This window comes from Culex quinquefasciatus, chromosome 3 (assembly GCF_015732765.1).
Source record: "Culex quinquefasciatus strain JHB chromosome 3, VPISU_Cqui_1.0_pri_paternal, whole genome shotgun sequence".
NCBI lineage: Eukaryota > Metazoa > Arthropoda > Insecta > Diptera > Culicidae > Culex > Culex quinquefasciatus.
The window spans coordinates 180676466-180748554 of record NC_051863.1 but is presented as its reverse complement, the minus strand read 5'-3'; the positions used below and the strand labels follow the sequence as shown (position 1 = coordinate 180748554).

At 35.3% G+C, this 72089-nt stretch overlaps 2 protein-coding genes across 4 annotated transcripts in view; one reads left to right on the top strand and one right to left on the bottom strand.

Moving 5' to 3' along the window:
- The window catches only part of LOC6047532 (aryl hydrocarbon receptor nuclear translocator 2), a 160757-nt gene extending 129235 nt beyond the window's left edge, over positions 1-31522 (top strand). For all 3 annotated transcript variants that reach the window (XM_038258675.1, XM_038258674.1, XM_038258673.1), the window contains exons 4-10: positions 2387-2553; positions 8191-8360; positions 17045-17286; positions 17343-17535; positions 22278-23472; positions 23536-23687; positions 30074-31522. In XM_038258675.1, the coding sequence (XP_038114603.1) occupies positions 2387-2553; positions 8191-8360; positions 17045-17286; positions 17343-17535; positions 22278-23472; positions 23536-23687; positions 30074-30364 (2410 nt within the window). In that variant the 3' untranslated portion in view covers positions 30365-31522. The remainder of the gene's footprint in view (positions 1-2386; positions 2554-8190; positions 8361-17044; positions 17287-17342; positions 17536-22277; positions 23473-23535; positions 23688-30073) is intronic.
- A 3667-nt stretch (positions 31523-35189) lies between these two features.
- On the bottom strand, positions 35190-68484 carry LOC6047533 (JNK-interacting protein 1). Its single transcript, XM_038263373.1, has 5 exons — positions 68115-68484; positions 44031-44470; positions 37709-38493; positions 37466-37650; positions 35190-37401 (listed from the first exon to the last, which is right to left on the bottom strand). The coding sequence occupies exons 1-5, from the start codon at positions 68195-68197 to the stop codon at positions 37329-37331; spliced, it is 1566 nt and encodes a 521-aa protein (XP_038119301.1). The 5' UTR covers positions 68198-68484; the 3' UTR covers positions 35190-37328.
- Between the last annotated feature and the right edge of the window lie 3605 nt (positions 68485-72089).

Below are 72089 nucleotides of genomic sequence, written 5' to 3'. Positions count from 1 at the left end.
TTTTGAGTGGATTTAACAATTATTCTGTAATATAAAAATGTGCGATTTTCTACATGAAACATCAAGTTGATTTACGGTTGCCACGATTTCTCGAGATGTTATGGACCAAATAAGCTGAAATTTGAGGTGAAGACTTTCAAGATGTATCTCGTGTGCATGACGAAGCCCGATTTTTGAATTTTGCTATTTAAAAAAATGCAAAAATCTAAAACTAACGATTTTTAATATGAAAAACAGAAAAAAACATTTTTATCTTTTTTTTAAATAAACTTTTTGAAAATCGGCGTTCGTCATGCACACGGGACTGGTTAAACGAGTCACATGAATGTAACCCCTTAAATAAGTCTCTTGAGCGACGGTATTATAAATCTGCATTCAGTAAAAAGTTTTTTGCCTATAACTCAAAAAGGCAATATAAGATAAAAAAAATGTAATTTAAAGAGCTTTCAAAAATTACCCAAATATGTAATGAATTTTTGCCACTTACATGAAAACAAGCTTCAAAAACATTTTGCTTTCTTATTTAAAAAAAAAGTCTCAATCAAAACCATGACAAAGTCTGCAATTTTTTTCGAAAAGGAGATGTTTGAAACAGTTAAGATTCCATTTTTTGTGAGATCATTTAAAAAAGATCCTTTAAAATTCATAAAAATAAGTTTGGACTCAATCGTTGATTTAATTTTTTTAAATTTTTTTGTCAAAACTGGCTGAAATAGGACAATTTCAAAAATAAAGACACAAAAAACTTGTTAATGAATTCTAGAGGTGGTAAGACCAGTTAACATTTATTTTTTAATTCTAGAAATTAGAATTTTGGTCGATTTAACTTATGTGCAGTGCGTAGAATTTACAAGGAAAATTAGAGAAGTTTTATCGTTAATAAAAGATTAAACAATGAAGATAATCATTAATTATGAAACATGATATTGATATGAGAAAAAATAATGTTAAATTATATTTTGAGAACAATGAGAATTATAAAAATTCCAACTCAGGTCAAAACCTTAAATTAAACATTCTGCTACCATTTTTGTAGCTTTCAGCCCATTTCAGACTGTTTAAGGAGCAGTAGAAGGCGGTGTCTTATCTAAGACAGAGAATGGACCGAAAAAAAAAATCCTTTTCAGGTGAAGTGGTAAAGTGGCAGCTAGAGAGAAAGAAAGAAAGCTAACAGAAAGGAATATCTCCTACCGGCTGCCCACTTAGTCAATTGAAGGATTCTGCTGAGACAGTAACTCTCGAAGCTGGTTGATGGACAACTGAAGTGGTGTTTTGGGCAATGTCGGAAAGAATATTCTTTTTTTTGTGAGGTACTTTCCGGATCGTGAATTCTGGAGTTGAGAAAGTCGATCGATTGTGAAGATATATTGGAATGACACGTGTCCGTCAACGAAGGCGGATAGAAAAAATTGTTAATATTTGAAGGATTAAATAACCTTTTTGTTGCAAATTTCTTTAAATTCTTTATCTCGTTAGAAAATTCCTTCCAACTTCTCCCACCCCACCAAATGGTAACCTCTGTTTACAGATTTTCGCGACCAGTTCGGCGGAATCTCATTTCCTTACTTGCCATATTTTTCTCCGTTAAAAATTTGTCCAATTTAGCAAAGGATCGCACCGCGGAAGCTTCCAAGTAGTATGGCAGAACATTACTCCATCAATGAGGGATTAATTTAATTAGGATTGCTTGCAAATGTACACTGGCTGGTATTTTTGCGTTTTTGCTTGCGAGCGTTCATTTTTCGGTCCGGTACTTGAACGGTTTCTACACCACCCACAACAGCCTGAAACCTTGCCGGGTTGTGGGCTGCCCGTAAAATTTTCCACGTTCTTGCCCCGAAACCGATTGGGTTCGTCTTGGGTACCGTTGGCTTGAGCGCTATTTGATTTTTATTTGAGTGCTGAAAAGTTCAACTTTTCAGCACTTGTTTCATGAACTAATACAAAAAAAAACTCGATTTTTCCAGCACTCTTCGTATTTATCCAACTCGGTAAATGTGCAACTGATAAATGTGCAACTCGTGCTGAAAAAAATCACAACTTTGAGAAAGTCACTCGAAATGAAACCGAAATACTCGTAATAACGGTCCCCCGGTAACGGCACGGGCAGCCTCTTCCATAATTCGTATTAATGAATTGCCAAATTAATAACAACCGCATGGGTTTCCTTCCAGCGAGCTTTTGTGCGGAATTTCGCTTGCCCCCTCATCCGTCTACTCTTATAATAATGTCAGCCATTTCCCAAGAAAAAAAAAAGTAAAGAAATACCCACCCAGAAAAAAAAAGCAAATAAAAGAAGGGATCGACGGGATGCCACTTTTCCCTCCGTAATCTGTACTCATCAAATCTTGTCATTTTTTTCCGTCTTCTTCATGATTCTTTTCAGAAATGGCCGCGAAGCGCGAAATCGAGCGGAGAAGAACCGCCGCGACAAGCTCAACGGCTCGATCCAGGAACTGTCCGGGATGGTGCCGCACGTGGCCGAATCGCCCCGCCGGATGGACAAAACCGCCGTCCTGCGGCTATCCGCCCACGCCCTGCGCGTGGACTACGGTGAGTTGTACATTTTGCTGGGTGGAAAATGATACGGGTGCGTTCGAAGGTGGTGGGGATAGGCGTTTTGTCTTTTAGGGGCTCTTTTAACTTAATTTGGTGATCTATTTACCTGGATACAGTCTAATTGTGCAAATTTTAGTAAAATTAGCGTTACTTAATCAAGCTTTGTGGAAAAACTCTTAGGTTGAGATTTAAAATCTCTTGTCTTCAATGTTGCGACATCAAACATCTTCGGGATTTTTTAATCTTTCCAGTAATAGATTTGAAATTAAAAAAAGTTACACTTAAAAATAAGAAGGTGCTTGTCAATTTGCCAATTTCAATTGTAAGTAAAATATTAAACATTGACGGCAAAAATTGGCTCTAATTTAACTTGTTTCTATGTTACAAGTTTGAAGTGTTATTGAAACAGAAATTTGAAATATTTTCAGATTTATAAGCATGTTTAGTAGAACCATTTTTTGAGCAAATTTATAAAATCAATTAATCATGCTACACAATTGGAAACACCCTGATTAATTCTTTAGAATAGCGATATTTTTCGAGAAATTTTATTAAGTTTTTTTTTTTATTTGGATGAAAAATTTTTGGTTTGGATAATATTATCATCTGACGATAACGATAACGGTTATCGTTAAGGCTTCCAACTGTACGGATTTTCTCCTTACCGTACGGATTTTAGACCCTCTCCGCGGATTTTAAACAAGCCGGAATTTTTGTACGGATTTTTTCGCATAGTACGAATTTGTACGGAATTTTAACATTTTTTTTTAAATCTTTGCTTTTTTGATTGGGTCAAAGCTTTTGCTAATAAGACATTTTAATTTAACTGTCAGTTTAATTTTAAAGAGATAACTTGCATAATTTTCCGGGTTTTCCTCAGTTCAAACTTGATTGTCAATAATTGTTCTTTTCAAATTCCTTACAAAACATATTTATCAAATAAAAGTTCAAAAGGCTTTCTGAAGCTTGTGAAAGTGTATCTATAGGACCTTTCCAAAAAAAGCTCTAGTGCCGTTTTTTTTCTCGAAAATACTCAAATTTTCATAATTTGCATTATGGGTATCAAACGAAGCGAAATTGTGTATGCCTTTTCAATTTATTACAGTTTTGTTGGAAAATACAACATTTTTCAAAAAGTACCGTATTATTCGAAAATACTAAAATTTTAATAATTTACAATATTGGTACCAAACGAAACAAAATTTTGTATGTTTTTTTTAGATTTTTTTGGGAAAAACCTAAAATTTTCACAAATTACCGTATTTTTTTTTTGAAAATAAACGAGTTTTCATAATGTGCAATATGGGTACCAAACGAAGCGAGATTTGATTTGCATTTATAGAGCTTTTTCAAAAAAAATCAAACATTTCACAAAAATCCGTTTTTTTCGAAAGTACTTAAATTTTTATAATTTGCAATATGGATATCAAACGAAGTGAATTTTTGCATGGCTTTTCACTCTATAAGATTTTTTTTAAATGCTAAAATTTTCACACATAACATTTTTTTTTTTTTGAAAGCACTAAAATTTTCACAAATAACCGTAATTTTTTGAAAATACCCAAATTTTCAAACCATGCAATATCAGATAGAATCAAACAAAAAGAAATTTGGTTTGCTTTTCACAAAAATATAACAAAAAAAGCTTGAATAAAGTGAAAAACAATAAAGAATTTCGTTTCGTTTGAAACCCATATTGCCTATTTTGAAAATTGTAGTACTTTCAAAACAAAACACTATTTTGTGATTTTTTTTGGATTTTCAAAAAAAAGCTCTTAAAATGAGAAAAAGCTAACAAAATTTCGCTTCGCTGTTTATTTCGAAAATTTATGTTTTTTCGAAAAATACGGTAATTTGTGAAAAATTGTATTTAAAAAAACTATATTATTGTGAAACAAAATCCAAATTTCCATTCGTTTGATAACTGTTTTGCATATTTTGAAAATTTGAATATTTTCGAAAAAATACGATTGTTTAAAATTTAATATTTTCAATAAAATCTAATCAATTATAAAAGCATGCAAAATTTCACTTCGTTTGATACCCATATTGCAAATTATGGAAAACTTAAGTATTTTCGAAAAATACGGTTATGAGTGAAAAATTCTATATTTTCAAAAACTATATTTTATTGTGGAAAGACAAACCAAATTTTCCTTCGTTTGATACCCATATGGGTAATTCTCCGCCAACTCACACAGCAGTTGCCCCGACCCCTCTTCGATTTGCGTGAAACTTTGTCCTAAGGGGTAACTTTTGTCCCTGATCACGAATCCGAGGTCCGTTTTTTGATATCTCGTGACGGAGGGGCGGTACGACCCCTTCCATTTTTGAACATGCTAAAAAGAGGTGTTTTTCAATAATTTACAGCCTGAAGCGGTGATGAAATTGAAATTTGGTGTCAAAGGGACTTTTGTATAAAATTAGACGCCCGATTTGATGGCGTACTCAGAATTCCGAAAAAAACGTATTTTTCATCGAAAAAATCACTAAAAAAGTTTCAAAAATTCTCCCATTTTCCGTTACTCGACTGTAAAAAATTTTGGAACATGTCATTTTATGGGAAATTTAATGTACTTTTCGAATCTACATTGACCCAGAAGGGTCATTTTTTCATTTAGAACATAAATTTTCATTTTAAAATTTCGTGTTTTTTCTAACTTTGCAGGGTTATTTTTTAGAGTGTAATAATGTTCTACAAAGTTGTAGAGCAGACAATTACAAAAATTTTGATATATAGACATAAGGGGTTTTCTTATAAACATCACGAGTTATCGCAATTTTACGAAAAAAAGTTTTGAAAAAGTTACTTTTTGCGTTTCTCTTTGTTTCGTCGTCCGTGTCTGTCGCGGGTGACCATGAACGGCCATGATCGATGACGACCAACTTTTTCAAAACTTTTTTTCGTAAAATCGCGATAACTCGTGATGTTTATAAGCAAACCCCTTATGTCTATATATCAAAATTTTTGTAATTGTCTGCTCTACAACTTTGTAGAACATTATTACACTCTAAAAAATAACCCTGCAAAGTTAGAAAAAACACGAAATTTTAAAATGAAAAGTTTTGTTCTAAATGAAAAAAATGACCCTTCTGGGACAATGTAGATTCGAAAAGTACATTAAATTTCCCATAAAATGACATGTTCCAAAATTTTTTACAGTCAAGTAACGGAAAATGGGAGAATTTTTAAAACTTTTTTAGTGTTTTTTTCGATGAAAAATACGCTTTTTCGGAATTCTGAGTATGCCATCAAATCGGGCGTCTAATTTTACATAAAAGTCCCTTTGACACCAAATTTCTATCTCATCACCGTTTCAGGCTGCAAATTATTGAAAAACACCTCCTTTTTCGCATGTTCAAAAATGGAAGGGGTCGTACCGCCCCTCCGTCACGAGATATCAAAAAACGGACCTCGGATTCGTGATCAGGGACAAAAGTTACCCCTTAGGACAAAGTTTCACGCAAATCGAAGAGGGGTCGGGGCAACTGCTGTGTGAGTTGGCGGAGAATTACCCAATTATTTAACGTAGAAATTTTTATTTTGAGCAATTCTCTACCAAAAAACAAAAATTGATTTTTTGTATTTTTTTTATTTGGCTCAAACTTTGTCGGGGCCTTCCCTATGATCAAAGAAGCTATTTTGTGGCATTGGTTCACCCATACAAGTCTCCGTCAGTTTTGGCAGCTGTCACCACAAAAATGGTACGTAAATATTCGAAAATCTGTATCTTTTGGATGAATTTTCTGAACAATTTGGTGTCTTGGGCAACATTGCACAGTGGTCCAGATTGCAAAATTAAGTGGAAAATGGATTTTCCGAAAAATGGTTAAGTTTTGGAGCTTTGCTGTCTTCAGAAGAGTTGTTGCATATGGAAAGGGGCAACTTTTGGTTTGGTTGAAAATTAGGGTGGTTCACGATTAGGGTGATTTTGGAAATCTAACTTTACAGGAATATTTTTGGGAATTTTTTCGTCTTCTAGAAAGTTGACGGGCTTGCCAATCCAAGCAACTTTGTCGAAGACACCAAAATTTTATCTCGTAATCTACGCCTTCTACGACCAAATTTATAGAAAGCATCTGAGCAAACCTTCAAAAATCAGTTTTGTAAAAAAAATTATCATTTAAACCCAAAATATGACCAAAACTCGATTTTTCGACACTTTGGGTCAATTCTGAGGGCAGATTCAGATTCAGCGGGCAAAATTACATGGAAAAACATATATTTGGACAATTTTCGAAATTCGTTAGGGTGGTCCCATAAGGTTTTCCCTTGAAAATTAGACTTTTTCAAATGAAGATATCTCGAATTTAAAGAAAAACACCCCTGAGATTTTTTCAGCGTTTGTAGTTCTGGATCTCTTCTTTCAAATGCAGCCTAGTGCTTAAAATTTGGCTTGCGCCTTTTCGAGATATTTAAGTTTTAAATTTGCATCTTTTTTACCTTAAAATCGCTGTAACTTTTGACCCTTAAGTCCAAATTGACTTGTCAGATAATAAAAATGTTTGTTTTTTAGAGCTCTAAAAGTGCTTCGAATACCACTTTTCTCTAAAACTTAACCCTGAATTGCCACGTTAAAAAACTGATTTTTGAAGGTTTGCTCAGATGCTTTCTATAAATTTGGTCGTAGAAGGCGTAGATTACGAGATAAAATTTTGGTGTCTTCGACAAAGTTGCTTGGATTGGCAAGCCCGTCAACTTTCTAGCAGACGAAAAAATTCCCAAAAATATTCCTGTAAAGTTAGATTCCCAAAATCACCCTAATCGTGAACCACCCTAATTTTCAACCAAACCAAAAGTTGCCCCTTTCCATATGCAACAACTCTTCTGAAGACACCAAAGCTCCAAAACTTAACCATTTTTCGGAAAATCCATTTTCCACTCAATTTTGCAATCTGGACCACTGTGGCATTGTAGGTAATGTTTAGAACTATTAGAAAAGAAAACACACGGAAAAAAATTGCCAATTTTTTATTTTTTTTTACAAAACTCAATTTCCCAAAATCCGTTTTTTTTATTTTCGAGATTTTTTGATATGTTTTAGGAAACAAAAACCCACAAATTTTGAGCCATTGAGATATATTATGTAAAATTTAATTTGAAATATTGATTTCGAGAAATTGAGTTTTTGTGAAAAAAAAGTAATTAAAACACTGACATTTTTTTCCGTGTGCCTATTGTTTCTGAACAGTCCTCATCAATACCTACAACTTTGCCGAAGACACCAAGTTGATCAAAAACTTTCGGAAAAAAGCAAAATAAATATTTTTATCTAAAACTGGGGTTGATTATTTTTTAACTAAAACAAATGGTAACCAATGACACTATGCCATTTTATTTTAGTCAACGATGTTGCCATCATAAACCAAACCTACATAAACTGTTCATTATGTTCGCGCTAACAGTAAATTCCAGCAAAGGCCCATAACACTCTGCCCTTTCCCGCGCACACAAACACCCTCACACATGATCGATTCCGAAAATATTTATTGCCCTCTCTTTTAGTAATGATGTTACCCTTTAACCTTCTGTTCTGTTCTATCTCCCCCTTTTTTTTGCAAGCTAATATATATACACTGTGTGACATTTGCTCAACTCATCAACTTTCCCATTAATGCGTTCGTTCGCAGTGTTTGGCAAGACCAGCCCCAAACCGGAGACCAAGCCGGTGGTGGTCCAGCAGCCGGAGGTGCAGGACACGCTGTTCCGGATGCTGAACGGGTTCCTGCTGACGGTCACGTGCCGCGGCCAGATCGTGCTGGTGTCCGCCTCGGTCGAGCAGTTCCTCGGCCACTGTCAGGTGAGATTATGTTGGGAAATAGTACTACATTGTCTGGTCTGCAGTGCAGCTTGCAACCCACTATCAGTGTTTGCTTTTCCGTCTTTGATTAAGTGGCGAAAGGGTGGTCAATATTTGCCCCCAAGTCTATTACAGTTTGCTACAATTTGCAGCGCCACTTGTGGCGTAGAGTCGTAGAGCGATTGCTGCACACTTTGCCTGATGGACTTTTCAGGACTTGCTGACTTCAGTCGGTCAGTGTTGAGTGTGTCATCCAACACAGTAGCACGTACTTCACTACGGTTGGCGATGATAATAAGTGCAAATTGCGTAGTACAATTACAACGCTGGTACAGTTGTTCTCGGATGTTTAACAATATTTATTCAAAGTTATGAGAAGGTAGCAAACAAATAGAGCACTTGAAAAGCAAATCAACACTTCAGCAAACGTGCTTTCAAACATTGTGGGATGGGGTATTTGTTACTTAACTATTTTATTTGAACTTACTTTTACACTAATTTTACTACTCGAGCAACCATCCGGCTATGAGCTGTTGTTAAATAACTCGGTTGTTAATATTGATTTTATTATTCTGAATAATATTTAAAAACCAACCACATTAGATAAACGCAACAAAATTTTCGTAAAAGAGCAATTCTCTGAGATTTGAAACTTTTTTGAAGCCTTTGGTATGACAAAAGAAGCCATTTTGCATCATTAGTTTTTCCATATAATTTTCAATACAAATTTGGTAGCCGTCCATACAAAAATGATGTATGAAAATTTTAATCTGTATCTTTTGAAGGAATTTTTTGATCGATTTGGTGTCTTCGGCACAGTTGTAGGTTTGGATATGGACTACCCTGAAAAAAAGGTACACGGTAAAAAAAAGATTGGTGATTTTTAATTTCACTTTTTGTCACTTGAATTTGATTTGCAACTAATTTTTTTCATTTTCTGTTTTTTTTTTTGGGGACATCAAATGTCAACTTTTCAGAAATTTCCAGAACGGGCAAAAATCTTTGACTCAGTTATTTTTTGGATCAATACTGATTTTTTTTTTCAAGAAAAATGAAATATTGGTCACAACATTTTTTCAATTTCATTTTTTGATGAAAATCGAATTTTCAATAAAAAATACTTTAGTGAAATTTAGAAAAATTGCACCATTTTCAAGTCATAGCCATTTTTAGGTAACTTTTTTGAAAATAGTCGTAGTTTTTCATTTGTTTAAATAAGGGCCCATGTTTGCCCACTTTTGAAAACAATATTTTTGAAAAGCTGATAATTTGCCATGCAAAGGTTTAAAAACAGGAAAATTGATGTTTTCTAAGTCTCACCCAAACAACCCCCATTTTCTAATGTCGATATTTCAGCAACTAATGGTCCGATTTTCAATGTTGAAATATGAAACATTCATGAAATTTTCCGATCTTTTCGAAAGCAATATTTAAAAAAATTAAATCAAGATTAAAATATCAAAAGGGCCAAACATTCAATATTACGCCTTTTTAAAATGTTAGTCTTGAAAGATTGAAAGATTCCACGAATGTTTTATATTTTAAAATTGTAAAACGGGCCATTGATTGCTGAGATATCGACATTAGAAAATGGTGGGTTGTTTGGGTGAGACTAAGAAAACATCAATTTTCGTGTTTTTAAAACTTTGCATGGCAATATCTCAGCAACTAAGGGTCGTATCAATAAAGTTGAAAAAGGCAAAATACGGAAAATTTACTAAGGTTTTCAAAAAAAAAAAATTTTTAAAGAGGGCAAACATGTGCACTAATTAAAAAAAATGAAAAACTGCGACTATTTTCAAAAAAGTCACCTAAAAATGGATTTAACTTGAAAACGGTGCACTTTATCAAAATTTCACTTAAGTAGTTTTTGATTAAACATTTTATTTTACATCGAAAAATTAAGTTGAAAAATGTTTGCGACCAATTTTTCGATTTTTAAAAAAAATCAGAAATGATTCAAAAAATCGTAACTCGCTAAAAGAGTTTTTGCACAACCTGGAAATTTCTGAAAAGTTGGCATTTGATGTCCTCTAAAACATATCGAAAAATAAAAAAAAATAAAAATAGTTTTTTTTTTTGCAAATCAAGTTTTAGTGACAAAAAGTTTAGTAAAAAATCACCTCAATGTTTTTTACCTTACAACTTTGCCGAAGACATCAAATCGATCAAAAAATTCCTTCAAAAGATACAGATTTTTAAATTTTCATGCATTGTTTTTATATGGACAGCTGCCAAATTTGTATGGAAAATTATATGGACAAACTAATGATGCAAAATGGCTTCTTTGGGCATACCGAAGGCTCCAAAAAAGTTTCAGTCGGATTAAAAAATACAAATATTAAAATTTAAGAAAAGAGACCGATTTCGTAGAGAATTGCTCTGATGCAAAAATCATAATTATTAAAAGACCGATTTCGTAAAGAATTGCTCATAATAATTATTTTTACATAATTATTCGATCTTTTAACAAATAAAAAAATATTTTTTAAGAATTTATGAAAAAAAATTATGTTGAATTCTAATGAATATGAAAAACATAATCAAGAAATATTGAGCAATTCTCTACCAAAACCGGAAATGGATTTTATTTGTATTTTTTGATTTGGCTCAAACTTTGTGGGGGCCTTCCCTATGACCAAAGAAGCCATTTTGCATCATTAGTTTGTCCATATAAATTTCCATACAAATTTGGCAGCTGTTCATACAAAAATGGTACGTAAATATTCGAAAATCTGTAACTTTTGAAGGAATTTTTGATCAATTTGGTGTCTTCGGCAAAGTTGTAGGTATTGTTAAGGACTATTTAGAAAAAATAGGTACACGGAAAAAAATTTCCCGATTTTTTATTAACTTTTTCACAAAAACTCAAATTCCCAAAATACGTATTTTTGATTTTCGAGATTTTTGATATGTTTTAGGGGACAAAATCCGCAACTTTTGAGCTATCGAGAAACATGGTCAAAATCTGCCGCCGAGTTATGATTTTTGAAAAACTGGTGATTTTTGGAAAAAATCGAAATTTCATACTTAAAATTTTTTTGACCTCATTTTTTTATGCAAAATTGAATTTGCAATCGAAAATTACTTTACAGATTTTTTGATTCAGGGCCCCGTTTTCAAGATATAGCCACCGAAAGTTTGATTTCAGCGAAATATTTGCAGTTTTTCGATTTTTAAAAATAGTGACCATGAGTGACCATTTCTAAAAATATTTTTTTTGAAAAATTCAGAAAATTTGCTATAAAATTGTCTAAGAGACATCGAAGATTGGACCTCTGGTTGTTGAGATACAGCGGCTAAAAGAAGAAGAAACACGAAAATTGAAGTTTTCTAAGTCTCACCCAAACAGCCCACGATTTTCTAATGACGATATCTCAGCAACTAATGGTTCAATTTTCAATGTTAATACATGAAACATTCGTGAAATTTTCCGATCTCTTCGAAAAAAATATTTTGAAAATTTTTAAATCAAGACTAACATTTCAAATGGGCATAATATTCAATGTTTGGCCCTTTTAAAATGTTAGTCTTGATTTAATTTTTTTCAAAATATTTTTTTCGAAAAGATCGGAAAATTTCACGAATGTTTCATGTGTTAACATTGAAAATTGAACCATTAGTTGCTGAGATATCGTCATTAGAAAATCGTGGGCTGTTTGGTGAGAAAACTTCAATTTTCGTGTTTCTTCTTCTTTAGCCGCTGTATCTCAACAACCAGAGGTCCAATCTTCGATGTCTCTTAGACAATTTTATAGCAAATTTTCTGAATTTTTCAAAAATATTTTTAGAAATGGTCACTCATGGTCACTATTTTAAAAATCGAAAACTGCAAATATTTCGCTGAAATCAAACTTTCGGTGGCTATATCTTGAAAACGGGGCCCTTAATAAAAATCTGTAAAGTAATTTTCGATTGCAAATTCAATTTTGCATAAAAATGAGGTCAAAAATTTTAAGTATGAAATTTCGATTTTTCAAAAATCACCAGTTTTTCAAAAATCATAACTCGGCGGCAGATTTTTGACCATGTTTCTCGATAGCTCAAAAGTTGCGGATTTTGTCCTAAAACATATCAAAAATCTCGAAAATCAAAAATACGTATTTTGGGAATTTGAGTTTTTGAAAAAGTTAATAAAAAATCGGGAAATTTTTTTCCGTGTACCTATTTTTTCTAAATAGTCCTTAACAATACCTACAACTTTGCCGAAGACACCAAATTGATCAAAAATTCCTTCAAAAGTTACAGATTTTCGAATATTTACGTACCATTTTTGTATGAACAGCTGCCAAATTTGTATGGAAATTTATATGGACAAACTAATGATGCAAAATGGCTTCTTTGGTCATAGGGAAGGCCCCCACAAAGTTTGAGCCAAATCAAAAAATACAAAAAATAAAAATGGTCGAAATCGGCCGGTTTTGTAGAGAATTGCTCTATTGCTAAATTATCTTTATGTCACCAAAGCATGCTTTGCATTGACGATCATGATTGTACTTAAATTACATCATTCACTCATTATTTAAGATATGTTGGCGTAGACAAAATTTATTTTTGTTATAAGCAGTAAAAATTTGAAAAGAACAATTTTACCCTCAGACCCAGTAAAAATTGGAAACTGTGTTTTTGGTGGAACCTTTAATTCTAATGTTCTTAAATGTTTATGAGTAAATCATTTGATGTTTTTTCTGCAAATTAACGCAGAAAAAATGATTATAATATTCATCAGACATTTTTACACATTTTTTTCGTAAAATTACACAAAAACTTCATGATTCGAATCCCCGAAAGCTTCGAAACCCAGACATCACATCTTGTTTTATCAATTATTTGGGTATATGTTTGCATAATAATTGTCAAAATTGTGTTTTTTGAAAAATTCTAACATTAACTTTTATTTCAAGTTTTTTTGGTCCCTGTATTCAATGCCAAAACAATTTAATTAAATAAAATTATAAGTTTACCAAAAATTTAAACATATCACTGAAATATTTCATAGGCGTCCGAAGCACCGGGAAGGCGAATCATAAATTTAAGGTTCTGATTTCCTCAAATTCTAGCAAATTCTTAAACAAAATATCGATTTTTTATGTTAATACCTTATTTGAGACCTATAGAATACAATTAACTGAAATTCCCGTCCAAATTTGTGAGATTCATAAGAAAAATCGAGTGTCCGGATTTCGAAGCAAAAGTGTCCGGATTTCGAATCAGCTTTCAGCAGGGTCCGGGATTCGAAGCACAACAAGTCATTTTAATTTTAAAATGCTGAGGAAAACTGGTTAGAAAAGACATATTTGGCATGCATTCTCTTGTGTCCGGATTTCGAATCATGACGTTAACTTTTTCCAAAAAAAAAATTACGTGAGATTGCAATAATTCGTGATGGTTAAAAGCAAACCTTGGAAACTTATTAAGTTTTTGTTATTTCTGCTCTACAACTTTGTAGAACATTATATAACATAATATAAAACTTTATTTTATTCTAAATGGGTCTGAGAGTTCAAAAAAAAAAAAATGTCCACGTATTTTATGGATGGTCCATATTTTCATAAATTCATATGACAGAAAAAAGTTGATTTTGGGAGGTTGAAAATTTGGTTGTTTGAATATTACCTTTTTTTGGAATTTTACGTAAAAAATGTGAACCTGATGAATATTCATCCAAACCAGATGAACATTCACCAGTTCTTAACTGAGTTTTGACACAAAAGCTGTCATCATTTCTTGATGGGAGCGGTCGTGGCTGAATGGTTACGATGTTCGCTTTATAAGCGAATGGTTCTGGGTTCGATACCCATCTGCTCCCAACGAGAAAGTTCTGGACTCATTGAATTTGGAATTAATGAAAAAACTTCAAAAGCTCACGGCGGGGTTCGATCCCCTGTCCTTAGGATTGGCAAGCAAAATGCTTTCCACTTAACCGTGGAGCCATTGGTAGCTTGAGGAGGAATCAGACTCTGGTATAGTTGAATCCAAGAATCGGACTTAGAATCGCATTGAATGCAAGTTGAACATCAGAACTCAAACAAGATTGCATGCAAGATTTGCAAGCGCAGTTGAAATTGACTCTAAAAATACCTCGCTATAAATAGCCTGGGCGACTGATAGAATTCATCCAATAAGAGATGAGAAGAATTGAAAGCATTCCCATTAGAAATGAGAACACATAAAGAATTCGAACAACAATGCCAAAGGTCGTTACCACTCGCCTAGGGTGGCTCCTCAGACCATTCACCTTCCCAAAAACCGTCCAACTCCAAGCGAAACTTACTTGAGGATACCGTGGAGATTTTCCCTTAATACTCTTAAAAAAGTGGAGCATCAACACTTCCCGTCTTCCAAATCCCTTTCCTTGTCCCTGGTGCGCGGTGGAGATGGGAGCGGCCGGCAATGGACGGCTGCCATGGTGGTGAGAATCTGGTTCAGGTGGAATTGGTTCTATTCCTAATTATCGATTCCTAGGCAACTTGGGCTTAGACAAGCATCACATCACATGGCGAAAATCCAGTCTGCAATCCGCTAAAATCACCGTCTCCTAGCGAAGCGAAGCGAAAAGCTGTCATCATTTCTTGATGTTTTTTTTTTTTGTGTTGAGTGCAGAAAATACTTCAAATAATTTTCTCATGAACATAGAAGATAAATAGAATAAAAAGTTCCACAAAGAAAACAAAATCCAAATGTTTAGTTCCGTCAACAAGGGTGACATTGGGTCTAAAATTGTTCTGTTCAAATTAATGTTGAGTTGTTTGTCCCAATCTAATCCCTGTTCACGGCTGAATAATAAGAATTCATTTTGTTTACGCCAACATAGCTTACGTAAAATAAAATCGTCAAAGCATCTTTTTAATTGGTGGCACAGAGGTAATTAAGCAATATTTCAACTTCTATTTAAGCCCTTCAAATTTATGAGAATGCAACATGAATTGTTTTATAAATACCGTAAAACGGGGTGACTTTGATAGCAGGGGTGACTTTGATAGGTTTGCGATTTTTCCGCAAAATGAAGAGTACAATTAAAATACGTAAGGAATGGTTCAGAAACATACTGACCGTGGTAGAGAAGTGTTCAAAGTACCTCATGAAGAACTTTTCATAAATTTTTGAAAAGTTTATAAAGTTAGTTAACTATAGTTAAGAAAATGTGGATGAAAGTCATTATTTTAAACTTCTCAAAGTGTCATGATTTTCTCAATGAACATGATTTACAATCGGAAAACGGAATGCATTTTCGGATTCTTTGGACAATTTTCCACTAGGAGAAGGTTAAATAAGTTTGTAAATAATAAATAATATGTGTTTTTGAAACACAATTAAAAAAAATCTCCAAATTTATAGGCAAATTCAGTTGAACAAATTTCATGTAAAATGTGAAAACTTGTGATTCGTGCTTCGAATTCAGTTAAAAATGCAATATAAATCGATAATTTTATAAACAAAACAAGTTTTAAAAAATTTCAGGCAAAATTCCGACTTTTTAACAATTTTACCTAAAATTTATATGTATTTTGTTAAAAAGCTTATAAACTTAGTTAACTTAACATAAACATTGATTTTTTTCTTACAAACTATATCAGCTACTTTAGTGATGGTACATTTAACGTACAAATAAAGTTTGAACATCTTAAATATGATTTTAACAAGAAAAACTATGACTATCAAGTCACCCCGGAATTAAAACCAAGAATTTTTAACGTAACTATTTTTCTAAACACTATTGAAAAAACTTTTTTTCCAAAATAGTGCATGGACTTTGTGTGGCCTACCCCAGTACATGTTTTAAAAATAATAATCTTGAGAAAAACCTTACCTGTTGGAAAATATTCTATAAACAAATTGAAATCCTATCAAAGTCACCCCGGTTTACGGTACTTGAAAATATTTTTATATTCGTGAAAAACTCGAAAAATTATTTAAAAAGAGCTAAACCGAAAAAATTTCTTCGATCAAACTTATTTTTTTCTGGGGATTCTTTGGCCAATTTCGCAGTTTCAATGAAAATTGTTGATTTCTCCAATTTTTATTTAAAAAACAATCATATCCCGGGAACCTACGCATCGAAATCTTAATTTTTTAGTATGTTATGTGAAATTTCCCGAGTAATCCGATAAAAATATTTTCTGACGTTAGATCAGGCACAGTCAAAACGCAATTGCAAGTTTTTAAACAACTTTTTCAAATATTTAGCTGATTTCTTGGACATTGAACTATTTTTTTCTTGAAAGGCCAAATAATCACATTTCATTTGCGTCCAAGGTAGCTAAAATCGATTAAAATGAATCGGAGTTATGATTTTTTTAATGAGGTTTTCTTGTCTTGTTAAAATTTGATCCTTGATTTGTTGAGTCCCTCGGTAACAAAACCAGAATGTCTTTGAAAACTGAAAAAATATCATAAGATAAGCTCTTCGTGAATGAAAAATTTTACAGCAAATCGTTAGCAAATAATTCACAATTGAAAATGATAAGAAATATACATGCTATTTTGGCACAACCTCGCACCCCAAGAAATTTCACGTTCTGACACAGACAGCCTGACGAAATTTTGCTGAGATAATCCTTGACCTGCTGCAAAAAATAAGCCAGCCAAAACATCATCAATCGTGCCGGCACGACAAAAAAACTCAAACGACTTTCACCCCAATCTTCCCGCCATGACCTCCACCTCTAATCTTCCACTTTCAGACCGACCTGTACGGGCAGAGTTTGTACGGGATGGTCCACCCGGACGATCTGGCCCTGCTCAAGCAACAGCTAGTGCCAACCAACCTGGTCAACTTGTTCGAGTCAAGCGCGCCCGCCAGTTCCTCGTCCTCTTCCGGATCTCGCTCCGCGGAAAGCAACGAGGACCTCCAGAAACGGTCCCGCGACGAGGAGGCGGAAATTGACGAAAAGCTGCGCCAGGACCGGCGGAGGTTTAACCTAAGGTAGGAATTCTTTAACATTTGTGTGATTTATTTTTGACGATGATTTTTGATTTTAGAATCGCACGAGCCGGACCCCGGTCGGAACCGACGGCGTACGAGATGGTCACCGTCGACGGGTGCTTCAGGAGGGCGGACGCCGCCCCGCGGGGCCTCAAGTCGAGTGGCCCGTCGGGGTTGCAGCTGCTGCGGCGGGGTCGGGGCGGCCGCGAGGACGGAATTTCTCTGCACAGTATCAACGGGAACGACATCGTGAGTATTGTTTGATTTTTTTGAACTTTTTTTTTATCTAATAAGGCCGTTACAAATTGTTTTGAGAAGATTGATTTTTTCCCACAATTTTTCTTTATGAAAATTAAATTTCCAAAATCAACTACATCAAAATTGCAAGTAAAAGATGTTTGTGAAGTCGTTTTTGATCGATTTTCAATTCAAAGCCCAAAGTTTATAAATCCCTTCAGCTTTTTTCGAAATCGGAAAAAGTTGCTCCGACCCCTTTTCGATTTGCGTGAAACTTTTTCCTAAGGGGTAACTTTTATCCCTGATCACTAATCCGATGTCCGTTTTTTGATATTTCGTGACGGAGGGGAGGTATGACCCCTTCCATTTTTGAACATGCGAACATATGTCAAATTAGACGCCCGATTTGATGACGTATTCAGAATTCCGAAAAAAAGTATTTTTCATAGAAAAAACACTTCAAAGGTTTAAAAATTCTCCCATTTTCCATTACTCAACAGTAAATTTTTTTGGAACATGTCATACTAAAGAAAATTTAATGTACTTTTCAAATAAACATTGACCCAGTAGGGTAATTTTATTCATTGAGAACAATATTTTTATTTATGATTTCGTGTTTTTTTTCTAACTTTGCAGAGTATTTTTTTAGAGTGTAGCAATGTTCTACAAAATTGTAAAACAGATAATTACAAAAAAAAATTTACCTACCATAAACCGGGGTGACTTTGATAGGATTTCAATTTGTTTTTAGAATATTTTCCAACAGGTAAGATTTTTGTCAAGATTATTATTTTTAAAACATGTACTGGGGTAGGCACTCTATGCACTATTTTGGAAAAAAAATTCAATGGTGTTTAGAAAAACAGTTATGTTAAAAAAATTTAGTTTAATTTCCGGGGTGACTTTGATAGTCATAGTTTTTCTTGTTAAAATCATATCGTCAGATGTGTGCTATCTTGTGACATAGACCATTTTGGTCGAAAAATGAGTTAATGATGACGTTTTGCTATACTTAACAAACACTACAAGATGCTTTAACCCGATTTTGGAAACTCGCTTCCGTTTCCTGGGTATCGCAATACACACTTGTGACATAGACCAATTTATCATCAAAATGATTGTGCACACTTGTGACACGTCATATATGTTGTTGGAAAATGTGGAAAATTTTTCTTGTTTTTCACAAATTTATGTACACACATACTTTCTAAAGGCAATGGAACCTTTTGTTCATAAAAATATACTGATTAAGTTAAGATTAAGATTAAACCATTGATTTGGGCTTATTATAGTTTGTATGGGAATTCTGAGCACACTTGTGACACGTAGTACAATTTTACTTTCGAAAAAGACTTGTGACACGTGCTTTTCAGATGTTTGATTACATAATTTACTGTATCTTTAAACTGGTGTAACCAAATTAGTTGAAACTTGGAGCGTTTGTTAAGCGATAGTATACGAACCGATTGCTTCAAAAAGTTTGGCTCTACCATTCATAGTTATGAAAATATTTATCATAAAACTTTTAAAATCGATTTTCTCGAAAAGTGCTAAATGGTCGTTGTCACAAGATAGCACACAGCTGACGATATGCTTGCAACGTCGTGTAATAAGTAGGCCTTGCATCTGCTATTTTCGAAACTGACGACCGAGACAAATAATTTTCTATGATGTAGGATACTAACGGCATATTTAGGGAACTCAATATTGATGTTGTGATGAAATAACAAAAAAACATCTTAATTTCAGCGATTTTTGATACTTTTTCAAAATTTTAGCTTAAATAAATTGAATAAAAACTTCAATTTTTTTACCGATACAAGATTTTGAAAAACAGTTTCTCTGACTCGTAACAGTTCCCCTAACAAGCTCCAGGATGAATTAGAGAGGTTCATTCAAGTTTTATAAAAACAACCTTCAGATAAGCCGTGCGTCAATCAATTTATTTGTATACATATTTGGAAAAAAAATTAATTCAATCATCGTCGTGGTATTTGAGGTCTTTTATAAGACCCTTGCCTTATAAATCCCGCACCTCCTGGCCATACAGCGATTTTTTCTATTTATTTTTTTGTTCAGATGAAAAAAATATCCGGATAGCGGATAGTTATCCGGATATCCGTGGATCCGGATATTATCCGGATCATCTATCCGGATTCGGATATTCGGATATCCGGATAACGAATATATCCGACCAAAACCCTCATCCCTACCAGTAAGAAAAAAGTCATGCTTGTGCTTGAACATCCTCCTACTTTGTAGATGTAAACAAAGTGGGATCATTCGAAAATCACGTTCGGGACGTAATATATGAACAACCCATTGCACAGCATTCAAAAGAGTTGTTGATAAGGACTATCATTTAGAGTTACAGACATACAGGGTGACGAACTTCCAGGGTGTAAACCAAAATTTAACTTTGTTGATTGACGTTTTGCCTTCCTCACGTTACTGAGGAAAGGCTATAAAATCACTCGAAAAATGAACTTCTCAATGAACCTATCGACTCAGAATCAAATTCTGAGCAAATGTCTGTGCGGTTGGTTGGATGTTGCCCAAGTAACATTTTTTTCCAGGATTTCTACAAGAGCTCTTCAAGATAGCTACCAGGCCTGCAAAATGTTTCCAACCCAGCGTACACATGAAGCAAACCAAAATGTCAGTTCACTGCTAGCATTTGACTGTAAGCCTACTGTGTCCGTTCAACCACTGCCGCCTGACTCGTGCCGGTCGGCTGCTGGAGAATGAGAGACGTGAAAAAATGAGCTACACTCACTCAATTCGTGTCGTATGACTGACTCGTAAAATCCTCTCTAAACACTATTTTGACTATTTTTAAACAATTGAATGGTTCTAGACTGTGCAAAACACTTAAAACAACCATAACTTACATTCAAAATAACATTTCCACGCATAAATACCAACTTTTTGTGTAAAAACTTGTTTCTTTATGTGTATGCGTGCAACGTCGAATGAGCGTTGGTCGACTACTGCCTCGCATTGCAGCTGCTCAGTGAGCTAGGGCACTCACGACTGAGTCGGGTTTGTTTATGTCACGGTTTTGCGGTTTAGTGAATGGATCTCAAAAATTCGAGTCAGCGTCACCGATTTTCGAGTCAGGACCCCTGACATTTTCAGCTCTGATAGCTACAGCATAGCAGTTTGGACCGCGGTAGGATAAAACTCTCTTCAAGTACTCTTCCAAACTCCTGAAGAAGTTTTGAAGAGAATTTTATCCTACCGCGGTCCTAACTGCTATGCTGTAGCTATCTTGAAGAGCTCTTGTAGAACTCCTGGAAAAAAATGTTACTTGGGTGATCAAAATAATTGCACTTTATTGTCTCGGGACTGGCAGGACCGATTTTGTCCGTTTTGGCCTCATTCGATCCGTCTTGGGGTCCCCTAAGTCACTATCTATAAATGGTGATGTTTAGTTAAGTACTTCAAAAGTTATGCTAAAAAAACGATTTTAACAAAAGTCCGGAAGATTGTAAAAAGGGTGGTTTTTGTAAGAAAACCCGTCATGCTATTCATTTTCAGAAAGGAATTTAAAAGACCTTTCCAACGCGTCCAAGAGAGGCCGGATCTCAGATATGTTGATGAAAACGTTGTCTGGAACTATCATGCGACCTATCGTAGGATGGGTATTCAAAAGAACTTTCTAAAGCGTCAAAAAAATTGAAGATCTGACAACCCTATCCAAAGTTATATGCACTTAAGTGTTATTTACGCAATTTTTACATTTTGGATGGCAACCTTTAAATATGAGGAAGGCGCCAACCTTCAAGGGTGGATTAAGTAACGTTTTTTTTTAATTTCGTGTCTTCGGCAAAGTTGTAGAGGAGAAAATTTCATGAAACTTTGTCATGTCTTGCAAATTTCTATCGCTTGATCTACACGAGATTTACGCCATTTTCGCCAAAATAGTCGAATAAAGTTTTTTGGTGATAACTCCTAACCTTTTGAACGAAATGATTTTAGAGTCCTACTGTGTTCTGAAGAGTCGTTAGGCTTCATCCATAAAGTACGCCACGCTAAAATCAGCCAAAATTTACCCCCCCTCCCCCCCTTTTCCACGCTTTCCCTATACTTATAACACGCAATGTCACACTTGGTCAGACCTCCCCTCCCCCCCCTAGAGCGTGACATACTTTATGGATGACGCCTTACGACATAAAATTACACATTTTTGCCGATGACAGCTAAACGTTTTGAGCCTTTATTGAGGAGATATAACTGTTTTTAAGTGATTTTGAGCCCATTCTCAAGTTGCTATGTTTTCAAAATGGCACATTTTGGCGCAAAATTGAACAATGCAACTAAAAATACATTTTGATGCAGACATAAACTTTGAAAAATATTTGCAACGGCCTTACTAAATTCAAAAATAAAACTTCAAAAATGGTATAGCTGTAGAAATTGTCTAAATTTTATTCCTGACAACTTGTCGTATGTCGACTTTAAAAGTTTTGAGTTAAGAACGCCACTTTGTGCCGCTCACAATGCCTCACACCTTTTGACCTTCACAGATCCCGAAAATTCGATATCTATCCGAAAAATCTCCGAGTATTTTTATCAAGAAGTTTTAATCTTGTCGTTCTATCTTGACACAGCCAGAAAATTATTTTCTCGTTTTGTTAGTCGATTTCCACAGTTCTGGGGCACTCCTGAAGGGAGGGAGTGACAATAGGCTTTGAATAGTTTAAAACCAACTGAATTTTCTACGCGTAACTAACTCTTCCCTTCTTTCCCAGGTTCTGGTGGCGATGGTCCGCGTGATGAAGGTGCCCACAATCTGTGATCGGCTGATCGAGGCTTGCAAGTACGAGTACAAAACGCGCCACCTGATCGACGGGCGGATAGTGCAGTGCGACCATCGCATCTCGGTGGTCGCCGGTTACATGACGAACGAGGTGTCCGGCCTGTCCCCGTTCACGTTCATGCACAAGGACGACGTGCGGTGGGTGATCGTGGCGCTGCGGCAGATGTACGACTACAACCAGCCGAATGGGGAGTCCTGCTACCGGCTGATGACCCGGACGGGGGATTTCATTTATTTGAAGACGCGTGGCTACCTGGAGGTGGATGACAGTACGAAGGTGGTCAAGTCGTTTGTCTGCATCAACACGTTGGTTTCGGACGAGGAGGGTCGCCGGTTGGTGCAGGAGATGAAGCGCAAGTTTTCGGTGATTGTGGACCAGAAGGATCTGCCGGACGAGAGTGACGAACCGGCGGTGGAAAATCAGCAGCAGATCGAGCAAGCCGTCATGAACCTTATTACGAACTTTCATCCGTCGAACGAAGAGGACGAACTGCGAGCGTTGCCACCGGCCGCTTCTCCCGGTGGAAGTTCCGCAACTGGGGATGGATTGGCCATCATCGCACCGCGACCAAACGCCGTCAAGCTGTCGATCCTGAAGAGCATGCGAGTGGTCACGATCGCGTCCAAAAGGATGTCCACGTCGTCGTGCTCGGAGCCGGACGGCGAGCCGAACAATACAAGTGCCATCACGCAGCGACCTTCGGTGCTCCAGAAGACGGAATCCCGGGTGCCACCGCTGCCCAGCTCGGACCATTACTTCACCCAGCCTTACTCCCCAGCTGGCAGCACGAGCAGCAGCAGCAGCAACAGCAACAGTTCCATCCTGTCCCCGGCGTCCGCCGCCGCCCAGCAGAACCTATTCCAGCGGAACAGCCGAAGTCCGTTCGGGGGCAGCATACCGCCACCGTTGTCCCCTCCCGGCGGTTCCGGTGGACCGATGGCCTCTTCGGCGTCGTACGTCCGCGGGGACAACACGGCAAGTGGCCACACGAGGACCGCAAGCGTGCTCAAGCGGACGTACAGCAACAGCAGCATCAGCAGTTCCGAAGGTTCCGAACTTAAACGTTCCAAAGCTAGTCCCTCCGATCTGAGTGCCTGTTTGAGTGAACTGGTCGACCCCGGGGCGGGTGAGTTGGTTCAACCATTGGAAACAATGAACATAGTTAAATTCGATTATTTTTTTTTTTTAGATTTGACCACGCTGCTGCCGGATGCGTTCGACGCCGTGGATCAGTCACTGCTCACGATGGAAAGCACGACGGCCATCATGCGGGGACAGGTGGGCGAGTACGAGGAGCTACACGGGGCACAGGTGCATCAGCATCGGCTCGACAAGATTGCGGTTAGTAGTGTAGTAGTAATATAAACCAGAACTTATTTTCGCAAAGAACTTTGTCCTACGGGCTTTGTCGACGGTGTCAATACCATTTTTTTGCGCATATTATGTAAGTGCAAAAATGCTTCCAAAGCGATGTATGCGAGTCTGAATTCAGTCAGTCAAACTGCTGATTAAAATAAGCGCTTCCCTAACACGGACGAGAACTTCAACTACCTTTGCCTGATATCGGCAGCTTGAAACCTGAACACGGTTCTAATTATCGATTAGTTTTCGGCGAAAATAAACAAAACTAAAATGCTTGCCGGACTGTCCGGACGTTTCGGTCGCCTCACTGGCTTCATGAAATTAATCCTGATGAAGCCGCTTTCACCACCCTGTCTTGGTTTTGCAGTAGAAAATTGTTGCGCTGTTTTTTTTTTTTGAGTTGTGGTAGTCTTTCTCGCTATGTTCGACAAATTTTAGCTTGGGCAACGGCTCAGTAATGCGTTTCTTTGACATTTCTGCGTACCTCTTGAACCTTAAAACCGGACCAGTGAGGTTCCGTCAATAGAATTATCTCCAGAGCCTACTGCCTTTCCCACGTTGCTAGCTTTTGCCGCGATGTCGATTTTTCCAGAAAAAAAATATTCCGTGTTAATCTGTTGTGATAAGAGTCTGAAAGCAGGTTCCTTTTGTCTCGGTTGTTTAATAGTTTGAAAATGAAGACGATGGTCCAGTTTTGGACACTGCAGCACTTGTGTTTGATACCCATGTCGCCATTTCAAAGATATCATTTTCCACACCTTCCTTTTTGGATGTTTCCAAAGCGGGTGTTTTGACCATGCTAACAGTTAGGTGTTTGAAGTCCTCGTCTGTGTTAAGGAAGTGCTTTTCCAGTGGTTAATTTTATGCATTCTAGATGCGTTACGTCGATGTAAAAATGCAATTTTTGTTGGGACATTTCATTGGAAATTGCTTACAAAATGTATTTGCCTAGATTTATTCGCAATAGCAAAAAATCAAAAAAAAAATGACAACAAAGGCCAATTATGTATTATAAGACAATTGTCTTTACAAAACCCCGCGCGGCAAATAATAGCTGCTGGGAAGAGCTTGAAAAATGGCACGAAAAAATTGTCACCGTGGTTCCTGCGATACATAGCGCACAAGGCACAAGGAATGGAGTTTACAGCATCTAGATGGAACAGCACTTTTCCTCTCAATAGGAACTGTGTTATAGATCTGGAAATGCTTAAAAACAGTAAAAATGGGTAACACGATATTATAGTCCTTGTAATCTTGGATTCCGTGTCTTCATACCCAAACAGAAAAAAATCCGTTAAAGTACGATTTAGAGTAGATTTTTGACACTTTCATTGACGGAAAATGACGGATTGCCGTGGACTATTACCAAAGGGCATTACACTTCTGAAATTGCACCAATATGAAGCCAATATTGGAGTCGATACGGTATGCAGCCAAGGAATACTGCGCGAGTATTATGCGCGTATGATATTTACGCTGATTTTGGGAAGATATGACCTCAAATGCGACGAATATATCGTCAATACGGTATGTAGACAATGAGAATATTATGTGCGTATGATACGCGTATGCAGTATACTCGAAGTCATTAACCCCTAGACTATTACAGTTTAAAGCAAAATATTTTGAGTAAAAAAACCAAGAAACTAATTGTTAGCACTCTTATTGACAGCAGATAACGGGAAGGGCTCATTTTGTCCAATTTTCTCACTTTATGTTTTGCCTTCCTCACCTAACTGAGGAAGGGCTATAAAATCACTCGAAAATTGAATTTCTTAATTTGACGTCCTAGACCCACCTTCACGTATGCATATCGACTCAGAATCATGTTCTGAGCAAATGTCTGTGTGGATGTGTGTAGGTGGGTGGACAAAAAATTGTCACTCGATTATCTCCGGACTGGATGAACGGATTTTGACCATTTTGGGCTCATTCGATTTGTCTAAGTCCGTATTCAAAATCAGCAGATTTAGTTAAGTACTTTAAAAGTTGTGCAAAAAAACGATCTTGACTTCACTTCAGAAGATTGTAAAAAGGGTTGTTTTTGTAAGCAAACTCGTATTGTTATCCATTTTTAGAAATGTATCAAAAAGACCTTTTCAACGAGTCCAAAACATTGTAGATCTGACAACCCTATGAAAAGTTATTAGCACTTAAGTGTTATTTATACACTTTTTGGAGGCCGGATTTCAGATATTGTGATAGAAATATTGTCCGTATCTTCCATGTGAACTATCGTTGGATAGGTTTTTTTTATCAGACCTTACAGATGAGTCAGAAAGATTGAAGGTCTGAAACAAGTCTGCAATGAGTAATAAAGTTGATTTGTTAAACATGTTAAGAGGGAATGTTGCTATTTTGACTGAATGTGTTTGGGTCATTCCAGGTCAACTGGGTACACTATTGGACTCGATTTTCACCGATTTGGACCAAAATCTTGGAGGGAACGTTCATCTATTGATAGTTAACAGAAATCCAAAGTTTGGTCCTGATTGGACCATCCCTCTATTTTTGGCACCGCCCTCTTTTTTGACGATTTTTAAAAAAAATTCTTTTTTTTTTTGACGATTTTCTAAAAAACTTTTTTTTCTTTTTTATCAAAGCTGAAACTATTTGAGCAAAAGATTTTCTTCAGATTGCATTTTATAGAAAATTGTCCAAGAAATTCGATAAAAATTTGAACCCTTAAATGCCTCCTCATATTATATTTTAACGTTTTAAGTTTTAAATTTCAGTTTCGACCAATTCCTTATATTTTTTATTTTTTAATTTTATTACCATCGTGTTCCTCGGACAATTTTTCATAGCAATCAATGTAAACCTCAGATTCCCAAAAAAGTGTCCACGTGGTTTAGGGTTTGTGAAATTTCACGATTTCGCGGACAGCGTGAAATCCGTGAAATTTTGCTTTTTCCGTGAAATCCCGTGAAATTGTATGTTTGTGTAAAACTGTAACGATATTTCTCAAAATAATTTATCAAAAGGAATGAAAATAATTTTAAGTGGTTTAATTACTAATATAGGGTTAGTGATTTTTGACGATTTCGTATATTCCGATCAGACGGTAATAACTAAATTCATGCCATTTCAATAACAAATACTGTTAAAATAACAGAAAGTGTTATGGAACCTTCTTGAAAAATCAATTTTTGCATAAAGGTTTAATAACAGTTTATTTTATCATAACAAAATTTGTTATTGGACTGATATTGGATGAAAGCCAAAGCAACTTTGGAATAACATTTTTTGTTATGGAAGAATACCTCCAACTGTTATTGGAATGATCGGATTAGTTGTTAAAATAAAAAAAAAATATAACAAAGATTTGTTCGAAAAATAACTGAAAAAAATATTAGTCTGTTATTACAATAACAAAAAAAAATCATAGCGACGAAAAACAAATCTTGTTATAAATGACATAAAATGTTATTGGCCTAGTATTTTTAAATATCAAAAATGTTATTCCCAAGTTATTTCCGTCTGCATGGGTACCGCTTATTCTTCTTCGTGAAATTTATCAATTTTCTCAAATATTAAAAAAAAAAAAAACAAAATAATAAATATTTGATTCAAAAACACTATTTAAGTAAATTTTGTCATTTTTCAATTGAAAAGCATGACATGAACCATTTGAAGAATTGCATGTTTTCAGTTTTTTGGAAATTACTTAAATTTAGTAATAATTTCATTCGTTGTAATACACATTTTGCTGCTATTTTATTTGAAAGGTGATGTTTCAATAGAAATTCAAATAATCCAGCTTTGTTTGATGTAAATTAAAATGAGGAGTTTTTTTATTTGTCAAATTTTCTTTTAAAAACATTAAAGATTTTTTTTAGAGTCCTGTTTAATTTTAACAATATTTGATTATTTGGGTGGATGATTCCCGGGAAAGATAAAATACTCTTTTTTTGTTTTTTGTGCTCATTTTGGATAAGAAATTTCGATTTCGTTACAGATCATATTATTTTTGCTATTGATTTTAAATTTAGTTTTTGATAAGTGAGTTAAAAACTGTAAAAAAATATTTTTTATGGGCTAACTGTCACAGAAAATTCCAATATTTTTTCTCATTTTGGCCGAACAAGATTGACTTTTTATCTTTACTAGTCGAATATTTATATAAAAAAGCAGTTCAGTTAATGAGAAAACGCATATCCTACATTTTGTTTCAAAAAATATAAAGTGCTCTTCCGTAAACCAGGTAGATTTTTTTTTTGAAAATTAGGAGAATTTTGTTTTTTTTGTCACGTTCAAATTGAGGCAATTTTTTTTAAGTTTATCTAAGAATAATATAAAATGAAGCATAACAAGTAGTTTCTGTGATTTAAACATATGATTTCAGAGTTATTTTTCACGTTCCGCGAAATTTGCGTGAAATTTGGTGTATTGAAATTGAGGTCCCCGTGAAATTTAGAATTTTCAAGTGTGAAAAATCACTAAGCCTAGTTATAACTTTTTTTAAAAATACAAAAAAAAATCACAAAACTACGTATTTTTGAAAAAAAACTCAGAATTTTAGTTTTTAACAATATGAGTATCAAACGTTCGTAATTTTTCATACATTTCGAACGTTAAAACAAAAAAATTTCAAAATTCTTAAATTTTCACAAAACTACGTAATTTTGAAAAAATATACTCAAAAATTCATTTTTCCACAAAACGGGTACCAAATGATCGGGTTTTTTTAAATCATTTCGAATGTAATAATAACATTTTTTGAAAATACTGAAAAAATCACAAAACTAAGTTTTTCCGAAAAAATACTCAGTTTTTACAGTTTCAGTTTTTTTCTATACACCCAGAACTGGGCATCGGCATACGAGAGGATAAAGAGCACGATTCGGTAGTAAAATGGTACTGTGTGCGGACGGAGAGGATAAATCCCGAAATTACCGAGAGTACTTTACTCATGGTTCATTTTCCAAAAAAGTTCATCTATCAAAAAAAAAAGTACCGATACCGAGACTCGAACCCAAGACCTTCGGCATATTGAACCGTGCCTTTGCCGTATGGGCCACCATGATTCGGTGACTAAGTGGCTGTCGTTTGTCCATATAAGCCACTCAATAGGATGAACTGTTCCAATGAACGAATGAACACGCGAGAGGACTATACTCTCGCAAAATAGCACTTTCCTCACGTTTCTTTTCGTGAGGACTATCCCCTCGTTCTTTTACTTTGGGTGTATGGGTTTCAAATGATTGGGATTTTTTCATACATTTTGAATTTAGTATCATTTTTTGAAAATACTAAAAAAAATCACAAAACTACACTCAAATTTTCACAAAATCACGTATTTTTGAAAAAAATGCTCAAAAGTACTTAGCTTTGTTAAAATTTTGAGTATTTTCAAAAAAAAAACTGTTTTTTTCATTCCAAATGTATTAAAAAGTCCAGATCATTTGATACCCATATTGCAAAAAACTGATATTTTGAGTATTTTTTTCTCGAAAATACGTACTTTTGTGAAAATGTTGAGTATTTTCAACAAATCATGTTATTACACTTGAAATGTATGAAAAATCCGAATCATTTAATGGCAATATTGCAAAAAAAAAACTGAAATTTTGAGTATTTTTCAAACATACGTAGTTTTGGGAAAATTTTGAGTATTTTCATAAAATGTTGTTATTACATTCCAAATGTATAAAAAAGTCCCGATTATTAGATACCCATATTGCAAAAAAAAAAACTAAAATTTAGAGTATATTGTTTTTCGAACATACGTTGTGTTGTCATTTTTTAATGTTTTCAAAAAAAAATTATGACTTTCGTATGTATGACAAAAACACAATCATTTGATACCAATGTTGCTATAACAAATATTTTGAGGTTTTTAAGAGTAAAAATTGCATTTTCAAAATACAGGAAAAGGCTCATACAAAGTTTGAGCCAAATCAAAGAATACAGACAATAAAAAGGTCATAATCGGCCAATTCTGTGGAGAATCGGGTCCATTCAAAAAGGCTTCTTAAATATTCAAAAATCTGTTATTTGAGAATAGATTTTCTAAACTTTTTGGTGTCTCGGACAAGTTGTAGATATTGTTTAGGACTACTTAAAAAAAATGATATTTTCAGAAACTCGACTATTTAAAACAAAAAATTGCGCCAAAAAATGATTTTTTTAAAAAATCTTATTTGGACAGAAAAAACGCATCTTTTGAGCTATGGCACAAGTTGGTAAAAATACATCGGGCAGTGTTGCCAATTTAACGGAAAAATCTCAATTTTCGAAATCGTGGTTAAAAGTCAAAAAATTATACAACATTTTATATCGTTCCTCGATGTTAAAAATGTGACCACCCTGTAGAAGTCATGACCATCTCTGATTCAAACCCCTTTTTTTCTTCCCCTTCTCAGGAGGAACAACAAGAGCACCGCGAAATGCTACAGTCAATTCAGCAAGAGTTCACCCTGCAAATCCAGTCGAACGGTGGTGGCGGCGGCGCAGCAGGAGGATTAGCTGTGGCCGCCGCTGGTGGCAATGGTGGCCCGCTCCGTCGCATCGATCCGGTCATAATGCGGCCCGAGTGCCCCACGGTGAATGTTCCCGCGGCAGTGGCGGTAACCACCTCGGTCATTACGCCCAACAGCAACAGCACGAGCAGCTCGCAGTTTTACCACCGGGGTGCGGATTTGAGTCCAAGTTAATAACTAGTCCGAGGCTCAGGATTGGAAGCGAGTTTTGCGAGCTTATTTTTTGTGTTTTTATTCTGATGGGAGAGGGGGGAGAGCGACGCAGAGAATAAACCGGAGAAAAACCCTAACAAATACAAAGATTATACAAAACTGTTTGAGAGGATAACACTAACTACATGTAGTTAAGATTTGGTGTAAGAGTTGGACGAAGAGAAATTTAAAAAAATAAACAAGGAAAACCGTGCGTGATATGAGTTTTTTCACATTGAAATTGATAGTATTGTTCCCATCCACAAAATTTTCCGAAACTAGAACAGATTGACTTTATCGACTACTTTGTAAAATGTGTATATTGTAAACTAGACGTAATGTGATTTGTATAAAAGAGACAAATTTATAACTGTGTGCGGAAAACGGGATCGAGTGCGAGCGAAGAGACTAAACAAATAAAAAAAAAACAAAATTACAAATGGTACTGTAAGCGTAAGGTTTGTTAATAGTTTTTAAAACTGTTTTATTCAAATTCAGATTTTTATGTTCTTTGAAGGCAACTTAGCTTTAACAAAAAAAAAACTGATACCAACTCAAAATACACACAAACACTAAGACACCCAAGTTGTTTAACAATTTAATCTGTACATATACAAGTAAATCTACAAAAAGTTGATTTCATTACAGTCGAACCACAATTTATGCAGTTGAAGCTATCTAACCCTATCCTCTAGGAAAATTTACACAGCATGTGCAAACGAACGTAGGAACAGAAACAAACAGAATAGTGTAAAGAGAAATTGATACCAACCTGGATTAGCGAAATGGAATGAAAACGTTGCTGTTGTTTCCTAGTTACTAACTGTTACTTTCTAAATACCGAACAATGAACCATAATTCCGCTTGACGTACACAAACAAACAAAACACACATTTCTAATAACAACAACAAACAACTTGTCTGTAATGTTTACCCCCCGTTTAGCGTGTAAGAGATCAGCAGCAGCAGAGCAAACCAACCAAAACTCAAATGAAATGCACATGGTGTAACACTAAAATAGCTAGAATGAAGTCAGCGCGAGAGGTTGAAAAACAAACAAAAATAAGAAGAAGAAGAATAAAACATTCGATATGTGGCATGTGAAAATGAAATAAAATGAAAAATAAGTAAATTAAAAAAGGAAAGTTTTATTTACTGGAGAGAAATTCCGCTTCGCTTATACCAACGGGAAGATCAAGTGGTTACCCAAATGAAAGCGCTTCCCTATCACGGATGTGAACTCCAAGTAGCCTAATAAAAATATTACTACTAGATATAGATCAAACTGTCCCGAAGTACGACGAGCCGAGAGCAGCACCAGAAGTAAGCTGCATTGAATTTTGCGTGTGAAGATGACCGAATTCGATGACGATGACCGATGACCGTATACAAAAAAATTAGGGCGGACAATCTGGGAAATTGCTCCAAAGGAAGTTCACGCAAATCCGGAAGTTCCGTAAAAATACCGATGTTACGCATTATGGTGCCTTTGCCCAAGCTGAAATTTGCAAGGCACTGTCACTGTAAAGCACAACGAGGAAGACTGCCAGGATTACAAAAAAAAAGTAGCTGGATGCCGACAGAACAATCTTCTGCTGGAGTACCAAGATAGGCTGGTGAGAGCGACTCAATCGGGATTTAAGCATTGGTGCAAGAAGCTCGAAAAGCATCCGAAATGTTTGATTAGTGTGCAACGCAGTTATCAGGACAAGATAATATAAGAATATTTTGGAAGTTTTCCAAGTTTGCCTAAATTGGAACTTGATTGTTAACTGGAGAGCAATTTTGTGAGATTTCAGACATGCGATTATGCATCATGCAACAAGATATTGTACATCATTAGTTAGTCCAAATAATTTTCCATAAAAATTTGGCGAATCAGGTACATTTCGCCGAATGGACATTGTACCGAATGGGACGTTCCGTCGCATATAAATTTCGCCGAAACTTTTTTTTTTTTGCTTTAAACATCATAAGGAAGGCATCGAATTTATTTTCGGCTGAATAAAACCTCAACATCATTTTATTATGCAAAATATCTTAACTGCATCTGGTCGTTTTTGTATTCAAAAACTCACAGAATTAAATGAAAATATCCCTTAATTTAATAGAGCCATTCTCTACCAATACCGGAAATGGATTTTATTTGTATTTTTTGATTTGGCTCAAACTTTGTGGGGTCCTTCCCTATGACCAAATAAGCTATTTTGTGTCATTGGTTCACCCATACAAGTCTCCATACAATTTTGGCTGCTGTCCATACAAAAATGGTATGTAAATATTCAAACAGCTGTAACTTTTGAGTGAATTTTCTGATCAATTTGGTGTCTTCGGCAAAGTTGAAGGTATTGTTGAGGACTTTTGAGAAAAAATAGGTACACGGAACTTTTTTTCACTAAAACTCAATTTCCCAAAATAGGTATTTTTTATTTTCGAGATTTTTTGATAAGTTTTAGGGGACAAAAATCCGCAATTTTTGAGCCATAGAGAAACAAGGTCAAAAAATCTGTCGCCGAGTTATGAATTTTTGAAAAAATAGTGATTTTTGGAAAAAATCGAAGTTTTATGCAAAAACAAGTTTGACATTATTTTTTAATGCAAAATTGAATTTGCAATCGAAAAGTACTCTACAGATTTGTTTTATAAAGGGCTCCGTTTTCAAGATATAGCCAAAGAAAGTTTGATTTTAGCGAAATATTTGCAGTTTTTCAATTTTTAAAAATAGTGGCCATGAGTGACCGTTTCTAAAAATATTTTTTTTTGAAAACCATATCTCAGCAAATAATGGTCCGATCATCAATTTCAATGCATGAAAAATTCGTGAAATTTTTCGATCTCTTCGAAAAAATATTTTTTAAATCAAGACTAGCATTTTAAATGGGAGTTATATTCAATGTTAGGCCCTTTTAAAATGTTAGTCTTGATTTAAAAAATTTCAAAATATTTTTTTCGAAAAGATCGGAAAATTTCACGAATGTTTCATGCATTAACATTGATAATCGACCATTAATTGCTGAGATATCGTCATTAGAAAATGGTGGGTTATTTTAGTAAGATTAAGAAAATTAAGATTAAGATTGATCAGTTGTGGGTTCAAATCCCACCTGCACCAAGTGGAATCTTTTTCGCCATCTCTGAAACATTATTAGCAGTTGTTGTAATACTTTAATATCGTTGCTTTTAAACAAATAATATACATTGGCGCTTACACAGCCAAATAAAAACGGTAGATTAAGAAAACTTCAATTTTCGTGTTTCTTTTTCTTCAAGCAGCTCTATCTCAGCAACCCGATCCCGTCCAATCGTCAATAACTCTTAAACAATTTTATAGCAAATTTTCTGAACTTCTCAATAAAAATATTTTTAGAAACGGTCACTCATGGTCACTATTTTTAAAAATTGAAAAACTGCAAATATTTCGCTAAAATCAAACTTTCGGTGGCTATATCTTGAAAACGGAGCCCTTTATCAAAAAATCTGTAAAGTACTTTTCGATTGCAAATTCAATTTTGCATTAAAAAATAATGTCAAACTTGTTTTTGCATGAAACTTTGATTTTTTTTCCAAAAATCACAATTTTTTTCAAAAATTCATAACTCGGCGGCAGATTTTTGACCATGTTTCTCTAAGGCTCAAAAGCTGCGGATTTTTGTCCCTTAAAACATATCAAAAAATCTCGAAAATCAAAAAATACATATTTTGGGAAATTGAGTTTTAGTAAAAAAAAGTTGATTAAAAAATCTGCTAATTTTTTTTCCGTGTACCTATTTTTTCTCAAAAGTCCTTGTATGGAGACTTGTATGGGTGAACCAATGACATAAAATAGCTTATTTGGTCATAGGGAAGGCCCCCATAAAGTTTAAGTCAAATAAAAAAATACAAAAAATAAAAATGGTCGAAATCGGCAGATTTCGTAGAGAGTTGCTGAATAACGATATAAATGTTAGCGTGCATTTTTCAAATTTATTAAACACAATTAATGTTCAGATAAATAATGTTTCTACATGTTTCTCAAGAACTGCTAATGCAAATGCAAAATGTTCGAAAAACATAGTTTCTAAATGTTTTTAAGCAGTTTTTATGGTCTTTTTCATGCCAACAAATGCAAAACAATCGAGATGAACTATCTTCTTACATAATTAACAGAACTTTTTATGTTGAAAACAATGCCTATTTGTTTTGAAAGTACTGCTACACAGCAAAAAAAAGTTGAATTTTGGAATGTTAAACATTTGGTAGGTTGAATATTACCTCCTTTTTGAGTATTATTACCTAAAAATTTTTTAATCATAGATATCTCGGCAACTAATGGTCCGATGTTCAACATTAATAAATAAAACATCTGTGAAATTGTCTGATTTGATTTTCAGATTTCTGAAACATTTTAAAATGGCATTAAATTGAAAATTGTGTTTAAAGGAATGTAATGTTTAGTGACAAAAAGTGATTTGAATAATTATAAAAAATATAAATTCCATGCATAATTTTTTTCAGTGTATTCCCCATCCATACCGACAACTTCGTTTATGATACCAAATCGATCAAATTCCTTCGAAAAATACAGTCTTTTGACATTTTATAAATCATTTTTGCCTTAGACAGCTGTCAAATTTGTATGGAAATTAGATGGGTTAACTGATGATGCAAAATGGCTTTTCTGGGGTGAAAAAAAATCCAAGCCATAGTTTTAACATTTCAATGCAAAAATTGCAGGAAAAATTGCTGTTTTCTTTGCTCCTCACAACTTCAAAGAATTTAAAATACCAGAATTTTCTCAACCATTTCTCAAAAATAACAACACAAAATGCTCATCCTCAAACACGATTTATTTCTTCTTTTGCTTCTCGCAATGAATTCAGATGACTGTTTGTTTGTAAGTTATTTTTTTTTCTTATTCGCATTTTGCAAGGATGTTTGGCGTACCTATCATTGAGGGGTTCGATCTTGCCTGCCTGCCTGCAGAAAGAATGCTGAGCTAGCTGCTTCTTGGTGTGGATGTTTGGTTTCTAGGTGTGTGTTAGATGCGGTTTGCTTACAGATTTTCTTCTTCTTTTTTTATTTGAATGTGTTAAACTTTTTTTCTGAACTTGTGACTAGAGAAAAGACTTGGTTTTGTGTGTTGTTATGTGTTTTTCTGTTACAGATGCGTTCAGAATTATCTTTTCATTGCAATATTTGCGTTTTTTTAACATTTTTTGCTCAAATAATATTGCAAATATTGTTAGATTTTCTGCGTTATTGTTTTTAGTTTTAGTTTTGTATGCAACCGATAAAATCTTTTCAAACAACAGTTTATTTTTTTAAGTAGTTCTTGTCGTCACTTTTCTTATAATGTCGTTCGAAAATGCTTGCTTATTGTGTGTAGTTTCAATTGTTTCCTTTTAGTTTTGTGAATCAGCTCTCGAATAACGACCTTTGAAGATTATTATGATGATAACATTTTGTCTTTATTTTGGGTTTCTCTTTCTATAATATTATGAAATATTTATGATTTAACTATATATGTCTCCGTTCGCACACCCTTTCTACACTTTCTCGTACCGTTTTTGCTTCCCGCTCATCACACTCAAACATTCACGAAATAATGTTCAAAAACTAGCAACGAAGAAAACGAAAATCATACTGATAATAAGCTTATTATAAATCTCCCCCAACTTGTTTTGATGATGTTACAAACTAAATAATTGCAAAAAAATACTAACTTTTTATCAGCAATTTTAAATACCTGAAAACAAAAAGCATTTTCTTCCAGCCATGGAAAACACTTTAGGCAACTTTGTCAACCACTTCTCTTTTATTTTGAATGTTTCCATTTGTGTTGTTGCTTTGTTAGCTTCTGCAGATCCTCAACCCATGCCTGTCATAAAAATATACGATTTTGCTTCTGCTTTACAAATTTAATCTAGTATTTACAAGAAATCTCTACTCTTACATTCAGCTACTGCTTTTTTTCGCATGGTAATGTTTTATTTTCATGTTAGATGTTTGTTTTGTATATACTGCTTGTTACAATGTATTGTTTTTATTCAGTTTTTTTTTTGTTAGACTGCAAACATATGTAAACGATGAGCCTTTGTTCGGTTGTGTTTGTTAACTTGCACCGAAATTGATAGCGAATCATTTTGTAAGTCAACGTTTGTTCAGGAGCTGAAAGCAGAATCAAGGTAGCCGCCGCGGCCGCACTGTTTGATCTAAAGTAGTTTGATCCCCCTCGGTTGCTATAGGAACGTAGTAGGCTACGCCAGTAATGTTGCTCTCAGTTTGCTTTTAATGTTGGCTGATGCACGAAGTGATTTGTTTAACCTTTTTTCGGCACCCTCAGCAAACGTCAAAGCATGCATAATTGCTGCCGGATCTTTTCCGAGAAAGATCCGGAACAAGATCCGGCAGTAATTTGTACTGATTTGACGTTTGCTGAGGGTGCCGAAAAGTTTGGTTATGTTACTGCTTGCAAAAGACAATTGAGTGGGCTGCTGTGATCATTTGTGTTTTTCTGGTGTAAAATTTAAACGGCAATTCTAGCGGAAAATTGTAATACTTTGAGTAGTAACAAAAAGAGTATTTCTTTTAAGTAATAGTTTTGCTATGGAAAACAAAAAAACTTTTGAGATGGTTAAACTGCAGTCCAATAATTTATTTTTAGTTCAGTTTTTGTCCAGTTTGTTTCAGATTTGTAAAGTAGATTAAAATAGAAAGAGAAAGACTTTTGAAGGTGTAAGCTTGTCACATTTTACTGCTGTAATTTTTTTTTCGCTATTTTCTTCTGGGAAATGTCTTTTCTAACAAATGGTAAACTATATGTTTGTCTTATAAGTCAATAACTGCTGTTGCTTTAATGAATGAGATAACGTTACTCTTTGGTTGAATTGTTCTGGTTGTCCGTCCCAAACTTCCGCTCGACCTCACCTTAATATTCCGCACCTTTCCGTCCTGAAATCTCTCTTTTTTACTCTATGTAAATGTCCTCGATTGGATATGCTGTCTCTATGAACTTCTGGTAGAATCTCTGGAATGCCCTCCTGAAAATACGACAAATCAAGTAAATTTCAAAAACCCCCAAAAAAAAACCTTCAAACTTCTTACCCGACGGCTTCCGCCACCGGCCGGGTCGATTCGGTGCCCTGGAACACGTGGCACGCGAACCGCTGCACCGTCGGATGTTTGGTGATGAAGCCGATGTAGCGGTGATCCCGCGGGTGGAACGCACAAAACGAGACGTTCTTCAACGAGTAGAAGTAGTCGATGCAGGGCCGTTTGTCCTTTTTGTTCTGCGGGAGAAAGTTTGAGAATTAAACTTAAAATCTTGTATCGAGTCGCACAACTCACCCTCGACCGGTCCACCATCCGCAACCCCTGGTCGGAAATCTCCAGGATGCAAGCCTGCGCCTTGGGCGATTCCGTCCCATCACCAACGATCTTCCGCACGGCCTGGCACACCACTCCCGTACCCTTGTGGGCCAGCGTTTCCACCGACCCAAGATATCCCAACAGGTACCGTTCCCGCTTCATCTCAACGGCCGTCGCGTCAAAGTCGTTGTAGTCCAGATCGACGGCGTACGCCGACGGGAAGATGCCCTGCCGCCCAGTCCTCAAATTCACCCCCTCACACCACAAATCCTCCGCTTCCTTCTGCACGTAGATCGGATCACCAATCTCCACCTCAATTTCATCGTGGTGCCTCGGAACAAACTTGTGCAGTCCCCGGTGGGTCGCCTCCAGCATCTCCAGCTGGCTGAACGGAACGCCCCCGTACGGTGGTGGAAAGGGAGAGGTGGCCTCCGGCGATCGCGGCTCCTGGCCACCCGGTCCCGGTGCCTGCGGCGACATGCTCTTGAAGTCGGTCGGCGAGTGGGCCGTACTGTGGCCACTGTCCACGTCACCGAGGCTCTGCAGCCGGTCCGAGTCGGGGCTGGAGTCCTCGTCCAGCAGGTAGCCACATTTGAGCGCCAGCAGCGAGTTTTGCTTCAGCATTGTGCTGGTGCTGGTGCCGCCGGAGTGGTGGTGGTGAAAGTGGCTGTTGTGGCCGTGGCTGCCGATCGAACCCTTCCGGCTGGCGTTCAGCTCGTCGGCCAGCGAAGTGTACCCGGAGGAGAGCATCTGAAGTACGGAAGCTGGAAGGGAATGCGGAATGAGAGTCGTAATAAGAATTTCAAACTTACAAAAACGGTGATATTTGAGACATTTCAACCTCCCTCATTTCAAACAACTAGATTAAATTGTACAACTTTGAGTCCTTAAAATCTTTTGTTGAGTACGTCAAAATTAACATTCCTTTCTAATCTAATCTAATCTAATCTAACACAAACGCAGCCAGTCCGATGAAAGCATGCTGGAAAGTCTTGTGATTAGATTACGCCCCAAGCACTTTTCTTGTCAATATTAATAATTGCAGTACATCCGAGAACACCCGAAAATGAATTGCAAAAATTAAAGCGGCCAGCCCTACTGCGTTGTGTTTACCGCAGAGAGGATTCTGTGAACGGATCACATTTCACAGAATCTACAGGGGAGGAAGGAGGCGTGGACATACCGTACCAAACGCTCCGAATCAGTTGGGGTTGGGTGTGTAAGTGTAAATTTGGCAAATAATAAGGTTCGTGGAAATGGACAAATGGGGATTGGGAAAATGGAAATGGAGAAGGGGTAGGAAAGATATTTCATTTAATCAATAGAATATAATTTGTATTGGTATGGTATGAAAAAAAAACTTTGCAAAAAATTATGGAAAGATCTCACCAAAACCTGGATATCTTCAATAAGCAGCTTCAATCTTCATTTTCCTGCAACCGGAATTTGACACAGCCTGACGTCACCTCCTCTGGGTTCTTGATAGTTTTCGGTCGACGAACCGAATCAAATAAAATCTGCTTCCATTTAGGGGCTGTTTAAGTGAAGGAATAGGCTCCGCAGGTTGCAAACAGCTTCTGGCTTTGCCGGAAAGGCTGGAACCATCAGGAAATCTTCACCGTTCCGCCATACGAAAAGGTTCACGGAGAGCTTCACTTTTGTCTTCAGCCACAGAAAGATTCTCTTACAGAATAAAGTCAACCGTAGAACAAATCCGAAACCGTCGTGGAATTTTGTAACATTGGCCAAAAGATGCCAACGAGAAATAACTTGAAAAAAAAAACCGAAGAAAACGTCAAATTTACGGCAGCGAAAAAATTTTACGTCCAAACTCGCCCATGGCTACTTCGATCCCACGTACGTCAAAATTAACATTCCTTTAAAAAAAATTCCCAATTTATCAAAAGTTAGGGGAAATAAACCCATTTTAAGCCTAATAAGCGATCGTGTTTGAATGATGCTGGATAATCTGGAGTGCTCCTTGAAATTTACCAAAACCAATTACACTAACGAGTAGAGCAACCTTTTGTGAACATTTCTGTTTATTTCCACTTTTACTACAAGCTATTCTATTCCTTTTACAAGCATTTGAAAAAAAAAAAAAATTCCAAGACGTATTCTAATCAAACGAGTGCATTGGGCCACACCCATTTTCCTATTTTCAGCTTAGTTCTTTTTTTCTTCCAGCCCCCTTTTGGGTCTGCTTAGTGCTGCCAAAATTGATAAAATTTTATGCTAACAATCACGAAAAGTAGCATTTATAGAGAACGTTTCCTGGCATCACTGGCTCACACCAACAGGCGCTGCTGGTGGTGTTGGTGGCCACCCTTTGTTCTTTATTTGCCTTCGCTTCTCGCTCGGTTTTCTTCAGCCTTCGATTGAAATGGGTCGTCAGAGGTCAAACGTCAAAAGACTTGGTGCGTTTGTTTTTTGAAGGCGCTTGCTATTTTTTTTTACATTTTTCGGGATTATTTTTCGAGTTAGTGACTAACTAATGGTCAAAAGAACATGTTGCCAGTAGTTGGAAGCAATTTCATATCTAAAACGCTTTGAACACGTTAGCGCTAGTGAAAAGATATTGTTGGCGACTTTCGTTAAGCAGTTAACCTCTGATCTTGCGTGTGGATGTGTGTGCCACCAAAATGATGAGAAATGGTCTCGCAAAATAGAAATTATGATCAAAGGTGCATTAAATTTGATCTTTTTGGCCAGAAAGTGGCATACATTTGCGTGCTTACTCGAGGCGGTGCTGTTGCTGGTAAGTTTATAGTCAAAATAGTATTTTTGGAGTTTTAATCGAGCATCAAACTCTCCATATGACAAAAATAGGTGTTTGATTGCAAAGGGTATATTTCCCTTATAAGCAAAAACTGGCTCATTTTCGAACTAAGCTTATTTTTCCAGATAATTTACTATACACCCATAACACAAACCGACATTTTGAAAATTGATATGAGTAAACGCTTCAGTTTCGTCAAGGTATGATAGATTCGGGCTCGCTGGACACGCTCCTGCCAATAAGCAAAATTGAAAAACTAGAGTTTTTTTAAAGGTTCTTTAAACATATGAAAAACAATAACTTTGGAAATTTTGTTTTTAAATGCTACGGAGTTTTCTTCAGGTGGACCTTATATGTTTGCCCAAAATTTAAAATAATATTAATTGGCAGGCTGAAATTAAGTTCTGTCGATATTTAGTCCTGACCGAATGGTTTTTTCTCCAAAATTTGTAAGGAGAATTAGGGCGGTTCGTCGCTGTTGCATACAATCCAAAAATTTCTTGCAATATGTGGGAGTAGCGAACTGCACTAAATCTCCATACAAACTTTGGAGAAAAACCATTCGACCCAGACTAAATATTTTTCGAATAATTCAAAGTGCACGTGTTTCTGGGGACCAGAAATGAAATGATAGTTCACAAAAGATTGTGTCATACAAGTACAAGTTACATTATTACAACAAAAAGGGTGTTAAAATTACAACTTTTTAGAGGTAAAATTACACACTTTTTATGGCACAAAAAAGCACTAATCCCCAGATGTAATTTTACCATGATTTATTTTACTGTGTACGGCTACGACAAAGCAGGGGGGCTGAACTGTCAAAATTTCCCGTAGCACTCATTCAAGCAATATGGCCGCCCAATGTTATTGTTTTGAAAAAGAAATTGGTGATCGGCATAGAAAAGTTTTCGGATTATCGGTGTTCCAAAACGGTAATTAATCCTTAAATCTAGATTAAATTTTCAAAACAACCTATCCACCATGGGTTTCCTTTGCAGGGAGGACCTATTGAAAATTTAATCCTTCATATCGTCAATAAACCCATTGAAACACTCAAACACTTTATTCACGAGCTCTAATTCTTCGAAAAATATGCAAACAAAAATTATTTACAAATTGAATTTTCAACAAAAGAGCGTGACACAACTTGAAACATTTGCCCTATTTTAAACTTTTTTGGGGTAAACGATCCAAAAAGTGGGTAATTCCTAACAATAACGATGCGTTTGTATTGGTTTGACAGTTCGTAGAAGCCCCCTGCGAAAAAGGCACAGATTCGATGTGTCAAAAGTAATGCGATCGATTCTCGATATCGGCTTTTTTAACAGGTGGACTTTTTTTTATTAAAAAATGACCTGTTTATAAGCTTCACAAATGCCTGGAAGACACCAACTCGTCACAATGATGGCCTGGATTGAGATGTGAGCAGGGTAGCCAGGTTACCAGATAAATCTGGGAATGCCAGAGTTTTCAAGTGTCAGCCAGAATAACGATTTATCATTATTTGGGCCAGATTTTGACAGATTTTACATTTTTCAAACATCTTTTTGGTACAAATGAATGAGTTTAGCTGAAAATAAAAAAAGGAAATCTGGAGTTTTTTTTTTTTTGAAAAGGTTCAATAAACCAAATTTTTAGTTTTTGCTTTTTGGGTAGTTTTTAATACCCCTGGCTCAAGGCGGTTTCAAAAATACCCTAAAAGCATTGTTTTTTTATTAATGAAAATTTAAATTCAACCCATTTGATGCAAAAATCATCAGAATTGTACAAGCTTTTGAATTAATTCTTATTTTCATTCTACATATCAAAATAATTTAAATTTCGTTTGCAAGAATCATCCAGATTCTTTTTTGACGCTTGGCCAGATTTTTTCGACTTTGACCTAGCAACTCTGGTTGTGAGACAAAAGCTAGATAGGCCAAAAATGTAATTGACAAAATATTGAAAGGAAACAAAATGTCACGAGGTCAATTGTAAGAAAATTAGAATAAGTATTAATTAAAACTTAATAATCATTATTTCAAAATCGTTTATGAGATTTTTTTGGCATTTTTGTGATTTTAAAAATAAACAGTTTTCGAAAAAGCTTTCGTTGATTAAAAACTAAACTATTTTTTTTTAATTATTTTACACATGATATTTTTATAGTTAAATTAAAAAAAGTCTGAAATTAAAAATGTTGCATTGCATTATTTATGCAGTTGCTTTGAAAAAAAAAAATGTTCCTACAGTTTTGATCTATTTTTAACATTCTATTTTTTTATTTTATTTACATAGTTAGAAAATACACGTAATTTTAAAATGATTTTTTTTGTTTGTGAAAAATACAGTGTTTTGTCTCACCCTCGCGAGAAAAAAAAACATCTCTCTCTAGTTCTCGCCGCGAGTCCCAAGCTGCCGAGAGCTACTCGCCGATTGCCTGTTTTCTCCCCCGCTCGCGAATGGGCTAGCTCGCGAGAAAGAATTGCCTCCTCTTTACCATCGTGTCGTTCGCATTCATAAACCAGAATTGCACTGTTAATTTGATTTTGATCAACCGCGGTAAATTTTCTTGAAATAATTAGTTGTCGTCAAACGAGGAGAATATAGGACCACAAGTTCTCTGCCTCGCTCGCGAGTGAGGGCAAAGCTTTCCTTCTTCTCACTAGAATCCCAACTCTGGAAAAAATACCGCCCTCGTTATTGCAGATTCGGAATGTGCATTAAATTTCTCATAAAATGACAAGGCTTATGATTTTTGGCATTTTAGTAACGGGAAACGGTAGCGATTTTGAACTTATTTGTTTTCCTTTTTTTGATGAAAATTACGATTTAAAAGAAAATCAAAAAATCATCGTCAGGATTTTTCGGCGGAACATCGATTTCACTAATATATTTGCAGGTGTAACGTCTTACGTCCAAAATTTACCTGTCACTTTTTGTAAATGAACGATGATTGTAAACAAAACGAGATAAATTCATTTAAGTAGTGCTTACAATAAGATTCAACAATTTATTCTATTATTTTTTTTTCAAAAAGTTCGGGAGCATTTTTTTGCTTGCGAGTTTTTTTTTGCGATTGTTCCATCCATGTCTACAAATAACTAAAAACGTGTCATAGTAAAAGTCCAGGAAACTGTCAGGGGTCGTACCGCCCTCCAGCAAGAGATATCGAAAAAAATACCTCGGATTCGTGATCAGAGACCAACATTACCCCTTAGAGCAAATTTTGCAGAAATCGAGAGGGGCCAGGACAACTTTTTGAGATTTCGTGTGAACTGACGTAAAATGAACAAAGAGCTCAATTTAAGAAGACCTATTTCCAATTTTTACCTGTTGCCCATCAGGGCTTTATGTCTATTAACCTTTAGTAATATATCCCATTTACGATGCATAATCAAACAAATCCATTTTGAAGGAACACCCTAATATAAAGTTCGAAAATGTCTCGAAAAAACACCGGTTTGAGGATAGAGATTTACTCTCTCGGGCAAAGTTGCTTCAACTTTTCTGTAGACCACGAAAGGTATCTAAACTCACATTTCTTGTTCTTGGGAATCTCCGGCAGCTTGCGACGTCGCCGCTCGACCTGTCCCGGAATCCACGGCAACGAGCTGGTTCGGGCCAGCTGTGACGACGTGGTGTTGCACAGTGTCAACTGCAGCTGACCACCCTGTTCCTGTGCTGTGGTCGTCGTGTTCGTCACCCCGGTGGAACCAACGTCCGAGCCCTTGGCCGCTGCTACCACGGCCGTTGTCGTCGTCGTCGTTGTCCGCAAACCGTCGCCAATTTCGTCATCCTCGGCGCTGCTACTGCTGCTGATGGTCGAAATGGTTTGGATGATTTGCTGGGTCTTGCTGGGACCGTTGACTGGTTTGAGAACGGAGTCCGTGTCACTCAGCAGGTCCTCGTGGTCTGAGGCATCGTCTCCGCTCTTGGTCGACGGCGTTTCGTCGTCCAGCTCCACATCGGGCAGCAGTCTGGTGGGAAATAGCGGGGAAAACGAGAAGAAAAATTGAAAATTTCACACTTGACTTGATTTTGGGTTGCTCGAGGGGGGTTAGACTTGACCTAGTACTGGCATCGAGTTTAATTTAAAAGCAATTAGGTTGGCCAATTTTCGAGCTTAAACGGCGTACCGAGGAGGGTGAACTCAAGTGGAGAGTGTGCCCTTTGGGTCCTAAATGCTGAAAATGACCGCCGCACAGAGTATCATTTCAAGTCCCCTCTTTATGGCTTTTAAACACATGGGACAGAAAGGCAATGGATTGCGAGAGAGCAGAATCCACTTCCCCAAGTGGTGGCAAACTTGCTGTACATGAGGTGATAAAACTTGACGATAGTCCTAGTGGGTAGAGTTGCTTTTGCCGGATACACCTCTACTGTGGATGGGAACAACGTTGGCCAGATTTTTTTTCAAGAATATAATAAATATTCTCGAAACCATAAATGTAGGCAATTATTGGATTAACGAAATTGACATACCCGTTAGACTTTGAAACACAATTCAAATCAGTGATCTAACGCCATGATTCGAAATCCGCACACTTAGTAGCATATCATTTTTGTTATAGCTGGCAAAAAATCATGTAATAAGTTGGAAATGTAGAAACATCATCAGGTTGTAGTAAAAACAGTCAGTTTCAAGAAAATGCATGCAAACTATGTCTTTTCTAACAATTTTCCATCAAAATTTTAAAATTAAAGTGACTTGTTGTGCTTCGAATCCCGGACACTGATAAAAGCTGTTTCGAAATCCGGACACTTTTGCTTCGAATTCCGGACACTCGATTTTACTTATGAATCGCACAAATTTGGACTGAAATATTAGTAAATGGCATTCTTCAGGTCTCAAATTAGCTGTTAACATCAAAACAATCGATAGTTTAGATAAAAATTTGTTAGAATTTAAGGAAATCGAAACCATATATTTCTGCTTTGCCTTACCGGTGCTTCGGACGCCTATGAAATATTTCAAGTGAAATGTTTCGCATTTTTGGTAAAGTTATAATTTTATTGTATTTAATTGGTTTTGCATTAACTACAGCGTTCAAACAAACTTTAAATGAAAGTTAATGTTGAAATTCACAGTTTTGACATTCATAATGCGAACTTATATCCAAATAATTGATAAAACAAGATGAAGTGTCCGGGTTTCGAAGCGTCCGGGAATTCGAATCATGACGTTAGTAAAAATTCAATCAAAAATTTCCAATTATCGAGGCTCGATAACGATAATATATCGTTATCGTTATTTCGATATTTCTATTAGGCTTAGTGATTTTTCACGCTCGAAAATAGCAAATTTCACGGGGACCACAATTTCAAAACACAAAATTTCACACAAATTTCGTGGAACGTGAAAAATGTTAAAATAATACTGAAAATGTTATGCTAAAATCACAGAAACTACTTTTTATGCTTCATATATAATGAAGCAAAAAAAAAAATAAACTAAAAAGTATCTTCACTAAATTTGAACGTGACACAAAAAATCTCTCAATTTTCAAACAAGTTTCCTCCTGGTTAATGGATGGGCTCTATTTATGTTTTGAAACAAAATGGAGGGTATGCGTATTCTCATTTATTGAACTGCCCAAGTAACATTTTTTCCAGGTAGGATAAAATTCTCTTCAAAACTTCTTCAGGAGTTTGGAAGAGTACTTGAAGAGAATTTTATCCTACCGCGGTCCAAACTGCTATGCTGTAGCTATCTTGAAGAGCTCTTGTAGAACTCCTGGAAAAAAATGTTACTTGGGTGTTTTTAAAAATATTCGACTAATAAAGCGGAAAAGATTTCCCTGATTTGCTTCTGTTTTATCTGTTTACAATTTATTGAATTTCATATCAAAGCAAAATTTAACAATCTTGTCCAGACAAAATGAGTAAAATAGTTTGTTTCTGTGACATTCAGCCCATTCAAAATATTTTTTAAGTTTTTAATCTCTCTTTTCAAAAACTAATTTTAAAATCAATAGACTAATATAATTTGTAACGAAAAATACATTTTTTTTTTCAAAACTAGAACAGAAAACAAAAAAGGTGGTATTTTTTTTACTTTTACGGGAATCATAAACCCAAATATTGAAAAGTCGTTAAAATTACACTGAACTCAGAAAAAAATCGAAATGGTGATTTGAACGATAAAAAATATTCTTCATTTTATTTTGAATAAAACAAAGCATGATTTTTTTAAGTTCTTAAGAAATTTTACCTCTCAAAAATAAAAGTAATAAATGTTTTACCACAGCGAATAAAAATATAACTAAATTTAGTTATTTAAAAAAAGAATGAAAAATTTGAACAATTCTTCAAATGCTTCCTATCAAGCTTTTTACATGAAAATTAATGAAATTTTCTCAAAACAGTCTATATGGTTGAAATTTTTATTATGATCTTATTTGAAAAAAAAAATATATATATATGTAAGAAAAAAATGATTTTTTTTTTAATTTCACGAAATTGTCAAAATTCACTAAACCTTTATTAGAAATGCAATAAGAGTACTCACTCACTTAATTCTGCCGTAGTCCTTAAATTTTTTTTTATTCCTATTTAAATTTGATAAAAGATTTTGATGAAATCGTTACAGTTTCACACAAACATAAAATTTCATGGGATTTCGCGGAAAAAGCCAAATTTCGCGGATTTCACGCTGTCCGCGAAATCGTGAAATTTCACTAACCCTAGCGATAACCTTATCGTCGATAATGAACGATGCATCCATTTTTAAAATCTTTCTAAAATCTAATAATTCAACCATATCATATTAAAATATGTATTCACAATTGTTCACAAAATACCGTATTTTCGAAAATACTAAAATTTTCTAAGTTTGCAATATGGGTATCAAACGAACCGAAATTTGGTTTTCTTTTAAAGAAAAAAAGGTTTTTTTTTGGAAAATACTAAAAATTTCACAAAATACCGCATTTTTTCGAAAGTACTCAAATTTTCATAATTTGCATTATGGGTATCAAACGAAGCAAAATTTTGTATGCTTTTTCTTTTTATTTATGATTTTTCCGTTAAATATGAAACTTTTCACAAAATACCATATTTTTTTGAAATAACTCAAAATTTCAAAACTTGCATTAGGTTATCAAACGAAGTAAAAATTTGATTCTCTTTTTCACAATAATAAAATTTATTCTTTAGGAAAATTTAAAAAAAAACTTACAAAATACCGTTTTTTATAATTTCAAACCCAGCGCAGTTTTGTATGTTTTTTTTTTTCACTCTATTCAAGCTTTTTTTTGTTAAATATGAAAATTTTCACAAAATACCGTATTTCTCGAAAATACTCAAATTTTCATAATTTGCAACATGGGTATCAAACGAAGCGGATTTTTGTTTGCTTTTTCACTTTTTGAGAGTTTTTATTTACCATTGCACAGTGGTCCGAAACCGAAATCTAGCGTGACAAAATTGATAGCCGCCACACGTTAAGATTTAGAGTTTTGGTGTCTTCGGGACAAATGATCAGGGTCAATAGGGGCATCTTTTGGTATGGTGGACATTAGGGTGGTCCAAATTTTAAGGTGGTTCAGAATTTTTATTTTGGCGGGATGACGAGATAGCGCTTTGGTATCTTCAGAAAAGTTGTAGGGAACACCATTCTGAGCAACTTTGCTGAAGAGCACAAAGCTCTATCTTCAAACAGGAAGTTTCTAGAGCCAATTTTGTAATTAAGGTTGAGGTGTTAATGAAAAAATGAGTTTTTTGAGTTTTTCAGCTCAGGCTTATATTGTAGCGAGATAGTGTCTTATCAGGAATCAACAAAATAATTAAATTTATTCCTGAAATATTTCAGCTAAAACTTGTTTCTTTTATTACAACCCATAGATCATTTTGTACATTTTTGGTCCCTTCTAGACAATTGTAGAGCTTGTCAAAACGAACATTTTCATTCTTGAAAAACGAATTTTGGTCAATTCTATCAAAAGTTATGGGCAAAAAACGATTTAAAAATGCTCATTTTCAAATTGAGATCCGAGATATTTTCAGCACATGTACTCTAAAATGTGTGCTTTCAGATGCTTCTAAGAGAACAAGAAACAAGAAACAAGAAACAAGAAACAAGAAACAAGAAACAAGAAACAAGAAACAAGAAACAAGAAACAAGAAACAAGAAACAAGAAACAAGAAACAAGAAACAAGAAACAAGAAACAAGAAACAAGAAACAAGAAACAAGAAACAAGAAACAAGAAACAAGAAACAAGAAACAAGAAACAAGAAACAAGAAACAAGAAACAAGAAACAAGAAACAAGAAACAAGAAACAAGAAACAAGAAACAAGAAACAAGAAACAAGAAACAAGAAACAAGAAACAAGAAACAAGAAACAAGAAACAAGAAACAAGAAACAAGAAACAAGAAACAAGAAACAAGAAACAAGAAACAAGAAACAAGAAACATTAAAGCTTAGCTGAAATATCTTTTAAATTCAATTTCGATCAACTTCCAACTATTGCACGGTGCTCAACTGTCCTGGGACCACTACTCCACAGGAAAGAAGAATCTGATGGTGAACGTGAGGCTGAAGACGACGTCAATAGAAGATACAGGCAACGCGCTTGAACTAACAGCGTTGGACCAAGCAACAGCAGGAAGTAGTGACCTATTTAGTTGCTCTCTGGTAGAATACCACCAGCAACATCCTTTTTCATTTTGCTTGTAGACAGAAGGAAATTAAAATGAATGGAAGCAACGGCAATGAATGCAATGCAGAAAGGTGAGAATGGAATGAATTCATGTTTTTTATGTCTGCGACTTTTGTTCACACTTAAGTGCCTTTATTATGTATTCATAATCATGGAAATAACGTTTTGATTGCGTTTCTATGATTATTAAGTTTATTTAAGTAGAAGTGCATATTCTTTTGTATTTTCTGACAATTATTTACCATTTCTACCTTTCTTAAAACTGGTAATTAAGAAGCACAAAACCTTATAATGATTTTTTTCAACAAAAATTTCGTCCAGCAAACTACTCAAACTCACGCAATTCTTGAATTTGTTTTCATAAATTAAAATATTATCAGATATTTGGCTTCATGATCAGATTGCTAAGGAGAAACCCCATTGAAAGCTTTTCCCTTTCATATTTTTGTTTTCCTTCGTCGAATTAAGCCCGGCGCAAGAACCCCTCAAAAAATGAGCAAAAAAAGGTTTCCTCGAATCAAGAAAAGCTCTAATATCAGAACAAGGGGGCACCCATCTTGAGCCCCGAACTCGTCGGGAAAATTATCCTCCGCCATAAAATGACACAAACAGCAGAGCAGGGCAAAGCAAAAAGTGCCGGTCTGCGTCTGCGAGCTTGTTCGGCATTCATTAGGAAAAACTTTTTCCCGAGCAACGACAAACTCACCCGGAAAAAAGGGCGATGTGTTCATTGTTCCACGTTGTGAACTTTACAGCCAGCCCAGTCAACCAAAGTGTCGTTTGCAAAATTGTGTGACACAAGTTTACCAAGTTTTTTTTTCACGATGTGAAAATGTCAACATAATTTTTAAATCATTTAAAAACAAAAAAAACTTTTTTGCTTAATTAAACAAATCTTCTTTCCATCTCTGATCAAATCCCCGAGAGTTCTCATTCGCGGTTGGCTGAGCACGTGTCACATGGAAAAACGAAAAAAAAAACACGGTCCTCCCCAGCAGTATCAACAGTAAAAATGGGAAAGGCCAAGTCAGTCACGGCTGAGGGCACTGAGGCTGGGAGAGAGCGCTAAGCCTCGATACAATAGAGGGTTGGCCCTTTTTTTCTGAGCCTGGCAGGCTGAAGGTTGAAAGCTCTCGTCTTGAAAGATGTGTTGTGCTCCGTTTTGCTTGAGAGCACCGAGCTTGAAGAAGCTTTCTTGGCTCGAAATGGTTTTAATTACTCTCGAGCGAGAAAGGAGGTGATGTCTCTTGAAACAGTTGAAACTGATTGGTAAATTAAATTTCTTGAAAACAAATTTGATTCATTTAAAAATCAAATGTGTAGAATCTACTGTAGCTGTGAAATACAGTTATCTCCATATTCTTACACCCACAAAATCAAGGGGTTACATACATGTAAACCGGCAAAAATGTCAGAGGTTGGTATGAGAAAAAATGTATGGGAAAAAGCATCAATTTCGAATTTCCGTCAAAATGTAACGTTGTTTTGGATCATTGTCAAAGGTGAGATTCTTGAGTTAAACTATAAGTCAAAAAACTTTGTCGAAGACCGCAAAGTGATTCGAGTTAACCCTGACGAGTTATTATGAAAAGATTTTTTTCACCAGTTTCAACGATAAAAAGTGACTCTTAACCCTTAACCGATTTTGCTCAAAATGTAAACAGTTACTTATCTTTGCCTAAAGAATCGAATCAGGTGGTATCATTTAGATTGATTTTTTTTTATGATCACCCTAATGTTAGCGCATGTATCTGTTGTGAAATTGACTCAGAAACATGAATTTGATGAAATTATCACCAAATTGGGACAGCCCCCGAGCAAAAATTTACCCTCAAAAACTTCACTAAAAAAAGTGTCTATTTTATATATGATATCTGGATGGAACACTTTTTTATTTGAGTTTAAAAATTTTACTATTTTTTCACTAAAATTGTTCACCTTTCATTTTGTTGCATTTTTTAAGCTCTTTTAGATGCTCTTTCAAGTTTTAAGATTTTTGACGTTTTTGGACCTTCAAACTTTGTGTCCCGTTGACCTAGAGTGTTCATGTTTTGCCCAGATGCTAGTTTTATATGTACAATCAACCCTTGAAAATTTCTGGCAACCTGTTTTACCCCTAGTCTAACAATTTTTTTTTTAAATATTTTAATTCATTCAAAATGCCATTTTTTCCAAGAGTTGATTTGGGCCTTCGAGTTGGCCAGTCAATCGTCGGGCTCTCCCAGTCGCGCGCGCGTTTGTTAAAAAACTGCACTTAACTGAAAAAATACGAACCGTCTCGCGGTGAAATTTGTTTTCGTTCGTCGTTCGATAGAAGTTTCTTGAATCGATTAAGTTGTTAGATACAATTCGAGTCGTGTTCGTACTTACTTTAATAATCGTAGTCGCCGTTTGTTTCTTAAACACGAAATAATGTATTCTTTGCAAAAATTTTCGAGACATTGTATATAGAATTTCTTTAGTTGATCCGGTTGTTCGCGGTCCAAACTTGGCAAATTCGTAGTGAAGTTTGTTGCAAAGAAGTTTTTATGATAACGAATAATACGTGACTAAAAATTTCATTTCGTTTTGAAAGCCCTTCCCATAGCATCGTTGCTTTGATGGCACGCCGACGGTAAGAAGTAAAAAATACGCGATTGATAAGTCCTTCTCACTTTCTGGTCATAACATCTACCGAGATGAATCCTGACCTTCCCTTTCCTTCCCCTACTAACAAAATCCCCCACTTCCCGTGATGCTTGAAGGAGATGCTGTGGATTCACGCAGTGTCAACAAGTATAGAGCGACAAACTCTGTGTCTGATGAGTCTGCAACTTCAACTATCGGACTAACATTCCTACCTTTGTTGAACTGCATCCCCTTGGGGGGTGGGGGGGGGAGGGGGAGCGCCGGTATTGACTAAAAGCAGAGATCTTCAGGGGTTATACAGTGAGGATGATTAGCTCCCACTACTCATCTGTTGGTTCATTGTGTAACTTCAGCTGATCCGGACGGAGTAGCAGCTCATTGGCAGTCAACCATGCTCATGCTCATGCTCAAAATGCCATTTTTTCCAACCAAATTTACAACTCCACTACTTCTAACTAATGTGAAATTTTACGAGGATTCCGAATATGTTTAAATAGAGACCAAAAAGTTCCGCTATGGAGACAGGATAAAAACTAACGTTGTAAGAAGTTTGTTATAGAAAAATCGAAAAACTATGAGAAAAACTGTGATCGGCCAAAAAGTTAATACCGTAGGCTTATAGTCCATAAAATTCCTAAACTTTTGACCTATGGAAGTATGGGTGTTGGAGGCTGTTGCAAAAAGATATTAAGGTTTTTAAAAAAATCAGTATTTTGCAAAATCCATGAGAAAAAGTTAAACAACCCTGGATGTCTATGGCACATTTTGAAGTGCTTTAAAAGACCTGTCGAATACATCAAAGAGAGTAGGAATTGATAAAGTTCAACGGAAATGCGAGCAATTTAAAGATTTTTTATGTTTTTTGTACCTCAAAATTCAAAGTCCGTTTTACCCCACTTCCCTTTGTCGTAGAGGGCTCATCAAAATCGGAGCACCTCGATGCGACCTTTGAACAAACCGAGCAATATCTACACACACTGCCTCTTTAAAACTATTTTAGTATCATTGATTGAAAATTTATTTTATTTTCAGGTAGAAATTAGATTTTTTTCTTAAATTTTAAAACCTCTCAAAATAAAAATAATTGCGACATTTTCTGTAATCAATTTCATGGCACCTATGGTACAGTCATCCCACATATTCGGAACAGTTCAAAGATCGGCCAATGTTAAAATTCATATAAAATCGGTAGTTGAACATAATGATTTGCTTTTACTTTCATGTTATAGCTTTTCTTGTGATCCTTCGATTGATTTTTCGATCGACCGTTATTTTGTACGTTTTATAGCCAGTTAAAAAATGACATTTAGCTTAGCTTAGCTTTGCTTGGTTGACCGTACTCTAGCCGAGCATAAAGCTCGCAATAGCTAGGTTGGCGCCGATAAGGAAAGTAAATGCGTCAGGAATGTGCCGAATGACACATTTGTCCACTCATTTGTCCTTTTGGTCGACTCCTCACGATCAACTGGGGAGGTGGGGAGGGATTTGATGATTGGATACCCTATAAAGATGCCTAAGAACTTAGACGACCTCCAAGATATCCGGATTTGGAAGGGGAAAGGGATTGATGGGATACTTCACCGACGAATGAAGTAGTGCGTAGATCATTCAACAAATACAAATATGAAAGAATAATATAATAAATAAAAATGATAAAAAAATGGAAAGATCTCAGTCTTGAGAAAACTGTTTTTGTTGAACTTCCGGAAACATGGAAAAAACAGCAGGATCGTTAGCGCCTTGGGCTGGAGATTCTTGAATTAAACAGGACGCGTGACCTCAGGATCAATTCCCCGATAAGCAAACTCCCGGCGTCCAAGACTGCCATTTTCACTTGCCAGCAACACTGCCTTCGTACACTTCCATTGCAATCGTTATAACTGACCACTTCCGGAAGTTATTCTTCTAAATTCATTGAATTTTCGGTTAATTCAAAGTAAAATATTGAAATTAAAAATGACAACGTAAGAAAAATCGCGTCCTACCGTGCGCATGGCTTACTTCGATACCTAGTCAGTTAAAAAAAAGGACATTTCCAATTCACAAATTCAGAACACTTTTTCTCAAAGGTGTGAACAATTTTGGTTCGCTTGGTGCGCTGGAAGTAGGGACGCGAAGTCGTGATTATTCAGGTTATTTTTTTGTGTGCTTTTGTGTCGCTGTTCGTATGGGGTGAGTGCACAATTTGTAAAGGTGGTGTAAAAAACATTCGGAGTGTTAGGTGATTTTTTTTGTGTGTGCCTTTGGTCGTGAATTGTGTGTGTCTTAATTTATTGTTTTGTGATTTTCAAAGCCCTTCCTATATCATCGTTGATTGGAATGCATGACGTCGGGAGGATTGTTTTTATTTTTTTCGAGGTTTTATTTACTGCGGTGAAAAAGCCATTTCTATATAATGATCGAAAGACGCACTGACAATTTGAATCGTCGAGTTAATAGTGGAGCAAAATAACTGTGTGTGAGTGATTTTGTGTGCTAACCAGAAAGACCTTCCCATAGCACCGTTGCTCGGAAGGCTCGCCGACAGGTTTGTTATGAAAGTCCTCCCCATAGCGCTGTAGCTCGGGAGGCATCGAAAAGCCAATACCTTATCCTACTAACCCAAAAAAATATTAATCACGTGATGCTTGAAGGAGATGCTGTGGATTCAACGGTCTCAAGCGGTATCAACAAGTATTTAGCGAAAAACTATGTGCTTGATGAGTATGCAACTTCAACTATCGGACTAACATTCCTCCCTTTCGTTGAACTACAGGCTTCTTGGGAGGGCGCCGGTATTGACTAATAAAGTAGGGATCTTCAGAGGTTAAACAGTGAACGGATGGTTGGCTCCCACTGATCATTTTTGATTCATTGTTTAACTTCAGCTGATCTGTCAATAACGGAGTAGCAGCTCATTGGCAGTCAACCATGCTCATGCTCATGCTCAGGTGTGAACAATTTTGGTTCGCTCTTCATTTTTTTTTTACAATTTTTCACATATTTAAAAAAAAAAACACATTGAAACCAAAGAAACTCAAGCTTTGTAATGTTGAATTAATGGTCTGATAACTTTTTTGTGAAAATATCAGTTCAATTCAGGTGTTTTAACATTGTGGGTTAATAACATTCCACAATTATGAAACAGACGACTTGGGGACAGTATTTTGCTGCAATGCACAGTAAAAAATTGTGTAAATTTGGAAGGTTTAATATTACCTCTTTTATGATGTAATACTACCTCAAATTAGCCTGAAATAGTGACCTTACATCATTTTAGTGGTAAAATTACACATTTTCAGAGGTAAAATTACATTTTTTTCTGACATAAAAAAATTTACCCCTTCCCAGATGTACTGTAACCATGATTGTTTTTCCTCTGTGGATGAAATAGTCTTGAAATGCAGTTCAAATGAAGGTCCTACAAATAGTAGGGTCGTTAGAAAAAATACATTTGGCAAGCTTTTGACAATTTATCACATAAGTGTTTCGAGTTTGTGGGTGTTCCGAATATGTGGGGTGACTGTACTTCAAGTAAAAAAAAAACTAATTGCAAATTTCAAGCCAAATGTTCATTACAGTTATGCAATCATGAAAAGATTGCAAAATATCAATGAATTCATTAATGAAAAAATACATAAACATCTTTACCGATACGTTGTCCCTAAATTCAAAATTTGTTTGAATATTAAGAAGTCTTACTTTGATTTAAAATTCATAAAAAAAGCGTTATGCAATCTATTCTGAACGACAGAATGACAATTGATTTTACAAGTTTATTATTTTTCTGCCCTAATCCTTTGAAAATAAATTGCAATGGCCTTACTGTGAATAAAATATGTTTTTAATAAATGTGAATAATTTCAAACATAAAAAGATAACGCAAAATTCAGGATGACAAAGTAAAAACAACTGTTAAAATATGATAGTTTAATTTTAAGTCTATTTAAATCATGTGAAAAAAGTGCAATCACACATAATTAGATGTACCATGAAAAAACCAAACATGAAAAATGAACTTCGATTTCGTGTGCTGCAAAAATAAGGCAAATCCCATATAAATTTTAACTGAAAAGAATAAAAAAAATGTTATCAAATAAAACTAACGAAAATATTTGCCATTGTCATTTTTGTTCGAATTTTGACTCATCAAAAAACAATAGATCAGATGCCAGATATTCTCTATAAACAAACGTGCATCTTTGCAACTTTTTGACGCCCAAGGGAAATGAGAAAGTATTGATTCCTGGATTTTACAGCCCAGCCTCTGGTGACATCATCAAGATCTAAGACGAAGGCGAATGACATGCACACTGAAAAGAATGAAGCTTCTTGTACTGTGCTCAGATATCTCTTTCGATAGTTTAAATCAAGTTTAGTGATTTTGTCTTTATTGAAGTTCTATATCAATATTTAATATACTGTCACCTGTGCCAATAACAATACATACATGTTTAGATTTCTTTTCGAACTTTTTTCATTTCTCAACTGATCGACTGTTTAGCAAAACTCCACAATAAACCCCCACCCTTAAATAAGTGTCACCCATCCCTCCCTTCACCAACGAGGTCAAAATCGTGCGATGATCCAACATTCATCAGTTTTGCTTCTTTCATATCTTCTGAACGCTCCGTATCCAGCGCCCGGCCCGGAAGGTCGCAGATTGATTTCATCACTTTCCGGATAATGCCCTAGCAGCGTCGTCGACCGGACCCAGGCCCAGATGTTGTGTTTGCATAAGCTCAATTTCTCGTTAGAAAGTAGTACTCTCGTGGCACCGTTGAGATCGACGTGCCTTGCCCTTATCCCCCTGATGAGCTGACGATGTTTTGCCGGCTTGGGCCGACACGGCCGGACCGCTTGCCAAATTTTCCAATATTGTGATCCAACAAATCCATCGGAGACGGGTTGTTTCGAAGCACGATGGGATTATTCATTCGAAAAATGGTCAAAATAAAGATTTGCTGATATTTGTATTAGAAAAGGCTGAAATAATTAACCATTTTTTTTTTCAGTGTCCACAAGCTGTAGAGTAAAAACGCGTAATTTAGTACAGGCTCGAAGCATGTCATTCGCCTAATGAGATGCTAGCGAAGGGGAAACCCGGAAAATCGTGTCGCCATGATTTAGGCAGCGAAGTTTTTTGGGTTCTTGGGGGCTGAATCGTAAAATGCCACTAAAAAAGGGATTCCCACACTTCATGCATTATGATTTTCTTTTGGTTTGCCGGTTGAGAAGTTAGCATACAGTTTCATGTGGAACGATCTGAAGGTAAGGGTTTACGATTTTCTTGAAGGGAATCCCCCCCGGATTGATAAGAAAAAATCAGGTTGAGAAAATCCTCTGGTGTAGCGTTCTTGTGTGCATGATTCCATTTCTGTCACGTGGACAGTTATTCGAATTGGAACGCTGTTTTTTCTTATTTTTGATTCTTTATTGCTAAAGATTCGGCACGTTCGTGATAAGTTGCTTCAGGTTTGTGACAAATGACCGTTTTGAGATAACCTTTGATTTCTAGGTAGGAGAGACAATTTACTCATGAGTACAAGAGTTCAGTATTTGATTTCATCTCACTTTAGCATGGGATATAGAGTTATACAATTGTAATTAACGTACCGTCGGCAGGGATGATACTGAGCCACTTGTACTCACTCATAAAATGCAATGTGCTTTCAAATAGCCCAAAAACTGGAAATGTTAATCTAAATGCAATTCAACAAAAAAAGTTATTTTTAAGACCATTCCTCTAAGCATGATTTTACTTTAACTTGCCTTCATAAAAATATGAAAATGCACACGGTTGTCAAATGAGAGCAAAAGCACAAAACTGTCAGGAGGCCAGATAAAACTACGCACAGTGGGCGGAAACCCACCTCTAATCCCATTAAATTGAAGCCGCTGTTTTTTTCTTCTGAAGAATAGTTTTTCTTATGTAAAAAAATCTCAGGAATCGATTGGTGCATAGCAAACCCACCGGAAATGACGGGAAAGGGTCCATTTTGCCCCATTTGTCCTAATAATTGGAATTTTCTGTATTTTCACTCTACTAGTTAACCATATTAACATTTATAGGATATCTTTATACTTATTTTGATGTAAAATAAGCAGGGGAATCGAATGGTGATATTTTGGAACCATTTGGTGTGACCCATTTTGCCCTACGGGCCCTTTTTGACGATTTTAGCTAATTTTACTTCTTTTTACAGCATTCAGCGTAGGAATTTCGTAAACTTATTTCTGCTATGCGTGCAAAATCGGCACAAGAATCATATAATGCAAATTTAGGATTACTTATAATAACCCGTTTTACCCCATGGGCCATTTTTCCCTATTTTTCCTAATTTAATTTGTTTATAAGTCTTTTGCATATAATTTTAATAAACTAATCACTGGTATTTGCATAAAATGGCCATGAGAATTGAAAGATATAATTTTGGAATTATTTGAAACTTCCTATTTTGCCCCAATTCCCCTTTTTCAAATATCTCATGTAATTTGAATTGTTTTTCGAAACAATTTGCAAAATATGGTGATAAATGAATTACTTTGTAATGTTTAAGATGTTCAAGTAAATTAAATCTTGATATTGTTTGAAATAGCCCATTTGAATGAAAAAAGTGTTTATAATGCATTTTAAACCTGCCCAGTTGTTTTGTAATCATTAGTTTTCAGAATATCTATGTTTTGACGATTTGTTTTGTCCGAGAAAAAAACTTTTTCGAAACTGTACATCTAAAGAAGTTTTTCTAATACAACAATAATTAAATTAAGATGTTATGGAAAAACATAATTGATTGATCTTCATAATCTTATTGGGTCATCTCATCCGATATTTTTATCATGCTTTAAACATACTTATATTTCATCGATCACAGATATTCAATAGACTGAATGACACATCTGAGGTCTCCTCGCAGTACTTAGCGGATTTGGTTGCCAATTTCTAAGATTGAGGATCTTGTGAATATTCACCTTATCTTCCTGGAGCTCGATTCTCGTTGATTATTTTCATTATTTTATTTAGTATTTAGTTGAAAAATGCTATAGAAGTATTTCATACCACCCGCGCGAAAAGTCTATAATAGGGTGTTCATTTTCCTGGATTTGAATTTCTCTAGAAACGGAAAAGTATTTGTAGAATCCTGGAAATTTACGGGATCCCGAGATATTTTTAAAAAAATAATAAAAAACATTTATCACTACATTTGTTATGTATTCAAATCTGTCCAAACTGCAATTTGAACAAGGAGAGCAGATATTTCAGATATTATAATTTTAATATAATTTAAAAGCATCAAATGATTTTTGGAAATTAATTGTTATTATTATTTATTGAATGTTTATTCATAATCAACAACAATTCTTTATCCAATGCGATTCATACTAAATAAGTTTTGCATGTTAAATTTCTTTTCTTATTTAGTATTAATATTTATGTAAAAGCTTAAAAATAAAACACAAATTTATGAACATTGGATGTCAATGTTAAATTTAAAATAAGTTTAAAATTAAGAATATTTTTTTTTAATTTTCTTTTATTTCCATATAAGTCACTATCGCCAACTGAAGCAAATCAGGACTAAAGTCTGATTAGGGACAATAGATTTTCCAGCAATAAATTTGGAAATCGGTGAACTTATTTTGTTGTTCAGTGTCTGTTTTAACCGAAATCAAAAATAAAATACACACCTTTTAAAGTATATAAAATTACAGAGAAAACATTTCAAACAAATGAATTTTCAGGTCAGAACACTAAAATTTCAAAAAAAAAATTGGTAATCCAAATTAATATGCCTAACAAAAAATTTAATGCTGACAAAATCCTTACCAAGTATTCAGCGTTTCCACTGTTTAAACAACCAAATCAAAATTTTCCAAAATATTTTTTTCAATTTCGGGAAAACCTGGACAAAAAATAAAAACCTCCCAGGATTCGGAAATTTCCAGTTAAGGCAAATTCCCGTGAAATCCTGAGATGAACGCACTAACCGATAAAAATAAACTCAGAAATGGATTTTTTGGGGTTATTGAGTTATTTATCGATTTCTCAAATACATTTGCATATTAAACTTCTCAAAGTCTTTACAAAAAAACGTATGTAAAAGATTTTCTTTGTCATTTTTTAACCTCTCCTCACTTTCGCAAGTAAGAAAAGTACTTCAGCAAAAAATATTCAATCTCTGCTATAAATGTGATGTCTAAATTTCCTGATTAAAATGATTATTATTAAATATTATTATTTTTTGAGCTTTATTTTAAAGGAGTCTAATGCGTTTTCTCGTGCTTTGAAAGAACCATGAATTAATTTATGGATAATACCAGCTAAGGCAACACAAAATAATTGAATGCAAAAAAAAAAAAAAAAAAACAATTATAGTCAAGTTTTTGGAAACCAGAATTTGATTCATTCTAATGCTTGTATTCCTGTAATTTTATTTAAAATAGGTGAGCAGATAATATTTTGAACAATATTTTATTCATTCAATTAATGTTTAACGACAATCTTATCGAATATAATTAAACATTTTCCAGTTTGTTGTTACATGTTAACAAACAACGTTAATTTTTCTTTTATGTGGCTAAAACTTTGTCAATGATTCGCGTTCACCAAAGAGGGCATTTTGCAGCTAAGGCATCATAAATCTGTCCATACAAATCTTCATAGCTGTTCAAAGTAATCTTTACAAAAAATGTATCTTGATACTTCGGCAAAGCTGCGTGTACAGATAAGAAGACTTTAGGAAACAAGAGTTTTGTTTTTACATAATAACAGTAACCAACAATGGCAATGGACTTTCAAATGAATTTGTAGGGAAATGTAGTAAAAATTAATACAACACAATTATGTATTTTTAAATCAGGTTATGAATGAAATTATGATAATTAGAAAAGAAAACAAAAACAATTCTCGGGTGAGTTTTCAAAAAGCCGTAAGAGCCATTGGTAAACAAAGCCCTTTTTAGATCGTTATTCGACCAACTTACAATAAATCAATTTCAAAAATGCTTGAGAATGTTCATCTACACGCCTTCAAGTGCCCTAAACTAAAAACAAATGAAATATTGTTGCAATTTGAAGAAAAACAAAAATTAGTGTCGGAGGTCCCGGTGGCTCTTACGGCTTTTTGAAAACTCACCCGAGAATTGTCTTAAAAAACAAATGAATAATAATTATTTAGCCTGATATTTAATCTTTTTTATGATACAAATTTATTAAAATCAAAACTCTGTACCGCAATGATAAGCCTTCTAAAATATTTCAAAAATAATGTGAAAAATAAAATCATAATTAAATATAAATATAGCAAACAATTTTGAATATATTCCAAAAATAATGAGAATAAAAATATGAAAAACATTTTTTTCAAAACGAATTTTTTGGAAGCTTTTGCAAACAATTTTAATATATTCAATCAAATCAAATATATACTATGACATTTCAGGTAACTTTAAAATCAATAACAGTCAAAAATCTAAAATTATTTTTACTTCGATGAATTGTTCAGTAAATTATTTATCAATAGTTACAAAAATTATATTTCAATTATCAGAAGCAAAATATTTCTTCGAAAATAATAGTAGAGTCAAATTAAACCATTCAAAATAACATTTCATTATAAATTATGTTTTGTTCAGTTTAAAATAGTTAAAATTTACCAAAAACCTTTTCTTTACACTTAAGTTTTTTGTTGAAATTTAGGTTCTTTTAACTGAAAGCCTCCCAAAATCGTTCAAATATATAAAGATGAAGATTTGATCCGCAACATTTACATGTTTTTATTCACTTATTTTTTTTTGTTTTTCGATTGAAAAGCTGTGATCGCTATAATACATTTATTTTTAAATCGATCAGTTGAGTTAATCCACTAAGTTTATGAAGATCAATCAATAAAGTTGTCATTCCATCACATTCTAATTTATTTTTTTATAGGAGTTGTTTAATTAGGTTTCTTGTATTTATTTATTTTTCAACAAGATTAATCAGCTTCAAACTGTTTTTTCTGGTCACGCTGTTGAAGTTTACATTGGGAGCGAGCAGGATTCACTGATCGCGTACTGTTCGAAATAATCCCAAAATACCTATGTTTAATTCTTCTGTCCATAAAACACAGATAATTATCATTATGCAAAGTGTAGTAAGTGTCTAAAAGGAACTAAATGACCTAAAATATGATGAGAGGGCTAATGGGGTAAAATGGGCTATTTCAAACAATATCAAGATTTAATTTACTTGAACATCTTACACATTACAAAGTAATTCATTTATCACCATATTTTGCAAATTGTTTCGAAAAACAATTCAAATTACATGAGATATTTTTAAAAGGGGAAATGGGGCAAAATAGGAAGTTTCAAATAATTCCAAAATTATATCTTTCAATTCTCATGGCCATTTTAAACAAATACCAGTGATTAGTTTATAAAAAAATATATGCAAAAGACTTATAAACAAATTAAATTAGGAAAAATAGGGAAAAATGGCACATGGGGTAAAACGGGTTATTATAAGTAATCCTAAATTTGCATTATATGATTCTTGTGCCGATTTTGCACGCATAGCAGAAATAAGTTTACGAAATTCCTAAGTTTACGAAATTCCAGTTAAGTTAGCGAAAAAAAAGTTTTGAAAAAGTTACTTTTTGCGTTTCTCTTTGTTTCGTGGTCCGTGTCTGTCGCGGGTGGCGATGAACGGTGATGATCGATGACGACCAACTTTTTCTAAACTTTTTTTCGTAAAATCGCAAAAACATGAAATTTTAAAATGAAAAATTTTGTTCAAGATGAAAAAATGACCCTTCTAGGTCAATGTAGATTCGAAAAGTACATTAAATTTCGAATAAAATGACATGTTCCAAAAAATTTTACGGTCAAGTAACGGAAAATGGGAGAATTTTTAAGACTTTTTTAGTGTTTTTTTCGATGAAAAATACGTTTTTTTCGGAATTCTGAATACGCCATCAAATCGGGCGTCTAATTTTACATAAAAGTCTCTTTGACATCAAATTTCTATCTCATCACCGTTTCAGGCTGCAAATTATTGAAAAACACCTCTTTTTTCGTATGTTCAAAAATGGAAGGGGTCGTACCGCCTCTCCGTCACGAGATATCAAAAAACGGACCTCGGATTCGTGATCAGGGACAAAAGTTACCTCTTAGGACAAACTTTCACGCAAATTGAAGAGGGGTCGGGGCAACTTTTCCCGATTTCGTGTGAGTTGGTAGAGAATTACCCAAATGCAATTCAACAAAAAAAGTTATTTTTAAGACCATTCCTCTAAGCATGATTTTACTTTAACTTGCCTTCAAAAAAATATGAAAATGCACACGGTTGTCAAATGAGAGCAAAAGCACAAAACTGTCAGGAGGCCAGATAAAACTACGGCTTGATTTAAAATTTTCAAGTTTTTCGTAATTTAAACGATAAATTCATGAAAATTCACGGAATTTTTGTTCTTTAAAAATATTTCAATCATATAATCGAGAATTCAATCCCAATACTGGCTGACTATTTATATCGAAAAAAAAAAAATGTCACGTTCCATTGTTCTTTTGTTATTGTTTTGATTTGAGTGTCACGGAGTGATAAACACATTCTTATGCAAGTCAAGATGGCGCCTACTTATAATATACAGCCTTGAAGTCAATATCCTTTTATGACGTTTCTCGTTCCAACGCATCATAAGCTATTGCTGAAAACGAGCTACATCCGGACAATTCCTGTCAATGTCTTTCTATTTGAAATTCACCAACACATTCAAACCTAACGTTTTATTTCCATTAGAATCCTGCTGTATCTTTCCCGCAAAAGTTTTTTACCATGCGACTTATAGCTGTTTTTGTAGGGAAGGCCCCCCGATGTCAAGCCAACATATTTCACAGGGAGCTGTGACAACTCTTTGTTTTCATCAAGAAACCACCGGCAGCTTTGGCAACACTTTGATGAGGATTTATCCATTTTTGGGTTAAATCATAGTTTTTTTTCAGTAAACAGTTGTTTTAATTAATTTGTTAATTATTTAATAGGTAAAATGTTCAATTTTATTATGCCGCACACTAAAAACATTGAATTTTAAATTTGACGTAATCCTTGATTGCACCTATTATTAAATCATGTAAACGTGTTTTAGCTGTAACATTATGTTTATTTTGACATAAATTGATAAAATTTCGATTGACATTTCGTGACATAACACAGAGAAAAATGAGTTCTCTAAATCGTGAACAAGCGTTCATGAAATTGAGAACCACAAATAATGTGTTCAAATTGCATGGTACGTTGTTCAAAAACGGAATTTCAACACTTTGTTCGTAGTTCCCATTTTCATGATCGCTTGTTCATGATTTTTGGAACTCATTTTTCTCCGTGTATGTCAAACATAAAATTACATCATAATTTTATGCTTAATATGATACACATAACGTCATGATTCGAAATTCGGACACTTAGTACCATATCATTTTTGTTATAGCTGGCAAAAAAATCATGTAATTAGTTGAAAATGTAGAAATATCATCAGGATGTAGTACAAACAGTCAATTTTAAGAAAATGCATACAAAATATGTCTTTTCTAAAAAAAATTAATCAGAATTTGAAAATTAAAATGATTTGTTGTGCTTTGAATCACGGAAACTGATAAAGGCTGATTCGAAATCCGGATACTTTTGCTTCGCATTCCAGACACTCGATTTTGCTAATGAATTGCACAAATTTGGACTGATATGTTAGCGAATGGCATTCTTTAGGTCTCAAATAAGCTGTTAACAGTAAAACAATTTATATTTTGTATAAACAATTGCTAGAATTTAAGAAAATCAGAACCATACATGGGTAATTCTTCGCCAACACACACAGCAGTTGCCCCGACCCCTCATCGATTTGCATGAAACTTTGTCCTAAGAGGTAACTTTTGTCCCTGATCACGAATCCGAGGTCCGTTTTTTAATATCTCGTGACGGAGGGGCGGTACGACCCCTTCCATTTTTGAACATGCCAAAAAAGAGGTGTTTTTCAATAATTTGCAGCCTGAAACGGTGATGAGATAGAAATTTGGTGTCAAACGGACTTTTATGTAAAATTAGACGCCCGATTTGATGGCGTACTCAAAATTCCGAAAAAACGTATTTTTCATCGAAAAAAAACACTAAAAAAGTTTTAAAAATTCTCCCATTTTCCGTTACTCGACTGTAAAAAATTTTGGAACATGTCATTTTATGGGAAATTACTTTTCGAATCTACATTGACCCAGAAGGGTCATTTTTTCATTTAGAACAAAATTTTTCATTTTAAAATTTCGTGTTTTTTCTAACTTTGCAGGGCTATTTTTTAGAGTGTAACAATGTTCTACAAAGTTGTAGAGCAGACAATTACAAAATTTTTGATATATAGACAGAAGGGGTTTGCTTATAAACATCACGAGTTATCGCGATTTTACGAAAAAAAGTTTTGAAAAAGTTACTTTTTGCGTTTCTCTTTGTTTCGTCGTCCGTGTCTGTCACGGGTGACCATGAACGGCCATGATCGATGACGACCAACTTTTTCAAAACTTTTTTCGTAAAATCGCGATAATTCGTGATGTTTATGAGCAAACCCCTTATGTCTATATATCAAAATTTTTGTAATTGTCTGCTTTACAACTTTGTAGAACATTGTTACTCTCTAAAAAATAACCCTGCAAAGTTAGAAAAAACACGAAATTTAAAATGAAAAATTTTGTTCTAAATGAAAAAATGACCCTTCTGGGTCAATGTAGATTCGAAAAGTAATTTCCCATAAAATGACATGTTCCAAAATTTTTTACAGTCGAGTAACGGAAAATGGGAGAATTTTTAAAACTTTTTTAGTGTTTTTTTTCGATGAAAAATACGTTTTTTCGGAATTCTGAGTACGTTATCAAATCGGGCGTCTAATTTTACATAAATGTTCTTTTGACACCAAATTTCTATCTCATCACCGTTTCAGGCTGCAAATTATTGAAAAACACCTCTTTTTTCGCATGTTCTAAACTGGAAGGGGTCGTACCGCCCCTCCGTCACGAGATATCAAAAAAACGGACCTCGGATTCGTGATCAGGGACAAAAGTTACCCCTTAAATCAAAGTTTCACGCAAATCGAAGAGGGATCGGGGCACCTTTTCCCGATTTCGTGTGAGTTGGTAGAGAATTACCCACATTTCTTGCTTTGCCTCCCCGGTGCTTCGAACGCTTATGAAATATTTCAGCGAAATGTTTCACAGTTTTGGTAAACTCATATATTTAATTTAACTGGTTTTGCATTGGCTACAGCGTCCAAGCATTTGAACATTTGAAATGAAGGTTGATGTTAGAATTCATCAAATAACACTGTTTTGACAATAATTTAGTGAACTTATATCAAAATAATTGATAAAACACGGGTCCGGATTTTGAAGCGTCCGGGAATTCGAATCATGACGTTAACTGGAGCATCAAGTTGGATGTATTATTACATCAAATGAAACTCAATTTGATGAAACGTCAAAATGAAATTCATGTGTGCCGCCGCAAAGAATATTTTTGCAGTAGAATGTTTCGTTAATTTTCATAAATTTTGTTCCTCTTCTGGCCAGAATCGTTCATCAAATCATTGAAAGAGGTAAGTTTAATCATTTTTGATATGATGAGACAGATTTAAAACATTTTTAGTCGTTCTTCATTTCGTTCTATTTAGGTTGCAGAAATTGTTAAACTCAAGCAAAATACGTTCTAGTCGCGAAGAGCTAAGTAAAACTGTTCCGGCAAGCTGCTGTTCCGATGTTCCCGGAGCGGATCAAAACATAGTGCACAAATAGAGAGTTCCCTTCAGCTGTGTCACCATGATGACTTCTCCGGCGGGATGGCCTCCTCAGTACAAAAGGCATGCCGGAAGAATGGTGGTGGACGAAAACAACAAGGTAGCAAAATACGTTGAAAAATCTTTGGGAAAACATGAAACGACAATATTAACACGTTTTTGATCATCCAATTAGAATTTTGAGATTTCTATTAAAATCAGTTTCAACCAAAATGCGTTTAATGCAAGGTTGAATGTAATTTTACACGACCTCGTATAATTTTCCTTTTAATTTAACACAACTATACGTCTAATTTGATGCTCCAATTGATGCACATAATTTTGACCGAAAATTACACGTTTTTTCGTAGTGTGCGGATATCACTTATCTGTATGGAAACTATGTCAGGATCCATCATCTGACCTTTCGTTTGTCAGGTTATTGGAATATTGTTTAAATGATTCCAAAAGTGCTAAGATCTGGCCACCTGGTCTCATATTATAACCACTTACGTATTTATACCCCCATATCACATAAAATGCATGAGGACACCTAGGACAGGGTAGGAATTTTGCATTGGAAGACCACCATTATTTCATTACAGACGGAAAATCTGTTTTTAATTTTAATTTTGAACCTACTTGACTACTTGACCTACCTACTTGACAATCCAAATTTTTGCCAATTCTATTTCTATATAAATGATAATGTTTATTTGGCATATAGCCACATTCCATTATGAATGAAATTTGAACAATTTTTCAAATGGTTAGCATTTATGGATTTATCAAGCTTTACGATATTTTCATTTCAAAGAATTGTTAAATATTTTATTTTAATGAAGTTGTTTCTGAATATCGATTGCATCACGATCCCATTGGGCATCAAAACTGTCATAAACATCATACCTCACTTACTTTTTTAAAAGGTCTTATGTACATAGAAAACCCATAGAGCAGTGGTTGTTTTGAAAAGAAAAAAAATATCTAGGTACAATCTCGACAACGAACTGTGAATATCACTCCTGGATAACTTTTTGGATATGCCCGTCGGTAATATGGACCAACTCAGTGAAAATCACATTTCTTTATTTGGGTAAACAAGTCTTTTCCATTTCGACAATTACACATTCCGACCGGGGAATGCTCGCCACCCATTTGTATATCTAATTACACTTTGAGCAACATTTTACGATACCAATTGCGAAAGAAAACGAGGAAAGGAGAGGGGCCACCATGTTCCCTATGGCTAAATGGAAGCATAAAAATAGCATGAATCATTTTTCGTCCCTGAACCAAATCGGAAGGCGGTGACAGGACGCGTGTAGATGGGCGTCCTTCCGTGGACACTAAATCACTTCCTTCTTTGCCAGGTGTGCTGCCAGAAACGCAATTTTCGTCAATATTTGCCAAGTGAAAAGTCCAGATTTTCCTTCCATTTTCCCCAGCAGCATCGAAAATGTGAACATGGGTGTATGTGTGTGTGTGTGCGTAGGAGGGTGGCACAACCACATATTTCCCCCCCCCCCCCGTCAGCTTTTCCCCATTCTCTGCTAGTTTACTCACGTATAAAACGGTGCTGGAGCCTTGCTGAAGGTTGGAAAAGTATCCAAAGTTTGGCGAAACTCCTCGAAATCCGCATCGGCCATCCTCGGTGCGGATTATCCTCGAAGATTCGTAGCGCTTCCGAAATCACAAAACACACACTCACGCACGCACGCACGTGACTCCGTCGCAGTTCGCGTTAATTAACGCATTTGTGGGCGAGCAGGAAAAATCTTTCGATTTTTCACTGGCTCGGGCTTTTCCTTTCACTTTTTTTTTTGTTCCTCTTTTTCTTTTCTTTCTATCCCGACGATGACGACGGCGACTTGACACACGCGACGAAGAAACAGGACTCTCAGCAGCTCAGGGTTGGCTGGCAAACACAAGAGGGACGATGGCGAAAATTTGCACTCTCTTTCTCTTCGTTGGAACTGCTCACGTGCAAGGAAAAGAGAGCAGTCCTTTTTCGAGAGAGGGGATTTCTACCAATTTAGTGACAGTTATGTTGTAGCGAGGGAGCGTCCATGAAACGTGGGTCAAATGAAATTGAAGCATAGAGACAATTTTCTACTTCAATGTTTAAATCTTTTAACTGTTGGAACAAAAGATTAGCTTAGTGATTCCAATTAAATGTGAAGTTTGAAGCATTTCATAACACAAGACTATTTTTTTTCAAATCTTTAGAAATTTTATTAAAATAACGTTGCTCATCATTTATTACATCCATTGCATACATCGTAACAGAAATTAAAAAAAATAAATTGTAGTGTGGATCAATCGGACCGCGCACTGGACTCACAAATCATAGGTTGCTGGTTCGAATCCCGCGGTGAGTGCTCTAAAATTCTTTGTGTATAAATATGGGTATCTGGCGCCGTCGCTCCGTGCCGTACTCAAACACTTAGGAGCCCAGAGCGGCGAAGTCCTTGTAGATAAAAAGGAAGTCCTTAGTGCCCAAGTAGCAAGAAAAACATCGCTTTTTATTTTTTTTGTTGAACAATTGCTGCACAAGCGTTTTTATACGTTAATTATTGAACTAGTTTCATAACAATTTGTAATTTGTTCAAATTTTGATCAAAAAACCATTGTTAAACATGGTTGTGTAACATAAATGTCAAATCTAGCAACGGATTACGAAAAGTTCATTTTGAAGTTTATTCTGACTTAAATGAAACATGCTTGTAGAACTCGGAGAGCAAAATGACATTTGCAGACATGATGTTTCATTTCAGTTTGCTAAACATGATAGCATAGTAGATTTGACCTTTGGCTTCGGCTGGGATTTCTCGTAAACAAGTTGTAAATGTATAGTTTGTCTTCGTGTTTTAAAAACCGAGAAAGAACATGTTGACGAAACAAGCACAGATAGTTCTAAAAATAGAAACAGCTTATGTTCAAGGGAAGTTTTAGCAAACTGTTAGTGAACTTGGCAAAAGCTAGATGACCGCAGACTTCTAATTGACGTTTAGGCCAGCTCATCCAACATAACCTCTCGTGGAAAGATGCAGACGCGCGCCCGGGTTGACATTTGGAGTGATCGACGGTTCGATGCTTGCCGTGAGAATTCTTCATCAAAAAGGAAAACTGAAAATGCAGCCACCGGGGGAACCAGCAGCAGAGTATATAGCAGCAAGCGATGTTGATTAGTACTCAAAAATTGAAAAAAAATATCTCCAAAAGCATAATAATGAAATTGAATGATTTTGTTTTTTGCTGATATTTTTATTATCCATCGTATCCCTATCAAAACTGATAAATCACAAAACTAGTAGTTAGAGTATCGTAAAGTGACATTGCTTACAAATAAAGATAAATATATTTAAAGCGAAAGTTGGGACGTATACTATGAAAAGCCTCTTTAAATTTCTTGTCTGCCACGATATGTTCTTGGACGGTTCTCAAAACGTTTTCCTAAACGGTTCTAACAACGTTCACCAAACCCAATTCAAAATCTTATAGTCAAGAATTCCTATGACATGTTTAACAAACGTTCTCTATGCAATGATGCAAAACTAACTTAAACCACGCACATTTCTGACGGATGAAGAGATGTTCATCAACAGAAAAACGTGCGCTTTATCCAGCGTTCAAGAGTCCTCAGGGACGTTGGGAAAACATAGTAAACGAGTTCAACAAGCAGTTCGGAAATCTCTTGGCGAATAAAGTGTGCTACTTGGGTGGTTGGTACTAGCAATAGTGGCCGACAGTAGAGATGGGCTTTTTTGAGCGAACCGTTCTTATGAACCGGCTCAAGCTAAAGAACGAATGAGCGACCGCTCAGAAAAAATGAGCGGCGGTTCATTTTGTGAACCGGTTCTTTTCAAAGAACCGTCAAATCAAAGAGCGAGTCGAAGAACGAACCGAACGAGAGCGAATGAGCGAGAGCGAATGAACGGAAAGAACGAAAGGAGCGCTTGATAAGCGTCGCTCGCGCCGTCGTCGACGTCGTCGAACGGCGTCGTTTTCGCTCACTCTTTCGTTATTTCGCTCTCGCTCATTCGCTCTCGTTCGGTTCGTTCTTCCACGCGCTGGTGGTGACGGTGCTGTGGAGAAAAGAGGGGAAACTAGGTTCTCACCGGTCGCCTCATATTCCAACATTTTGGCGCACTTTGAGCTTGTTGCTAGCCCGTGTCGGAGCGCCTGTGATTTTGGATCAGCTGACTGTCGCCCGATGTTGCATGATCTCATTATGAAAATATCGATACATTTCTCAAATGTTATGTACATGAAGTTTTTACACGCATTCGAACATAGTTCGTATGCTAGTTTGCGGTTTTAATCCATGTATTGGACCGTTTATGATTTAAAATGTAATTCACCACAGCACATCACACAAACTTGGTACTCTTTTGTGGTAATTGTTCAATAGATTTATTAAGGCATTTTTTCAGATCTTCTTTTTGACGCTTGTTTTGATCATTCATTTGCTGTCATGAATAAAAGTTGTTCTTATTAAACAAAAAACTGCATTTCAAGACTAATTTATTAAGTGCAGCAAAACGCTACCTCAAATATCGTTAATGAGCACCAAATTAAATTTTTTGTTTCACAAAATAATGGGAAGATAATTATAAAAACGATAATTCAGCTAACTTTTCATTACTTTTTACTTTTTACAATTGAAAGCAATAATTTGGTTGAAAATATTCACTTCTGAAATAAAAACTCAAGTTTGTTTACCTCTCTATGAAAAAAGTTTTCGATAGTTGTGGATTTCAGAGATCAATGTTTTTCTTTTTTTCATATAAAACGTTTATATTTGAAATGCTTTCCAAAAAAGGATAAAGCAAATCGACGGTTTTCTATGTTTTATGACCGATCTCCAATCTGTTTTCTGCGATGAAAACATATATTTTTGAATTATCAATCAACAATAATCATACGAAGTGTGACACTCATGGACACTCCATTGGTCGTTTGAAAAAAAAAAAAAAATCTAAATATCTTGAGCACATGTTTCAGTTTATTCCAGTCTATTTTCTGACTTTGAGCGAAATGAGCGGATGAGCCGTTCAAAAGAGCCGCTCATTTAAATGAGCGAACGAAAATGAGCGGCTCACAGAAATGAGCGGTTTTGCCCACCACTAGCCGACAGCTATGAAGTCAACTTCGTTTTTAGTTATTTATGTTTTTTTTAATCAAACTAGATTTAAAGTACAATACGTACAATTTTATAGTTTCTGAATTATAAATAACAAGTCGATGTCTGGGTCGATGTCGATGTGGGTCTCGTGGCGCAGGGGTAGCGGCTTCGGCTGCCGATCCCGATGATGCTATGAGACGCGGGTTCGATTCCCGCCTTATCCACTGAGCTTCTATCGGATGGTGAAGTAAAACGTCGGTCCCGGTTTCTCCTGTCTCGTCAGAGGCGCTGGAGCAGAAATCCCACGTTAGAGGAAGGCCATGCCCCGGGGGGCGTAGTGCCAATAGTTTCGTTTTTTTCGTTTCGTCTTTGTTCTTTCTTGTATTATGCTTGCTGAGATTCCTATTTAGATA

Coding starts and splice junctions, on each gene's coding strand:
- LOC6047533 (XM_038263373.1), bottom strand. CDS start 68,197: ATGGCCGATGCGGATTTCGAGGAGTTTCGCCAAACTTTGGATACTTTT. Junction 44,471..68,114: donor GCTCCAGCACCGTTTTATAC/GTGAGTAAACTA, acceptor ATTTCCCACCAG/ACTGCTGCCCGATGTGGAGC. Junction 37,651..37,708: donor GGATGGTGGACCGGTCGAGG/GTGAGTTGTGCG, acceptor TTTCTCCCGCAG/AACAAAAAGGACAAACGGCC.